Below are 71,635 nucleotides of genomic sequence, written 5' to 3'. Positions count from 1 at the left end.
GGTTTATTGAACACGTATGTCCATTTGCGTTTTTATGTGTTCAATACCTATAGCCCGCCCCCCCCCCCCCCCCCCCCCCCCCCCCACATACACACACACAAAACCAACAACTTCAAAAACTTGGCTATCAAACTGATGTTGTTGCAAAGAAATATTCATTTTCGAATGGCGTTAATACTCTTCGGAGCTGTGGTTAGAGAGTTTAGCTAACAGAGATACCCTTGTAAGTTTGTTAGGACTTTCTACCTGATACCAAGACGGTATTACTGGGTGATTGATCAGAATGCTCCGTATAACATCTATGTTTTCTTTTGTTGGGTTTAAGGTCACAAGGACACACTTTAGGACATATGGCGAGTTTTCCTGCTTTCCGTGGTGTAGGATGACCTGAGGAACCTCTCCGGGCATTGTTTGTTTGTTTATTTTGGGTTTAACGTCACACCGACACAGGTATAGGTCAAATGGCGAGTTTCCAATTTTTCATGGTGGAGAAAGACCTCTCCGTGCATTATTTCACCACGCAAGGGCAACTGGTATAGAACCACCGACCTTCCCTTAGCCAACAGGATAGCAAGGGCATGCACATTGGTAAAACCACCGACCTTCCGTTAGCCATTTGGTTGGCTTCCTCGCATGTAGGTTCCGTCGGGACACACATCGGCTAGGAGAAGACGATTCGAAGTAACAGCGTATGTAAGTCGACATTTATTCAATTTTTTCCCTTTTATAATGTATGTCACGTTGCAAAATGTACAGTTTGCACTACTTGAAAAACGGGTTTCATGATGACAGATGGTCGTGACAATTTTAATGAAACTTGCAAGACTGGGTAACGTATTTTGCATAATTTCTTATCACCGATGAATTTCACTTAGCTTGATTGACACAGGAATGCTTTTTTTCTGTGTACGTCTGTCAGGGCATACTCGACACGTTGTTTTATAGATATCATCTGAGTTTGATGTTGATTTCAATAATTTATTGAATAACATCCAAGGTGTAGCGTTACATAGTGAATTTGTTTGAAATGGATCACGGATATTCGATATGCGGTTTGCACGCGACTTCCATGATAAAAGCATATTTTTTTTTGATACGATATCATTCAAGAATGGTTATAGCAATGTACCGACCTGCATTGTGTCCACGGTTTGGCATATTTCTAATTAAATAAAAGCAAGATATACCGATAAGGAAAAGGAGACATTATGCTCAATTTGAACAAGACCTAACGCGTCTTTAAAGGACAAGGAATGCCTGACAATAAGTTAATTTTATATGAAAGCCATCCTCCAGCCTTTAATTTTAAATTCGGACCACTATTGAAAAAGTTATAGCAGTCTGAATTTAGGAAAATGGCTGATTGTGGAGGCAGCCATTTTATTGTGTATATGACGTCATTTGCACACTGTTGAATTCTTTATTTAGCAAATTACCTTCTAAACAGATTAATTTCATATGTTTTTTTTAGTGTAAAATGTAAATCATGGTAATGTCTTTCACTATAGCTTGAAAAAAGTAGAGAAATCATTTTACAGAAATAAGTAAATACAGTTCAAATACGTACCTAGACATTTAGTAAATCCGCCATTTTGTTTTTTTGTTACCATGGAAACAAAATGGCCGCCATTTTGATCAAATATTTAAATACTCAAAACTTTCTCATTCATCCGATTTTGAAAATTCTTTCACTTCATTAAATTATTTAAGAAATTCTAGCAGATGGAATTAACATAAGAACAACATTGCCTTTCCCTTGCTGTGTTTTGTTGTCTCCCCTTCTAGGAATATTAAGTTTGGAACTGTACATCATAGTGTATTTATAAGGAAATCAAGAGGCGCTATAAATGTAATGGTGTTTTGAAAAAAAAAAAAAAACAACATTTTACTAGATCTACTTCATGTACACTTTTTTTGTAAATGGTCGACTTTACAGATTCTGTCATAATAATGCATTTAATTAAGACACGGAATTTGATATTGTATTTATTTTATGCAGTATTATTTTCAAGTGGAAAAATGTTTTCCTTTAAATATTCTATCTCATAGAGCCAATTAAACTGACTTATCAAAAGAACTTTTTGATTATGTCTCCTGAGTGGATTCCTTATGTCTGTGAATGAGTGAAAACCAAGAAAATATTCCAATATGGTCATAGAGCGACTGAATTTTATATGAAGCAAAGAACAGTTTCTTTTATTGGTACAAAGCCGAAACTATATCCTGTGTCATTTAGTTCAGTAATCCCCCCCCCCCCCCCTTATTACTCTTGTAATAAACTGTTACATTTATTTTTTTATTATCGTTTGATCTGCTACTGTCAGCTGATATTAAAGTATGACCGCAACGCCTAATTAAAAAAGGTCTTTTTAACTTAATTTTCAAATGAATCCATTTTCTTTTTGAATCTGGAAAATAAGACCACACTCATATGGACATCTTCCTCTGTCTAATTTTATGAGAATTTATCAATCGAAGAATTCTTTAGGTTTTAGGGTAGTAATGCACGTTCGGACTGAAATTTTTTCTACAATGTAGAATTTGATTAAATTCTGATTTTTCAAAACTTCGTAATATACTTAGAAACTTCAGCAAATAAAAAAGATACGGTCGTGTGTTTGATTTTTTGCTAGTCTGATTTGAAAAATTTGGATCTAACGCAATTTTCCATAATGGGAGTCTATGGGAAAATCATAACTTTCATAAATTTTTCTACAATGAAGATTTTAATGAAGCTTCTCACAGTTGTAAATAAACACATGGCCTATAATGTGGTGAAATAAAATGTATAGGTCCGTTTGCTTGTTTTTGAGATATTTGACCATGATTAAAGTGAACCACACATTTCACGCTAATTTTAAGACATTATTTTGAATTATTTAACGTGTCAGATGTTTTAATATTATAGCTTAACTTTAGAAACTTTTTTAAGCTAGTAACAGTGCCATTGTAACAAATCTACTCACAGGTTGCCATTAATGATGTTTTTCATTTCCGTACGCCGAATCCAGGCTTTATTCTTCGTTTTCCGGATAAATGACGTTACGCCATCACTTCCGGTTTATCAATCGTGCAGAATTACCTTAAAATGACATAAAATTGGACCATGCCTTTTAAAAACTTAAAAAAAAGTTAAGGTCTCATCAAATTATTCAAAAATGAATATACAACGAATTTTATTAGACTTGAAATTTTATGTTAATTGTATCATTTAAACAGAACAGGAATTGCGTCTATTCTATTTTACTCTTGATCTTATTATTTTGAAAGATAGTTATATTAAATGATTTTGATAAATGTGTAAACTTCTCTATAAAGTCCTGTGCCTTGTAAAATTATCTGGCGCCATTTGATACCATTATAAAGATAGAATGTCACTGCGGGCCAGGGATATCGACTTCAAAGGTTGTTTCATAATAATGCATTTAATAAAAACACGAAAATTGATATTGTATTTATGCAGTATTATTTTCAGACAGAAAATGTTTTCTCTAACTAGATCCTAAAATACACTTTAACCTCAACATATCTCTTGCTTTATTTTTTTGTTAACACAATTTAGGGCATATGGCAACTGGTTCCAGCCTTCATATTTGAGGAAGATCCAATGTGCCCAAATTCTTTCAGGAAGATGTGGATACCTCATTATACCTACTATATGGTTTTCTTACGTGAAAGAAAGAATTCTTCAATTTTCTGCGGTTTCCGAAGCCCACGGCGGCGAGCGGATTGAGTGAATTGGAGTGAGAGACCTTAACGATTCAGGTTTAAAGGCCCGTATTGTAAACCGTACATACACTTCCAGGCATCTAAACACTTTGCTTCACACGTACCATATTTTAGATTTCAACCGCATTAAGGGGACGCATATTGCTACATTCACAGTTCATACAGCAATGCGGAAGGGGTGCATATTCAAGAAATTGATGGTGGGAAAATAAAAAACATATTCCTAAACTGATATAATACTGATGGGCACCTGTAATATTCAGTATTTTGTGGATAAGGATGTGGTACTATGAATGTAATAGGAAAACAGAGGTGTTTGTGAAAGTACATTCAACACAAAATATTAAGCTTTTGTATTAGGAAAAAACAGGTTTTTTACAATAACAGTGTTCCAAATAATGTTGAAGGGATGAGATTTTTTTCTAACACACCAGGTTTGCTTAAACATGTAAAAATTTAACGCCACGTCAGTTCATCTCGGGATGGACGCCATATTTCTCATTGATAAAAAATGTAAACAAAAAAATCAGAGTGGGATTAGCATTGCAAGGCATAACATGACATTCTACACAATGAATACCTTAGAACAGATATCTAAGATGCTACACAGGTCAGGCGGGTTAAATGCATAATGCCGATCACTTGAAATTCATCTTGAAAAGGTGGTTATTTTTAGTTTGTTTACATGGTTTTTAATTTTCCCACGACTTCTCGGCGATTCACTGCAAATGTATTACTGCGCCGGACGAAAGGTAACTCTAATAAACAACGGGAGACAACTTAGGTGTCAGCACGTGTACGCTTTTTAAAAAAAACATGTCGATGATTATAATTTCTTATCAAATAATGAATCCTATTCAGATATTCGTCTTTAATATTAGAAAATTATTAATTTCTGTGGACATTTGTCAAAAAATATTACCTACAGTGGACTACTTTGCGCATCAAACTGGTTTCCGCTTCAGTTGTTAGGCACTTCCGTTATACTTTTGACAACAATAACAAAACACAAAATGAATCGATAAAGTCACTTATAAACCGACTGCTACTTAAATTAGTGTAAGTAAAGTTGTTGTTACAACATTATACATGTTCGTTACGTTATGAGATAAAGTTTATCTTGAACTGCATAATCCATTAACTACGTTTACATGATATTGCATTTACAACTTATTTGACCCCATTTTTTTACGTGAATGACAGCATTCTCGTGCAACTCGTGCAAACAGAGTTATGAAAAGTATGGTGGAGAATTCAAGGACAAATTATAAATGACATTAAAATGAGGATAACTGTATATTCGTCCAGTTTTGATCATTGACATTCCTGCTGTGTATTAGTAACTTTTGTGAACAAGATTAGAATGTTGCTTTTGCACATATACACATTGATCGGACCTCTCAACAAAATTTCATACCTTTTTTTAGGGATTTTTAAGACAGTACATTTTCAAAAGTTTGTTGAATGTGTTTTGATATTTAAGTGCATTGCAATTCATGAATACCAAGTTAAAAATTAATAATGGCAACATTTCTAGGCCTTTATTGTAAGCCACTAGACTTCTGTAATGATAAATGTTTAATGTATTAAGGGGAATATACTCTTTTAGTTTTGTAATGTGGCATTCCTTGACCACCGTATCTTTTCTTATGCACTACTTTGTAAACAAACTAAATAATGTGTTTTAGCTCACATATGCCAAATGAAAAGCAAGACAGTGAACTTATTTCACATTCTTTCTTTAAATTAGAATCTGTAGGACATTGATAAATGTTTGGACAAAGTGAAGCACTATTATTTTCGCACCAAAAAGTCTTAATTGTTGACTTTGAATGTACACAAGAAGTCTTATGTAATTCAACAATAACTTTCTTGTTTCAGTTTTTCTCATTTTTATTTTAGTGAGCAATCCTTTGTGTAGTTATAACAGTTGAAACAGTATTCATTTCATTTACCAAAACCTTGTACTTTTTTGCAGGTAAATTTTATAATACCCCACCCACTTTTTTCTAATTTCAAAGTATGCGTCCCCTTAACAACATATAAACCTAAATCCAGTACCCGGAAGCTTCACGTTGGAAGCATGTATAGAAATGTAACCGTAGCCAGTCTGATGTTACATATATTTTTAAAGTTGATTTTATGTTCCTGTATTGGTTTAATTATAGCTATATCTTTTTCTGTTCAGCTAGTTGCCGAGTAACTTGTCATATACCACCCCATCGTAAACGAAACAAATGGGAACCCAATGTTTATGGCTTCTTGCATTTACCATTTAAAATACTAACTGTAGCCAAATGGGACTATTTTGATATGACTTTTTACAAAAGAAACTTAGCACTTCTCTTTTAATACCAGAATCTCAGATGCCATCCTTGTCTGTGTTCAGACCCTGTGTTTTGTTCACAAGAGATAACTCCTTAGGCTATTCAAATTTTGTATAATTATGTCCCTTGTCTTCTCAAACCATCAGAGCAAAGACTGATGAAGTCAGAATATATAACAGAATCATTTTTTCTAAAAAAAAAATGATTATCTAGTCGGTAGCCAGACTAACTTAACTCTAGCGCTTTTCTTAAGAGATGACGCATCTAGTATAGATCCGCTCGTGCATTTTCAACCTTGAGACACAAAAAATAAGCCAAATCAAGTAGCCTGTGAAATAATTCAATATACAAACCAACTTTTTGATCATATCATATTAGCTTGTTCATAGCGGTGGAACTTTAAGTGGTATCTTTTTAACACGTCTATATAAAGCTCGTCTGGTCGCCGTAAAGCACTGTCAATCATTGTTTTGTTGTGGTGACACCCGACCCATGGTTTTGAAACCCGATCCGTAAACCTGAGACATGTATTTTAGTATTTGTCTAACAAAGCGTGTATATTATCTTCACAAAATTTCAGTAAGAAATATTTTACGCACTAGGTAGACAGAAGTCAAGCCTCGACGTATTGTGATATTTGAAATTCAACTGGGGGCAAAATGTGTTAATGGTTGATTTAGCTGTTCTACTCAAGCTGAAGAACAGGTTACAAGACTAGCACGTAATTAACACGCATGATATCGTCTTGCTTTTAAGATTTTCCATATGATTTCAATACGAATTAGTATAAAAACTAGAAGACGGTGAACCCCATAAAGGCGGAAAACGTATCGCGATTAACTTGGTGTCAATTCATATTTAACACTTAATTAGCGGTGTTTTCTATTTGCTTAATTAAATTAATGTCTACTATGTCACAAAGTTTTAATGTTGATGTCTAAATGCAAACGATGTAGAAAAAGTCCGCATTGAATTACAATAAGTAATATTTTTGAATAATTATATTTCTTTATTTAAATATTTGTGTAAGAGTAGTTTCCCTTTAATCATTCACACGCACAAGTTTCGATTGGAATTATTTCCCTTTGAATTTTCTCGGTTCCTAAAATATTTTATATTTATGTGATTCGCCGCGCGGAAAAGGGCCACATGGTTACATTTTTTTAAAAAAAGTTGGGATTCAAAAAGTTCTTTAGTTCAGTATATATTTAATCTTTATATTGTTAATTTGAAGCGTGGCCATTTTCACCGAAGACAAAATTATTAAGACTTGAAAACTACGTTTTTACGTGACATTTACTGACGTTGTAAGATCTCTTCTTTAAACAGTAATGAAATTAGCAAAGTCTTTATCCTTGGACACAGTTCGTTCTTGGTTCATACTGCTCTTCTAATACAGTAATCTGTCTTTCTTAATATTACTTATCTTCCGTGGTTCCATATCTTAAACAAAAAGCTCATGCGTAATCGGAAACGCTCGGCTTTGATGGTTGGTAAGTAGATAATGGCAGGGGATTTGGAAAACTCGAATGTTGGATTTTTCGACTCGTAGCAGGGACAAGTATGATAGATATCCGCTGTATAATTTGATAAGAGGGGCTTGTTAAATTTTAGTACTCTAAAAACCAGATCGTCGACAGATTCGTTCGACATCTTGCTGAGTTGAAGCGATATCTACATATCTGGATTTGTAGAACAGATTCCACGTGCCGGGGTAGAAATGGTTTCAAGAGGCTTGATATCGTTGGTTGTGTTTTCCTGGAAGAATAGTCATGTGAAAAAATAATTTCATTACGCTCAGTCATGATCATCATCATCATCATCATCACCACCACCACCACCACCACCACCATCATCATCATCATCATCATCATCATCACAAGTTCAACCACCACCAACAACATCATCAACAAAAAACAATATCAACGTCATCATCATTATCATCGTCATCCTCGCCATCGTCACAATCAGCTGCATCAGCACAATCAATCATTATCATCATCATTGTCGTCGTCTACTTCTTCGTCGCATCAATAATCATCATCATCGTCGCCGTCATCATCGTCGCCTTCATCATCATCGTCGTCGTTGTTGTTGTCGTCGTCATCATCATCGTCATTATCATTAACTATTTCTGTTTGTACGTTCATAATTATCATCATTTTCGCAATCATCAGTATCAGTGTCATCATCATCATCATCACCATCATCAACATCAGCTTCTTTTATTACCATCATAAAACGTTTCTCGTGTTCCTATATTAGCTTCTACCATCATATGTCAGTTTTTACCGCAGTAGATCCAATTTAATGTTGTACAATGTGAGAAGCGTCACGTTAAAAGGGCCAATTTTGTATCCTGGCGTAAAGAATAGCAGCTTGAAGTTAAAAAAATGCCATAAATGATCTATACGTTTAAAATGTTACGTTCGATTTTTTGCATGCGTATGAAAACTGAAAAACATAGAAGAATGTGTGTCTTGATAATATTTATTTAAGAATCTATATAAAAAGGATCAAATGTTTCATTTTCAATTAAGCGACTCAACCGACTCTTATACTTTCTAATATTTTTGCTACATCTATGTATCTTTACACCCAGTCTGAAACAATGTTACTGAAGAAACTAAAGGCTTTTTTTTTCAGAGGAATAAACGGCAACGAGCCTCTTTCTTGTGTAAATAGATCAGATATCAGACAATCAGCACGCCGTATTTTTCCAGGCCTGTGAAAATCATTTGATCCCCTCGGGAGTAATGGGAAAATTGTGGAGCTTATTTTGTGTTCAGTAGTTTCTTTTATTTCATGACAGATTATATACCGTATCACTGATAACCTAGTCAAAACAAGTCGGTTAAAAACGTTGCCAAAATATTTGGGATTTTTTTCAGCATTTTCCTTCATTTTTTTCTCAGCATGTTTTGAGTTGTGTTTCAAAAGCCTCGGAAGAATTCTAAACAAATAGTTTCTCGATTTTCTCTCTTTGCCTGTTTTACACTTGTCTTGATCAGATTTTTCTCTCTCGTGTGCTATTTTGTCTGATAAAAAGGGAATAAAAAACAATTTGGTCTATTATAAAGTGGTTTTTTTAGGTATTTAAAAAGTATTTCAATTTTTCGTAAAAGTCTGCTAAATGGTTTTGCGGATACTTCTGCTAAAGACCCTCCTCCGGAATTTGAAATTAATTGATATTAAAAATGATATAGAAATGATACAGATATGAATGAAAAACTGTGTTCTAGCGTTTTTGAAAAAACGAAAAAAAACTAATAACACTAATATTCCACCGGCTTATTGAAGGGAGACAAACTAATGTAAATTGAAGATTGTACCTGAGGAGTTACTGTTCATGCTTCCCATGATAGCGTTTGGTATTACAGCTGGTGGTTAAAGCCAATCCATACGTGTACTAGCTATTGTTGGATGAAATGATTATAAAAAGAGTTTCATATTGGTCTCGTTGCAAAATTAGATCAAAACAGTCATATTATTATTAAAAAATCCAGGAGTGAATTCAACGAACGGTAAAATGAACTTTTTATTTTGTTTGATAAAAAAGTTCAAATACATAAATCATGCAAAAAAAATCTAATGGAAGAATTTTTCCTTGTGAGTGATGACCACTTCAGACATTGGAGTTTTTTGCACAATGTTTTTTTTTCGGGTTAATTCTTATAAAATTACAATATATCTTGTAGTAACTATAAATACACTAGCATTTCATGTTTCGCAGATTAAAAAAATATTTCAATTCTTATACCGGTAAATAATTGGCAAACAGCAGTTTAAATTATGTCCAAAATTATGTCTAAATTTTTTTAAAAATACAAACTTTTATATCTCCGCTTACTTTTAGAATGGTATATAAACTACAATTACAAAGAAATTCTAAAATGAACTCAACCGTTACGGAACCAGTGAAAAAAAATCTTCTTACTCTAAAATCTGACAGCTTTTTCATGGTGAAAAAAAAAGTAAATAAGAAAATAAAAAGAATTTATCGTGCAATATTAATAGGCCCACACTACCACTATAATTTAGGAATTTATTTTTGCTTAATTTCACAACTTGTTTTTGAATGCAGCTATTTTACCTCTATTTGATTTTGATATTTTTTGCGTTGACACTGTTCTTCAAGACTGTGTTAGTAAAAAAGTTTTCAACTTATCTGGCGTTTGGAATAAGGGATGAACATGACATTTCATTCTGCTGGTTTTATAACGAACTTGGTATTACCCCATGCAAAGTTTTACCTCGTTTATCATATTTTTTTTTTCATAATCGTAGCAAAAGCAGGCCGGTAGAGGTATAATTCAAGGGGCTTTACAAATAATAAAAAAAAAAAGTGATTCCATTTAGTCCCATCAGACAATTCTTTTTTTCGAATCTCGATGAACCCTTATTACTTGAACACAAAAATTTCAAAAGGAAAATAAAACTTCCCACCAGTAAAATTAATGTAATAATGACCCGTATGTTTATGCAACAGCGTAAAATCGCTCCTGAAGCGGGATAACGCTCTATATAATTATGTTTTATCAAACTCCTCGTGCATCATAAAAATGTTGATCACGTGACAAGGATATTAGTTTCTATATTTTTATTTAAACCAAGTTAATACAGATTTAATGAGAGTATTATCGTGATTTTTGAAATTTCTCTCTTTGAAAAACAAAACAAAACTGATTTAAGTCACGTGATCCAAATTGTACTTGTTTTGACAATATTAATGTTAGAAATTTCTCAGTACTATTCTGATCTATATGCTATACTGAATCCGATGGCTTAGTTTCTGTCGAGTTTCTTTGTATTTCAACAATCAAACGACCATTTCTCAAACGAGCAGAACGGGGTAGTTTTAGTAGCTTATTTCTTTTTTTTTTCTGTTTATAATTCCTTGGCAGAATCATGAGACTTTTCCCTACATTTCCACGTATAAAAATTTGACAGTTAATAAAATCTTTCCCAAAAACTGATTCCATTTTTCATCTGCGTACCTCAAAACATATAGACCTTAATATAGACCTTTATTTTTTGGTTTATTTATGGGCCTGCTACGATATTACTTTCATATTTACTGAAACAGGATCTTTGTAATTGGCAAGTAAACGAAAGAGGAAACATACTGATTAACTTAGTGTCCTATAATTTTATTCCAAATATGTCTCAAGACTTTGGTGACTGCTCTCTTCCATCAATCATAGACACAAATTACTGTCAGTTCAGGAAAATACTTCCATCAAATCGAAGCTTGATTTCATAGAGAAAAAAACAATGTAGTGCTTGATTAAAATTGACGTTTCTGCTCATTTTTAATGCATCAATAAATCGAGTTCAGCCTCCAAGCTTTTGCAAATAATGCTCCGAAGCTTTTAGATATTAAAAGATGAAATCTTTATTTGATGACACAGAATGCCTATAGACAGTTGTCTTGATAGATTTTTTACTTCCTAAGATCTCTTCGAAATAATACAATGAATGTGTAAACAAAGAAAATGCATATATGGCGCCACCAAAAATGGTAGTCATATTAAGCTGCTATTTTCTATGATATAGAAAGCCACTTTGTTTATGTGGAAGAAGTTTCTAAAAAAATGAATAAGTTTACATTTATATCAAAGCTGCAGGCATACGCCAAGGGTGAAAGAACGTGTTTGTGCCTTACACTTTTGTGTTTTTCCTTATTTTTCAGACCAATTAAATGGCATACACACAGTTAAACGTCAAGCTTTACTTGTAAAAACGCATATAGCAACACCTCTAAAATAGCAAAAACTATAAACTAAAAGTATTTAAGATATTTTATAAATACGATAAAAAGCAAAGCTAATGTTGTTGTTGTTGTTTCTTTTCTATTTAATATAAAATGATTACTGCATTAAGAGTGCAGTGTACAGTTTTCTTCATTTATAATGCTCATTATGAATATTATCTTATTGAACGACTTGCCGGTCAATAGAAAAAATCAATAAATAGTTTTGATTATATCGTGATTCTTTTTGTTAATCGCCGGTCCACAGTCTGTCATATATGCCTGTTCTACAGTCAACTACTGGGCTAATACGTTTAAATTTTTTTTAAAAATCTGTGAACATCAACTTCTGATGTCAAGTGATAAACATTTTATTAAATGACTTTCCGGTCAATAGTCAAAACTATAGGCATTCGGGCGATAGTTATGACTATTGACCGGTAAGCCACTCAGTATGTGTTTGAAACATGACAACAGAAATAATTTGTATACCTTTTTTCTTCAATTTTTGTCTTTAGTCCAGCAAAATTCGGTGTTGAACTATAAACCGGTCATTAGTACAAACTATAGACCAGCAATTTATATAAGGAGTCGTGCAATAATAGTGTCAAGAATATTCAGAATTACAGTAATACATTTGTTACGAATATACATTATGAAAAGTTTTGAGAGATTGGCAGACGAACCTCTTTAAAACACCAGCAAAGAAAGAATAGGTATTATAATTTTTGGAAATTCTTAAGGAGTATATTATCAAAACACAGAAATATTTAGTAAACAAATGACATGTTTACCAACAATCTACCTGTCCAATACATGTTCTACCGTACTGTCCCGTACAACTGGATACTTTAAATATTCTCAAAAAGTTGCGCCTCCCTCTTAAAAATGCCGGAATGCCATTTGTAAAAAATAAAAATAAACAATTGCTAAAAACTACGTTTGACCTAGTAATGTGAAACTTTAGCATTGGCAAATGCAACAAAACGAAGATATGTAACAGTTCTTAGAAAATGGTGAGTTTTTAAAGGTGTTAAACTGTTCGAAAGTCTGGCCCTTTTAAGCATCCTTTTCCTGAATTCAATGTATATATCAGTAGATTGACAATTGTTTTGCATACATGTTTTATATGATGTTCAATCTTCTTTTATGTAAAACAAAATTTTATTTCTATGATTTTGTTTTTCAAAATATGGGGCCGCTAGCGTTAATCATGTGAACAAAATTTTATAAACTTATAGGCGTATGGTCGCATTGTGTGCACATTTAGGAATAAAAAAAAGTTCCAACGTTTTTGTTTGTTATAATAGTAATTTCTGTTTTTTCCTTGTATTTTGCAGCGTCGAGGAGTTGGCACTGATATTGAAGATCGAAAATCGAAATTAAATTTCTAGCCAGCTTAAAACTTCGAGCCAGCTCGAAGATCGAAATTCAACATCAAATATCAGTTTCGTGCTAGCTTTGAACTTCTAGTCAGCTCGAAGATCGAAATTCATCATTGAATTTCGAGCTGGAATTGAATTTCGAGCAAGCTCGAAGATCGAAATTCAAATTATCAAAAAGTTGAATATCGAGCTGGGGTTGAATTTCGAGCCAGAGATCGAAATTCAGTTTTTTTCTCAAAAAGATGAATTCCGAGCTGGGGAGAAGTTCGAGCCAGCTCGAAGATCGAAATTAAGATTTTTTTTCAAAAAGTTGAATTTCGAGCTGGGGTTGAAGTTCGAGCCAGCTCGAAGATCGAAATTCAAAATTTCAAGAAGTTGAATTTCGAGCTGGGGTTAAATATCGAGCCAGCTCGAAGATCGAAATTCAGATTTTTTTCACAAAGCTGAATTTCGAGCTGGGGTTGAATTTCGAGCTAGCTCGAAGATCGAAATTCAGATTTTTTTCACAAAGCTGAATTTCGAGCTGGGGTTGAATTTCGAGCCAGCTCGAAGATCGAAATTCAGATTTTTTCAAAAAGTTGAATTTCGAGCTGGGGTTGAATTTCGAGCCAGCTCGAAGATCGAAATTAAGATTTTTTTCACAAAGTTGAATTTCGAGCTGGGGTTGAATTTCGAGCTAGCTTGAAGATCGAAATTCAGATTTTCAAAAAGTTGAATTTCGAGCTGGGGTTGAATTTCGAGCTAGCTCGAAGATCGAAAATTCAGATTTTTTTCAAAAAGTTGAATTTCGAGCTGTGGTTGAATTTCGAGCCAGCTCGAAGATAGAAATTCAGATTTTTTCAAACAGTTGAATTTCGAGCTGGGGTTGAATTTCGAGCCAGCTCGAAGATCGAAATTCAGATTTTTTCAAAAAGTTGAATTTCGAGCTGGGGTTGAATTTCGAGCCAGCTCGAAGATCGAAATTCAAATTTTCAAAAAGTTGAATTTCGAGCTGGGGTTGAATTTCGAGCCATCTCGAAGATCGAAATTCAGATTTTTTCACAAAGTTGAATTTCGAGCTGGGGTTGAATTTCGAGCCAGCTCGAAGATCGAAATTCAGATTTTCAAAAAGATGAATTTCGAACTGGTGGTGAATTTTGAGCCAGCTCGAAGATCGAAATTCAACTTTCACAAAATCTGAATATCGATCTTCGAGCTGGCTCGAAATTCAACCCCAGCTCGAAATTCAACTTTTTCAAAATCTGAATTTCGATCTTCGAGCTGGCTCGAAATTCAACCCCAGCTCGAAATTCAACTTTTTGATAATCTGAATGTCGATCTTCGAGCTGGCTCGAAATTCAACCCCAGCTCGAAATTCAACTTTTTCAAAATCTGAATTTCGATCTTCGAGCTGGCCAGCTCGAAATTCAACTTTTTCAAAATCTGAATATCGATCTTCCAGCTAGCTCGAAATTCAACCCCAGCTCGAAATTCAACTTTTTCAAAATCTGAATTTCGATCTTCGAGCTGGCTCGAAATTCAACCCCAGTCGAAATTCAACTTTTTCAAAATCTGAATTTCGATCTTCGAGCTGGCTCGAAATTCAACCCCAGCTCGAAATTCAACATTTTTTAAAATCTGAATTTCAATCTTCGAGCTGGCTCGAAATTCAACCCCAGCTCGAAATTCAACTTTTTCTTTAAATCTGAATTTCGATCTTCGAGCTGGCTCGAAATTCAACCCCAGCTCGATATTCAAGTTTTAGAAAATCTAAATTTCGATCTTCGAGCTGGCTCGAAATTCAATTCCAGCTCGAAATTCTATGTTGAATTTCGATCTTCGAGCTGGCTAGAAGTTAAAAGCTAGCACGAAATTGATATTCAATGTTGAATTTCGATCTTCGAGCTGGCTCGAAATTAAAAGCTGGCTAGAAATTTAATTTCGATTTTCGATCTCCGATGTCAGTGCCAACTTCTCGATGCTGTATTTTGCAAGTAGTTTCGAATTACATTTATCTGTCAAGACTTTTGTCACAACTGAAATTACCGTTTTAGTCTACTATCGGGGAAAACGTACACGTCCGGATACTAGTAGCTGTTACATTGGACGGAATAATAGTGAGTGTCTGGTTTCAAACAATAAAATAGTCCTTTTCGTCTCCACAAATGTAAGCAGTTTCATTGTCTGAGAAACTAGAACCGTCTGAGACCACTTAGACAGAGAAAAGTTGTGAAAAGAATCAAGGTTGTGTATCAATTACTGTTTGACATTTTCTTTAAGCTTCTATTTGGGATTCGATAATATGAGACTAAGTTTAGATTGACTTCAGACACTCGTTCCAGGTTGTCTGCCATAAATCATTCATTGCTATTCATTGATTGTTTTAGACTGTGCCACAAACATGTCCGCGGCCGTCCCAGAATGGATGTAATTGCTTCGTTTCCTTCAATAATATTGACCATACGGTGACTGCACGGTCAGAATCGCAGGAATCGTAAGGTTGAACAATAGGTCGTAATTGATAGCCCGTGGTCAGTGTATGTTAGCTATCAGACAAAGACAATTTAACTATTGTTTTCACATCAAGAACTATTAGATTTATGGTGTTATGGCAATGAAACATTAATGTATGCGCACATGATTAAGTTGAATGGATGGATGGATGAATGAATTGGTGGGCGGAGGAGATTCCGATCAGCGATGTATCATTCGTTAAAATTTTATAATTATGTATGTATTGTTCCCCGTAAACTGTCTTATTTTGAATGTTGGTAAGGTTAATCAGTTAAGGTTCAGGTAAAGTACTTGGTTACCTCCCCTAAAGTAAATTCTCAGTTTGGAGATTTATTTATAGCAAAAAAATGCAATCAACACCTTAGATGAACCTTAACACGGAATAAATGATAATTGCATACACTGTACAATATTTCCATTTCACGAACTGAGCAACTACTGATATTTTCTAGGCAGCTGATTTTTTTTATCATTTCTTATAAAAAGTCACGTGATTTTAAATTCTGCTAAGGTAAAGGATTTTAAATTGATCCCCAACATGCAACAGTCTAGCGATTTCAAACGCATCATAATAAAATGGCATTTCTTTTGGTTTTACGCAAATGTTCTCCTAGCATTTTTAGTAAGCCCTTAGGATGTTCAAAACTTTAGACTCTTTCAAATATATGATTGATTACATATAGAAAATATCAATGTAAATCTAAATGTGCTTTGAGACGTGATTAACATCTTTTTTGTCGGTACTTTTAAAAATGTATCACCATAGCTTATATTGAACGTGTTGTGAAAATTACTCCGAATGAAGTTTTCATTCATTCTGGAAATAAGTTAAGTCATATCTTTAATATGTGTGGACTTATTTACTCCGGCTGGCATTCTTGACTTATAACAATATAATACAACATTCTATAATTTTAAAATTTACAATTTTTAAAATTTATTTCCAGCTTGTGACTTCAGTTTTATATCTAGTCAGTTTTCAGAAGACGGGAAACTGTGTTATATGAGCCGTGCCATGAGAAAACCAACATAGTGGGTATGCGACCAGCATGGATCCAGACCAGCCTGCGCATCTGGTCAGGCTCCATGCTGTTCGCTTTTAAAGCCTATTGGATTTGGAGAAACTATTAGCGAACAGAATGGATCCTGACCAGACTGCACGGATGCGCAGGCTGGTCTGGATCCATGCTGGTCGCATACCCACTATGTTGGTTTTCCCGTGGCACGGCTCATATAATAATGACGTAGTAGCCCGACATAAAGGTTATTACTGTTCATTGTTATTTTCTTATAAAATAATCAAAGCGTACGTATATATTTGTTGAAATATGTATCGTTTATAATATGTATATGCGTGCCACCGTGGCCCAGTGGAATATATTTGATTAAACTCTATAATATTTTCTTGATCAAAATTAAATTTAATATATAAAGTGATTTATAGGTCCACTGAGTCGTGTGCTTTTAACCCCTACCCTGCATAATTTCTATAATGAACTTGTTTATCTTCCATTTCGTACCATTAACTGTTAAAACGGGTGCTTACCAAAAAGATACTGACTGAATAGCGAACAGTGCAGACCATGATCAGACTGCACGGATGTGCAGGCTGATCTTGGTTTGCACTGGTCGCAAAGGCAGAATTACTTGCCGCCAGCAGGCTAAAGGTTAAATACATGTTTATTACATATACTGTAATAACTGCGAATGAACATGTCACGAAAATAAACAAAATAAGTAAACATAACAAATTTATCGTACCTTACACACAGTCAAACCTGTCCTTGATGTAATCTATGATCAGAGTCTACATATGTTTCCGCTTTACAAATCTACAGTGAAGCTGTGAGTAATGACCACAATGTCTTTGCCTCACCGAAACATGGTCATTAAGTACATATTTAACTGTATTCTTAAGGCATTAACATTTTCATTTCAGTTACTTTAATATAATTACAAATAATTGTTCCCTACGAAAATGGCAAATGTTATTAGAATTAGTCTCTGAAAAATCATTTGAATCAATAGAAATTATTCGTGGTCTCTTACACCATTAAGTGAAAAGAACACAGTAAAATGTTTTCAAGGTCAATTTATTACATTCATCTTACAGTTAACAATATGTGAAAGTCAAAAACAATGAATTTGAGCCCTCACATGACAAATAGTATTTTATGTACACATTTAAATAGTCAGTGGGTAGAAAATAGCATTCAACAAAAACACAAATTATACATAAAACAAAAATTTGCAGACTTTCATAGATATTCAAAAGTCATGATTCAAACAGTTTTGTTGTTTTTAGGTGTTGCTAAGTTTACAATAGAAACATCACCTTCATGTCAGGACACGACATAGTTTAGAAATATAAGACAATAAAAAATAATAGTCAGGTGTAGTAACTTGACCAACTTATTTTCTCGCCAGCCACAATACTTCTCACAAAAAATGTAGTTTATATTTCACAGTATATTGTGCTTGTAGTATACCAAGGAATTAAAATAATAACAACTTAAAGGGCAAACGGTAGAAGATATATGTGGTTCTAGAGTTTTGTGATAATCACCTCCCTTTACTGGCAGCCATTTTTCCGCAGTCACATTTGGAAAAAAATCAACAAAATATCTTTTAAATTTATAAAATTTGTCAAAGGTAGCCATAGATATTACATGTGAAACAAAATCGTAAGAAAAACGTTTTACAAGTTTACCAGATTCTACCCTTTTTGAGAAGGGGAAATAATTTAGACAGCAAAAAATGCATCATACGATATCAAATTCTACTCCTCGGTATGAAAAAAAGACAACAAACAAATAAAAAACATAACAAAAACAAAAAAATGAACAAAGTGGAGAAAAACAATACTTATCTTTGTATTCATAGAATGGATTGGATTTCAGCGATTCATAAAATTTACCCTAGATTCTATATATAGATATATAAAAACAATTTAAGCTATCATTTACAAACGAACATACATGTACTAATATCAGAACAGAACAGAACAGAACATATAGTTTATTGATCAGACTTAAACCAACAAAGTTCATCATCCATATACAATTTTACATAACATATATCGTAAAAAATAGAATAAATTACCCTGGCAAATGCTCAGCACTTAAACATAACAAAGACAAAAAGTACCGTCGGTATTCATTTTTTTTGTAGTTTATTTCTTTATGCATTAAATGTAATGTATACGTCACACGGCACCGGCTTCAATCACTTAAAAGAGACAATACAAGATTTTCGAATTTGTGAAAGTACTTATATTTTTTCTTAATCAATGTAGCGGAAAGATTCAGCATCATTTATTTATAAAAAATCTTGTGTAGTTTAAAGGGGCTTTATAAGCCGTCTACATGGTTAGTCCCCTAATAAATACGGACACAAATCGGGGTACTTTGAACTTATACTTTATCATGTTCATAAAATCTCATCACAAAATTTATAATATTCTTGATGAATGAGTTGTAAGATCTGTTTTCAATCTTTAATAAATTATAAAGCTGAAGGTATGCCCCTTTAAAGGCTGATTTCTTTGGTGCATGAAACACTGTTGGCTCATGAATTATCTGTAGTTATTATTCATTTTATGCCAAATGAATTAACATTTAACAAAGAAAAGAAATGCAATAGAATAGCTATGTAAAATCAAAAATGGTTAGAATTAAATCATCTTAAATAGATGAGACCCGCTCCACCAAAAGTGACCAATACTGGGCAAAATTTGCTTTCTTAAATTCATATATTATAGGTAATTGTTATTGTTTTTTTTTATCAAAATAGTCCTAAACACAGATCATGACATACACTTCCTAAAAAGAAAAGGTCATATCCAGAGACTTTGCAAAAATCAAGGTTTGTAAAATTCTACGAATTTATGTATATTTTAGTATGATTACTCCTATATGGGGTTAAGAAAGGGTCTTAAACGCGCGTCAGACATTGTGTGGCAGCTTACAGACATTGTTTGATGGCTGACAATGGCAGATTTATATGGCGTAAAAAATCATCTTATCTCGGACGTATTACACGCATCATATACATGTACATAACCTACTCTTGAAACAAACACATATTGTTGCGGTTTCTTTGTACTTGAATGTTGTAGATAAAATAATCTGCCACTGGAATTTCAGGCGTTTTCTTGAAATACTTGAAACTATTTCTACCTGATTTTCGCAAGAGTGTTTCCGAATGTTGATTTTTAAAATTTTACTGTGAGCATTCCTGATAGATGCTGAGGACATGTTGGATTCTACAATCAAGGTACTGGACCCGTAATCGGCAATTTCCGTGCGAATACACGTATCTCGATTGCTATTTCGGCATCCTTCGGTCATTTTCATAACAAGCGGAGATTGCCGAAATCGCATTTCGGATATAAAATGGAATAAAAGAGTGCAATCATGGGTCCATTCAGGGTCCAATACCTTAATTCAGTTTAAAACAATATAACTGTTTTTTCATATCAGCTACTTGTATGTGCCATTCAGTCAATTAATGAATAAACTATAAATACAAATCTTCAATCTTATGAAAAAAAATCAACCTTTTTTTTGCGGTAAATAACCATGAGGAAAGAAAACAATTTCTCAAACAAAAAGCTAACTCTGCATGAACAATCATGTATACTTATATATTTCTGAGTAACAACACGAGCTAGGGAAACATTTGACCTTGCATAAATAAATGCACAATTAATACAAAAATCACAACTTGAATTCTCGTTACGTAGGGAAAACACTTTTATCTCGTGCATACCCGCAGCGAGCAGACGTCATGTTTTACCGAATAACCCCTGATTCCTTTATTTCAACACATGGACTATCTATGGCGTTAAATACAAGTCTAAAGATAACCAGAGATTGTTTCTGATTTTCAATATACAATAAAGCACGGCAAATCTATCCTCTGAAAGTGAATGGAACACATAGCTCAACTCACCCGTGCAGCTTTCACGTGCGTCTGGAAGTGTTTTTATTGTAAGACAGACAGCTTATGTTGTGTTACCAAATATTTTCAGACTTGTCGAAGTATCGTAGAGGTATTAAATTATTTTCCGATGCATAAAAACAAAGTACACATAAAAAAAAAAAAGCTGTGCTCTGATAAAATGCATTGGTTATCTTTGATATTAGTTTCAATTAATACGAAAGCTGAGGTGGCTTATTTCAAGAAATGTTTGAAATGACATGTCTTCAGATGTACATTACAATATCAGACATTTTAAGACAAAGCTCAACATCTACAAAAATATAAATAACTTTAACGTTACTAGCATGTTACAAAATAACAGAGAAATTAATCACTTTTTCGGTACTAGCACAAAAATTTGTCTTTTTTTATAGATTGTATTTTTTACCGACTACCACAGAGCTATTTTATTGAATTTATGCCCGGAATAACATTTTTAGATTTTCAATTACAATTAATTAAATAACAATTACTACAATAGTTCAATGAAATTACTTTTTGAATTAAAAAAAACTACCTGCACATGCGCAGTGAAGACACGACAGACGGATATATACATGTATTCGCCAGACCATATGCTTGCTAAGGTATTTGCAATATCGACTTTGCTTAAACAAAAATTATTTCTTGTTCTGGTACAAATGCAAACAATAACGAATACGTCAAAATATCAACTATGTCAATCAATTGTACAGTTTTTCAAGCGTTTTTGCCGACACTGAGAAAAACAAGAGAAACAAACTACTCAATCAATGTGAACTCAATCAATGTGATTGACTGTTTTGTTTTAAGGCAAAGCAAAATTATTAATAAGTCGCTCTGTCCTGATTGTAGAAACCGTATTTTGTTTGTAGAATTAATCAGTTGGAAAGTAGAATCGAAGTGACTCTGGGAGTCTTTGACACTATTTCTTTACAAATAAAACGCTTGTGTAGTGTATTAACAATGTAAAAATCCCTACTCTGTTAGTCACGCAGAATAAGTTGGATGTAAAAGTGAGGGAAATTTATATCACACTCAGATTATCAGCTTTAATTTCATTGATAATATATGGGTTTTTTTTTTGTATTTCTGTTTTATTTTTTGTTTTCGAAAAAAAATATGATGATACATACATCTAGAATCATGCCATAGACATTTCGAAATTAAACAGCGGGTTGAAAATTTTGAAATTATGTTTTTGATCATTTCGCAAATAAAGCAAAAACATTGTATTGAATACTCCGAATAAATGTTAATGCGTTTGCAAAATATAAATACGGATTATGTTTCTTTTCTCCAAGTTTACTTACTTTATAGAAACGTGTTTTAAACTGATTTATTTTTGGTAAATGCTAATGAAATATGAGTAGTATATATTTCCATTTGTTGCAGTATTTATCAAATTTTGATAAAGTAATCTACAAATGAAGGCATGGCCTTTTTAGTACCATTCCAATATCAGGTTTGTTATACTGCTATGCAACACAATCTCATACTTTTATTACAAACTTAGCACTATTATCATTATTTTAATATGCATGCAATAAACATGAAATAAAACAGATAAATACATATGAATATTCAAGAGCTGCAACTGCTGCATTATTTATTAAACAACCCATATGGTTCCACTTCTTATATTGATTTACGGTTTTTATCGTAGCACTAGTATCGATAATGAATTAACAGTTTTAACAATGAAAATCACCGAAAAATCATTACGTCCACCAGAAAAATCAGATTAAAAATTTTGACATTAGTCGTTCTTTTCGGCTGTCACATTTGCCATGTTTACTATATTAAATTAATGTCCGTATGATATTGTAATTTTTCGTAGAGGTTTGGGCGAAAAACGACTGTTTCATAGAATTTTTATTATAAAGCGCGTATCAGTGTAGTTACTAAACAAAAAATAAAATTATGAAATATGCGTTGTAAAAAGACTATGCAGTTATTTGTTCAATTCTATTAATAGTAACACCATTAGTTCTACAAATAGTTCACTGTAACATGTACACTTATTTCCGGGTAAAACAAACATGACAGTATTTTATATAATTGCCTATTTATAGCTGTGCAAAACTATTATAAATGAGTCAGTTTTGGTATATAATCGTAGGGACCCTGGTGATACCCGTTCATACCCCCTCCAACACCACAAGGCATCCCCGGCCCAGGTATCATGTGACCGGATGCCATTTGACCTTGATCCGGGTCCTCGTGACCTCCATTAACATCCGGATACATAGAATATGAGTTCATATGCGCCATATATGGATGACCGCCATTAAAACCCCCGTGAGAATTTTGGTTCATATGTATATAATGATTAGGAACTGCATGGTGGGTTCCATATCGCCCCATTTCCATATTGTGCATGTTATTCATACAGTTCATGGGCATTATGCTATTTCCGTGACGCTGTTGCGGCACGGGAGACGCTGACTGCTTTAGGCACGTGGGACTTGACTGTGGCGGTGGTTGCTGAGTATACATGTCTGAATGAGACGAATAATGAGGGGGTATTGTCACATTTTGCGCAAGAGATCTCTGTCCTGGACTCGGGGTCTGAGGATGGGGCGATGCCATATGACCCGGTGGTAACTGGTGTCGCCCAGTAGGATCCGGGCTACCACCTCCGGGTTGGGGTTTATTTCCACAGTCACTTAATGAGTCCTGACCCCCGGAATATGATTCTTCGCTATCACTATCGCCAGAGAGACACCCGTCAAGTTTTCCAAGTCCTTTGTCAGAGTGTTTTTGTCGTTGTTCCTTTTTGTACTTCATACGCCGATTCTGAAAATAAATGAGACCATTTTAAATATAGTTTTTCAAATATTTAATACTTTTTTACAGTCAAACATAAAAAAGTTTATAAATGATGTTTGAGTTGTTCTTAAGTTGCTGTATTGACCAACAATTCTCCGACTGTAGAGTAGCGATTTGTAAACCAAGGATTTCTAGTTATTTTTTTTACCTCAGTTTAAAAGGATTATATGTTTCTATTTTAGCATTTCTCGGCCTTTAACGTTATGATTGTGAGAAACAGGTTTCTTATATATGAATGTTTTGATGCCTTTCACCTTAGTCCTACAGTTTAATGTTGAGCAAGTTATTTGAAAGACCTTTGTACATATTCCCTTTTTAAGCAAACATCGTTGATGAACAGTCTTTCCAGTAGAATTTTATGATTCTATTCCGAGAACTAAAAAGTTGCCAATAGATGTATTGAGTCAGACTTGCAACATGAAGTGCTTTGAACAAGGTTAGTTTTGAAACCTCTTCAAAGGTTTGTTGTATACCAATTATTGAACAGAAATACTCCAAGGACACTAGCAAAATAGACTGAGCATATCAAATAACAGGGCTTCTGGTATAACATAAAAGCTCACATGGAATATTAAAATGGGTGTATGAAAACTGCGGGACTGCGTATTTGCAATTAGTGGTGTGAATAATGGAAGCGACATCCTCACTTGAGTATTGCTTACAACTTGCCATCTGCAAAACACGAATAGGACCATACACAGGAGATGTATACGCTTTCTCAGTCACGAATGCGGAGTTGTTTTTTTTAAACAGTATGTGCATTCATTTACAGTGCGTCCGTTCACAAACGTGAAGCAAGACACGTAATTATTGTTTACAACGAACAACTTGTTCCTTTTGAATATATCTGAGAGTTCTTTATGGACTCAAATGTTGGAAAATAATAAAGTGGTGAAAATCAGAAAGGCATAATCTTTAGATGGTAGATGGTCATTGCAACAGGAAGCTGAACATTAAACAGAAAGACATAAGGTCGAAAACTCTTAGGACTATTGCAATTAAAGGTCTGTATCATGTATCTGATCAGTGACCAAAACTAAACAAAAATACGTAAACCTGAAGACCACTGCCTGTGTTACAGAAGTAAAACAGGAATATTTACACGCGTTTAGCAAAGAAAAAGATCGAAAAGGAATAGCTCACTTCAACACGAAACCCTTACAAGATTGTATGTACTTAACTGTACATTATTGATACGTACACCACAATGCACAGATAAAGTTTAATATAGAATACGAGGACACAACAAACAAATAACGGACCACAGAGGAGAACCACCTTGAAATTGCTGGTGTCAAAGTTTAAGTGTATTAAATGAGCGGCAAAACCTATCTCTTCATTTCCGACGATGTTCCAAAGTTACAGGACAGAGTAAATCAAAGCCACCGGCGCCGTGTGAACTCTAACACACGCAATGGTACTATATGTAGACCACAAAAATGCTAATGTAAATTTAAATCATGTAAAACCAACGTTAAACAAAAAGCCAACGAACCATGCACATGCACTCGATGGTTTTGCAGAAAGCAGAACGCCAACAGAAGGAACTCCATTCAGTGCCCCACAGTACGGTCTTATAACCATTGCACCACGACTGTACAATACAAACTCTTATTAACAGTTTAAAAAAGCGTTATAACCACAGCATTTTAGTAGAAAGAATGATAGAACTGAACTTTGTACGAACGTTTTAAACAGAAAGACACAAAGACAATTTAGACCGCTAGAAACATTACACTTAACATTGAGTGACTAAAGCATGATGAACACAAAGCATAGGACAATGTATATAACGAACAAGAAAGTATACAATCTAACGGATATGAAAATATAGATGCAGAACAAGAAAACGGAAAGCATAGATTCAGTCGGATAAGATAATCAGACTCAAACATATGAAACGAAAGACCTATATTCAAAGTGATTTGACAAAATAGATGCCTGCATCATGCAACTGAACAAAAACTTAAACATGCTGAAAAGAATCCATAGATTCAGTTGGCTATGGCATTGTCGAAATCGGTAGCTTCAAATGAGTGATAACAAAAGCATGTTTCATTAGGATATGTACATGTGCAGATGCCTTCACTGAGCAATAACTCAACTTGTTGAAAAGGAGGCAAACATTCAAACAGAATTAACAATACAATGTATAGATGCCTTAAGCTTAAACTGAACAATTGGCTCATGTTGAAAAGAAATCATATATTGGAATGGATATGACAATTTAGATGCCAGTAGCAAAATGACTCAAATATGTTGAATGGAAGACAAGACACACATTCAATACAGAAGATGCCAGTAGTACAAAATTGAGCAATGACTCAAATGTGTTAAACGTAATGGATATATTCAAAAATGGTTTTGACTTTGCAGATTTCTGAAACTAGAATGATTCACATAATGAAAAACATGCATAGAATCAAATGCATGTGATACTATAGAAGCATGAAACATAAAACCGAATGATGACTCAAACATGATGAATAAAAGACATAAATTCAAATGAACATGGCAATGTAGACTCCTGCAACAGGCAAATGAATAACGGCCCAAACATGTTGAAAGAAGTCATAGATTTGATATGTCAATGTAGATACCTTAGCCGTGGCTCTAACATATTGTATTGGAGGCATAGATTCTAATATATATATATATCTGTAGCATAACATTGAATAAAGCCCCACTATTCATTTGTCCTTGTGTGTTGGCTTTGTATGTGAGTGTGTGTGTTGGTAGTGTGTACATCTGCGTGCTGTGAGTTTCGTTTTGGGGAGGCTGCGGTTTTGGAACATGGCATTCCCTGTTTGATATTTATCCTTGTTTTTAAACTTGCAAATTGGAAGGCATATATTATAATTCATATGCCTAAATAAATGCCATAACATGAAATTTTTCAATGACTCAAATATGTCAGTTAGAATGAATAGTCTATAATGAATGGAAGTAGCATGAAATTTTACAATGACCCCGACATGTTAGATGGAAGGATAGAATCAAATGGTTATGGTAACAGTAGCTCCAAACTGAACTACGACTCACAACTATTGAACAAAATGCCTAGATTATATCATACTGCACATGACAATGTAGATGCCTGTAGCAGGAGCTTGGACAATGACTCAAGCAGGTTTATTGGAAGACATAGATTCTAAGGGATAAAGCATTGTAGTATGGAAGAATGATTCAAACATTTTAAACTGAATGCATAGTTTTGAAATGGTACGACAACTGAAATATATGTAGCATGCATGGGACTAGACAGAAAGCACATTTTTAATGGTAGCTTTTGGCAGGACATTAAACAGTGATTCAAACATATTGCATGGAATGCATATGTTTTGAAGTCTCTAGCATAGCAATGAGCAGAAAACACAGATTTGAATGGAAGGTATTGTTAATTTATACAAAGCGTTACGTAGAAACAAATATTTCCTAACACTGCAGAAAGAATCAATGAAGGAAGTCAAGGTTCCTACATAAATTTTATCAGTATATGAGCCGTGCCATGGGAAAACCAACATACTGGGTGTGCGACCAGCATGGATCCAGACCAGCCTGCGCATCCGCGCAGTCTGGTCAGGATCCATGCTGTTCGCTAACAGTTTCTCCAATTCCAATAGGCTTTAAAAGCGAACAGCATGGAGCCTGACCAGACTGCGCGGATGCACAGGCTGGTCTGGATCCATGCTGGTCGCATACCCACTATGTTGATTTTCTCATGGCACGGCTCATATACTGATTAAATGGCTCAGTTGGCAATAGAAAAAAAAAGTTTACAAAACATCATAGAAGGGCCTGTAATGTCCTATGCAAATCCTAACTGGATCAATGTTAACCCCGATGTTTTTCTTTTTACTATAACTCAAAGACAACGTTCAATAAATGTATCAATACAGGAGAAACAAAAACGTATGGTGTCACTTATTGCCAGATAGACAACGGAAAGAAATTTTATGAGTCACAAGGTAGTACTCGAACTATGGACTGACTACTTAACAGTTTACCACAAATAAAACAACAATTACTAATAAAGAACTGTGTGTTAATAGCCTTTAATACATCAGTCTATGAAAGAAATTTTATGAGCCACAAGGTTGTGCACGAACTATGGACTGGCTAGTTCACAGTTCACTAGACATATAACAACAACCATTAATAAAGAAATGTGTGACAAAAAAAAACCTTACATGAGCCGTGCCATGAGAAAACCAACATAATGGCTTTGTGACCAGCACTGTTCGCCAACAGTTTCTCTAATTGTAATAGGCTTTGAAAGAGAACAGCATGGATCCTGACCAGACTGCGCGGATGCGCAGGCTGGCCTGGATCCATGCTGGTCGCAAAGCCACTATGTTGGTTTTCTCATGGCACGGCTCATATTATCAAAAGATAAGCTAAAACTGTTACACTAGGGGTGTCTTCAATATTATCAAAAGAACATTGCTATAGTATAAAGCCCAAGTTTCAATGTAGTTTGTAAGATGTTGGCTTCTACTCTAGAATCAGTGGATATAATGTGATATTCACCAGAACGAAGGCAATATCCCCTCAGTCAATATTGCCTACTTCTGGTGAATATTATATCATATCCGATGACTCAAAGTCAATCATTGTACAACTGAGACCGACACATTACCATATCAGATTATATAAAAAGAGGCAAAGCTTTCTTACCTGAAACCAAATTTTTATTTGCCTTTCTGTAAGGTTGAGAAGAGCAGCCATCTCTATCCGTCGGGGTCGGCATAAATATCTATTGAAGTGGAATTCTTTTTCTAATTCAACTAACTGGGCACTGGTATAAGCTGTCCTTGCTCTTTTCGTCGGTTCTAAAAAATGGAAAAAATAAATGCATGGATTTTTCATGTCCAACAATGATACCCTGCTGCTTCATCAAGTTAATTTGAAAATATCCCATGTGTTAATCTTTTGCAAGAGAACTTCGACGAGACCTAAAAGGTTGGTACAAAAGAAAACACTTTGCAACTGTGACACAGTTAAATTTGGCTCGACCGCTAAATGTCGTAACCACCTTTAAACGTCGTAAGGTTGTCAAACTTGTTATAATGGAAACATTCACAGTCATGAGTGTAAATGCACCTAACTCAGTTGGCAGTTGCAACCAGTTACCTTGAGCGGATACAACTGAAAGATTTTACAGCTTACAGTACTGCTCTAATTCTCGATGATTTCCAAGCTAGTGCAAAGTACAACTAAGTAGGACCCTAATCAAAATGAAAAACGTTATTTTAGACAGAAGAGCTCCCTTTGATTTCGAAGCCCGACGCCTTACCCACCGACCACCGAGTACACACCGATATGAACATTTCACTTCTACACCTAAACCTAACGGAATACATAATATACCAATATATCGATATTCATATTGTGGGAAAACCTGATAAAATAGATTATTCCCTGTTGTCTATCCTCTTTCGGGAAATGAAAACTACAATTGCTTACGCAATGTTAACTATAAATTATAAATGAAGAACTATCACGCCTCTAATTTCAATTAAAAGCTCACACATGTCCCAGCAGCCTACCATGTCGGCAGAAAACATCTGCCACTTGGAAGATCTTTTTTTATACCTAGGTCTTGTAACAATTAGCGGCTGACGGAGATTTCTGGGTTTCCAAAATATATACATATTTTTTTTAAATATCTGGGTTACATTTTTTAGAATAATGCGGTTATAGACATCAGTTAACAAAATTACCAGGCACTGTTCTATATAAATTTGACATTCTTTCAATTGCAGTATACATCGGTACCTTTTTTTAGATGTTTGTAACTTACACTTCCTTAATGAACATAGTCAGTGTTGAATAATAATCAAAAGAAAAGTTGGGGTTATTTCTGATACAAGATAACATTGTACAGCCGACTCAATAATGAGATTCCATATTGCACACAGAAGTGGTTGTTTATAGTGAATTTTAATGTGTTATTATTTCATGATGTAAATGCTACCAAAAGGTGAAGCATAGATCATTTGATTGTAGCAAAAACAAACCTAGAACTATCTGAATCTGTCATTATTGTAATAATGACTGAAATGAGATAATAAACTATAAATTATTAATTACTGGCGGTAAATACTGTCTTCTCAAAATTATTAAATAGTTTTCGAGAATTTATAGAAGTGATCTTTGGTTCAAAGTTATTGACATAGATTTCTATGAATTAAGTACAAGAATGGTTAGGTGTTCTTGTGATAGTAAATATGCAAATATAGTGTAATGTTGCTGGTTTTAATACTAGTAATTGAAATCCATAGCTGGTGTTAGATGATAGGTGTTTTTTTCATATCTTAATAACACACTTTTTTTTAAGTGTATAAATAAGAAAATTTAGTGAAAGGACTCTTAATTTTGGTAAGACTAGCACTAATTTATATGAGTGCAGTAATCAGTCTACCACATATTTGATACAGTGATAGTGTTTTAATATTGTATGGATAAAGCCTTTTAATGTATTTTATTAGTAAACATCAACGTTCCATTTTAGATAGGGTTTTAACTGAAACATATATTGTCAATAGTATGAATTTATTTTAAGTCTCTTGTAATTCTGTAAAAGAATGACCATTTGCAGATATAGATGCTATTGTATATTTGTATTTACTGATGTTTGTAAATGGATGAGACTATAATAAACAATATATGTATGATTTCTTTTAGGAAAGTATCACTGTTAGGTTAACTAAATTATGGAACAAAACATATTACTCGAATTGAAACTACCTTTAATTCTGAATACTACGTAATGAATGTTGTGTAAAGTAGTAAAGTAGGTGGAAAAGACTGCCATAGTTAGAAAATATTTTAGAATTGCAAAAAAAAAAAAATCAACAACAAAAATTTGAAATTCAGTTGGAATTTGACAGAGACATTTAATAAAACTTAATATTTCACATCTCAAAAAATAGTTGCCTAAGATTTAGAAACACGTGTATTTATGCTTAATTTGAGGTACTGTTACTGAAAGAGTATATGTTAAAGTTGTTTTTGCACTTTAATAAAAAGCTGTTGTATTGGCTAGGCTTCGTTTTCTGTAGTTTCAGAATAGTTTGTGGAAAGAGGTTTTAATTTAATCCAGTGCAGCTGGGGATGTGGGTGGGGATGTTGGTTGCATTCCATGCTTCAAAAGGACCTTTTGTATTCCACAAGTACATCGATTTCTGATATTTTCATTTTTACTGAACTCCCAACGGTATATACAAATAATTCCGCCTATATAGAACGAGCGCAAATCCGTCTAGAGCATGATTTAAAGCGTAACGTTCACAATTTTTTTTGGATATTTTATTTCATTTGCCTTTTTAAACATTTTAATATACATATTTTTTTATATATATATCTTCTGCATTTTTTATGTATGTTAAACATCTTGTATTCGTGGACACTGTTAATTTTCAATCCATCCCTGGACATTATTATATACTTAATGTGGAGTCATTAACATTCGCGGGAGAATAAGTTTCGTGGACTTCACGGCAAAAATAAGCAACCGATAAGAATCCTGATCTAAACATAAAAATATGTTTTATACGTTTAGAATAAAAATGAATTACAAAATAATCAGACAATATAAACTGAATATTCAGTAAAACAGATTCCACAAAACTATTCAAAAAGGTTTGAACGTCGAATATAAATCCATAGTGTAAATGCCATCCTTTCATCTTAACTTCGGTCGTTTCGTCTACTTGCGTTTTATGTGTTATAACCAAATCATAAATAACATTTTAAAATTGACTGTGCATAGTTTGAAATGATAACTACACCAGTAAAAAACTGAATGAGGATCCTTGCTTTGCCCTGATCATCAAAGGAAAATAGCGGCGAATCTGCACGCTTTTCACGTCTGATTTGATGGACACAGATCCCTGTGGGATTTCATTTGAAACTGACGTTAATATAGTTACAGATACAGCTGGTTTTCTTGCGCTCTGGAACTATATTCTGCTGATAGATTTTGACAGGAAAAACAGACTTGGAAAAACACTTAAATTTCTTTCATGTTCTGCGATTCTAACGTCATGCCCCATAGATAAAGCATTCAATAAATCTAAAGACATGAAAATATGAGAAATGTCCCAGTTTTTGAAGTCTGTCGAAGTTTTGCAACATTTTCTTCAGACGCATGATTTACATTCGTACAAAATGTTCGTTTTCTTTAGTTCCAGAATAGTTTGTGTACAAGTCTTCTTTTTTCCTTGGCAATGCTTGTAAATTTTGCAGGAAAGTTCGCAGACAGCAACAAAGTGGTTTTACTGGCTTATATTTATTTTTGATATTTGAAATATTTCAAGAATCCGTACATTTGGTCTGTATTCTTAGCAGACGACGTTTTGCCTATTTCATATCCTTCCGTTCATGGCTGTTCCTATCACGACCGTTTCGTATGGTTTTCCGCTTTGCGCGACAACCAGTTAATATTAAATCATAAAATCATAACATAGAAAATGTGATCAGGTTCTTTCTAATTATAGTTTCATTTCATTATGAAAGCATGCTTACATTCCGAATATGCATATATATATCTGATCTTCCCTTCAAAGAGCTGCTGTAACATCCCAATTCGTTTAGATATCTTAAACCTTCATTTTTCTTGCAGAACATTTTTAGTGATGAATAAACTTCAGGACAAAAACAGGGTCATGTCTGATGCAAGTAAAATTAATACATCAGCCTTAAATTACACCTTAAAGTATAATTGTTGTGTATGACTAAGTTTCAAAATAAATGATTTTACCTCAGAATTTCAGGACAGTCTAGGAAAAATGCTAATAAGGGAATATGAATCCGAAAACTATTTGAATCCGCCATCATATGACTGTCATTTGCTTTTGTCAGAAAGTGTTTGTATACCATATGTTATATATGTAGTCGGAAGACCTAGTTGTCCCTAAAATTCACATCGTATAATTGTTGTGTTTGTGACAATTGCAACAGCAACATTAATAACAACAACACTTAAAGTAATCTTTAATCGTCATGCATCTTTTCCTGTTAAGGGCCAAGATGGCCATAGAACGCTCACCTGGGTAAAGTTGGTAAAGGTCACACAGACTCAAACATAACTTAGTCGAAACCAACTTCTTGGTTTTGTTTGTTTGTTTGTTTTTGGTTTAACGCCGTTTTCAACAGTATTTCAGTCATGTAACGGCGGGCAGTTAACCTAACCAGTGTTCCTGGATTCTGTACCAGTACAAACCTGTTCTCCGCAAGTAACTGCCAACTTCCCCACATGAATCAGAGTGGAGGACTAATGATTTCAGACACAATGTCGATTATCAAATAATCACGGAGAACATACGCCCCGCCCGAGGATCGAACTTACGACCCCGCGATCCGTAAACCAACGCTCTTACCTACTGAGCTAAGCGGGCGGGTGCTAAAACTTCTTGGTAATGCAATCAAAAGTAGCCAAATGTTACATTACACCAGAGTCGAGATGTATTATGACCACAAACCAAGAAAGTTATTGATGATCTTAAAACATATTGTATTGCTCTTGACCTTTGTGGTATGGGTTGCATGTACAATAAGTGTTTGAACCAAATTATTTGAATGTCCATCCATGCATAAAAATGTTTTGATGGACAAGAGAGGTGCTGATAAGTTATCCCTGGTCTTGATAATATTGTCCCATTATTTGACCTAGTGGTGAAACACACTGCATTTTACACAAATGTCCTCTGTCACTGCTAGAAATCTCAACTTAAACCCTTGATTTCTTTTTCAAGTCCGGACAAGCATAATAAAATATAACTAGAGCTTTCATTTATGTTGATTTATACCCCCAGACGCCGCTTTGTTACAGTGATCTCGACGTTTTGCCTTCAAGCATGACCTTGACCTTTAACCTAATCAGCAGCTATGCGCAGTGTATGTAGTCTCGAGGTAGTTTTATGAAGTTCATTAAGTGGTTTAGTAGATATGGATAAGACACAAATTTGAGCTCTCTGATCTTTGACCTTTCAGTTTGACCTTGGCCTTGGACACATTAATTTGGTTGTGCACCCTGGAGAAGATATCTGAGCAATTTGATCTTTGACGTCTACGTTTGTCCTTGGCCTTGGAAGTAATGGCATGTGTTGTGCACTCTGCATTTGGTCTTGATGAGGTTAACAATTAAGGCTTGATTTATGAAAATCGTTCTAGTTGTTTAGACAATTTTGAGCGGACAATTTTCCCTCCAAGCCTGACCTTGAGCTTGGACCTACAGCTGTATGTCGTCTTGGTGAAGTAAACAGTTAATATAAGTTTAGCAGTTTTGAAAATATCGAGTGCAGATGAAGTATAGCTACTTTACTTTTGATCTCCAAGAGTGATCATGACCTTGGACTAAGTGATCGGTTGTGTGCGCTCTGCACGTGGTCTGCTGTGAAAACAACATGGAGCGAATATGAAGTTTTATTATTTGACCTTTGACTTCCACGTCTGGCGTTGAGTAGACCCAGAAATTTGAGATTTAAAAAAAAATCTTTCCAGCGGTGTTTGAAGCGGACAATTCGGACGGAAGAACGAAACAAGAGGGCCAAGATGGCCCTAGGTCGCCCACCTGAGAAACACACCATAATACACCATAAAAGTGTAAACATAGACCTAGTGATTGCATGGAAAAAAATATTCTGACTAAGTATCATTAAAATTAGAGCAAACACAAGTATTCTTTTATTTGACCTAGTGACCTAGTTTTTAAACCAAGATGATCCATATTCTAACTTTACCTAGATTTTGTCAAGGCAATTATTCTGACCAAATTTCATGAATGATCAATGAAAAAATACAGCTCTATCAATACACAAGTTTTCTTTGATTTGACCTAGTGACCTAGTTTTTGACCCAGAGACCCATTTCAACTCGCCTAGATTTTCAAGATATCATTCTGACCAAATTTCATGAAGATTAATTGAAAAATACAGCCTCTATCGCATACACAAGGTTTTCCTTTGATTTGACCTAGTGACCTAGTTTTCAAACTCGGCCTAGATTTTATCAAGATTATCATTCTGACCAAAATTCATGAAGATTAATTGAAAAATACAGCCTCTATCGCATACACAAGGTTTTTCTTTGATTTGACCTAGTGACCTAGTTTTTGACCCCTGATGACCCATTTTCAAACTCGGCCTAGATTTTATCAAGGTAATCATTCTGACCAAAATTCATGAAGATTAATTGAAAAATACAGCCCCTATCGCATACACAAGGTTTTTCTTTGATTTGACCTAGTGACCTAGTTTTTAACCCCAGATGACCTATTTTCGAACATGGCCTAGATTTTATCAAGGTAATCATTCTGACCAAATTCATGAAGATTAATTGAAAAATACAGCCTCTATCGCATACACAAGGTTTTTCTTTGATTTGACCTAGTGACCTAGTTTTTGACCCCAGATGACCCATTTTCAAACTCGGCCTAGATTTTATTAAGGTAATCATTCTGACCAAAATTCATGAAGATTAATTGAAAAATACAGCCTCTATCGCATACACAAGGTTTTTCTTTGATTTGACCTAGTGACCTAGTTTTTGATTCCAGATGACCCATTTTCAAACTCGGCCTAGATTTCATCAAGATAATCATTCTGACCAAATTTCATGAAGATCAGTTGAAAAATACAGCCTCTATCGCATACACAAGCTAAATGTTGACGGACAGACAGACGACAGACAGACGCCGGGCATCGAGTGATCAGAAAAACTCACCTGAGCATTGCTCAGGTGATCTAAAAACGGACGTGTGTGACATCAATTAATGCCCCATATATCTTACATCATGGTTGTTATAAACTAATTATGGTTCTTGTTCACTGTATTTTTCATTTGTTGCCTCTCTCACAGTAAATAAATGAATGAGTCCACTCCATCACATATAAAGATACCTCCAAGTTATCTCCCGGATAACAAATTTCATTGAAGGGAGATAATCAGAGAAGTAAGAAAGGTTGAGTTATGCGTCTTGTTAACTGTACTTTAAACGTCCCCTGTCATTTTGTAAATGTTTATCAAGATGCTGACTTCACACAAATTCAACAAGATCCTTGAATACTTTCGAAGTGATTACAAGAAAGTTTCCTGTAACGGACTGACAGAAGGACGGACAGGTACACGTATAGACTGATCACTATAACGCTTCCGCGAAAGGAGGGCCAAAAATGCCGGTTGTAGACAGTTAACACAGATTTTCTATGATTTGAACTAGAGACTTTTTTTTCTGGATCCCGGATGACCAGGCTTCTAACATGACCAAGGTTATATATTACAACAAGTTTGATGTATATTTGCTAAAATGTGGCTTCAACAGTGTTAAGTAGGTTTAGCTAGTATTTAAGTATTTAACCTGATGAACTATTTTCTTTTAGGAATGGCTCAGTTTCATAAATGACATTTAGTTCATACAGATAAATTTCTAATAAGGTTTCAGAGTGACCATGTAGACAAAACTGCCTCTAGGGTGTTAACAAGGTTTTGCTATAATTTGTCCGAGTGGAACAGTCTTTACTCTTAAGATAACCCATTATATTCGACATAGATTTTAATAAGACAGACAATCTGACTATGTTTCATGAAGATTTAGTAGAATTTGTGGCCTATATTTTCTATGCTAAGACCTAATGAAACTGGTCCGATAAAGGTTCATTAAGATTGTCCCAAACGTGTGACCAGTACTGTTGTAGATGATGGACGTCGGACGATAAAGCCTCTGCCTAATACTACAGCAGCACAAGTTGAGATGTAAATTGTTTGTATAAAAGATAAGGTATAATAATGTATGAAAATCGAACATGACTTGTCTAAACGTTTGAACAGTTGCAACATATATGTAACATGTATTGAACGAGACGTGAACATGTATATATGTCAATCAATTTGTTAAAAAAGAAGAAAAAGCATGTTGCCCAATTGCCGTCAAAAGAACAATACTTGAAGGCTGAGATATAAATCAGTGTATCATGGTTAAAAAATTCCCGCTTGTACCATTTGCTTATCAGAAAAAAATCTTGTGAACTATTTACATTAAAGTGAAAACACGTTTAAGTAAAATGTAACAGAGTTATGTTTCAACACATGTACACAATCGTTAAGACTCTCAACCAATATCAAAAACTTATGGCTTGAATTCTAATTATCTTATTCATTCCTCTGACTTGATATTTAATTCCCTTATTTATTTTTCATAACTTTTCTATAAATGTCAAGGTGACGGATTTCCCATGTTTTATTGTAAATACATCAGCATTTTCTATATTTGACAAGCAACGTTTCTTTTTGCCACGCCGGTATTTGGCAAATTCAGTCTATACTTATACTGAAAGCTGTCTTAAATTATCACAATTACTAATCTATTTTAAAGTTAGTATGTTTAAATTAGATATCATTACTAGTTTTGTAAAGAAGTACGAAAAGATTGCATTTGCCGTGGAAAAACCGAACTTGCCATGGCAGAGCGGTCTTTTGACATGGCAAATTTTGCGACAAATTAATCATTTTGTCATGGCAAATTATATTTTAATTTTCTTAAGAAACGGGTATTATAATTGTATTTTCTTAAATACTAGTTCCGAACGTATGTATAGGTGGAACAATGATGTTTTATATCAGTAGCTCATTTTTTGCAAGATACTACTATGGCAATTTTGTCACGGAAAGGTTCTGCCATGGCAAAAAAATGCCATGGCAATTATTTACCATGTCAAATGTCCATCTTTTAAAAGCAAGATTATGAACTTTAGCGAGCAATAAATACAATACAAGCGTAACTTAAGAATCTACTTTTGAATATCTTAAACATGATGTTTTGCTAAGCACATCATTTGCAGGAAAATAATTATATTGAGTAGAAAAAACTGTAAATATAAACTATTATTTAGAAAGATAAAGATAATACATGTTCCTTTCTACGTATATTAAGTTAAAGCGCTTACACCTAATTGTATTACAGCATGTTCGTAAAGAAGAAACAACACACAAATGACGTCAAGTTTTGTTAGTAAAACCAAAAGAAAGTGTGAAAATTTACCATACTTTGATACAAAGACGTATTTATACATTTCAAGTTTGTGTTATTTTGTAGTACTATATATAAGTTATTAACAGAATGTAATTTCCAGGAATAGAAATGACAATATTCTTAGATATGAATGTTTTTATAAAAGTTGGAAATGTATGTAAGTCTGTTGGGAAAAATCTCTTGTGTAAACTTTAATTGGCACGTAACTGCAGAACACTTTCTTACTGTGTTTAGCTATATATATTAACCTTTACTGTGAGAAATAGAGAAATAATAGTTTTCAAAATATAAAATAAATCATGAGAGGTAAAAAGAATGAAATTTCATAAAGCTTTATAGTTTAAAATGAAAAATATTCCATGATATTCGTCAAAGATCAAATTATTATTAATCAAATCAATACTGATTGATATTTCCTTTGGTCTAAACACAAATACGTCACCAACGATATAAACTGACGCAGTGCCAGAAAGAGATATGACAACATTACGTAGTGACGTCAGAACAATGTGACACTACCAATCACTTTTGGATACCGTACACACGGATAAAATATCTCTATTTTCCTTATTACTTGACAAGTTTTATACCAACCCCAGACTGCGTAATCGGTCGGCAGATAATTTCTCATATTGACCTCATTAATTAAAAGTACAGAATATGCCACCGAATTTCATGTACATAGGTTATATAGAAATGAAGACCACAGCTTTGGAACAGTATTCTAACTTTAAGACAAATTCATTCATGTTGTCCAAGCTGTGTGAGCGAGTCAGTCTAAGTTATCTTGATAATGCCAAAAAGCAATCTTATTTATATTTACTTTTCAGATTACTAAATTACTAAAAACAATCACGAACAGGGAGTGGATGTGTGTGTGTGTGGGGGGGGGGGGGGGGGGGGGGGGGGGGGGGGGGGGGGGGGGGGGGGGGGGGGGGGGGGGAGGGGGGGGGGGAAGATTGATCTGTCATATTTCGCATTGTTAAAAATATGAAAAATAGTCATTAAAGCTTTTTAAAACGTGATCACAGTTTTATTTAAACGGACCCTTAACTAAGAATGAATGCCATGTCAGAAGCAAAATGAATCTTGGTGCAGTTTATCTGCATCTTATATCTTTGTTTGTCTGGTTGTCCATGTAGAGGCAGAGCACAAGATTCAATCTAGAGTTCAGTATTTTCAGAATTTTTTGATCCCCATCCAAGGAAAATAATACTTGAAGACAGTAGGCTGAATTCTGATATTTATAAAGGGAAAGAAAACAAATTACTTTGATTGGGCCGGGGGATGGGGGGAATAGAACTGGTACGGAATCGACGTATAGAAACATCTACCCAGGACACCAATCTCATGGTTTTGTCTTTGATAGTCGACCCAAGCACTGAAATTTACTTGCAAATGATTCAAGATGTTTTAACCCCATCGCTGAATAGCTGGCTCAATAGTAAAGTTGTTGGAAGTATCGTTATATTATCTTTTCATATACGGCACGTGTTTGTATATTTTCTGGGATATATATCAGTGGGTATCGTAAATCATTTAATGGACGGTAACTAATGCATTCTCCTCGGGATTTTTTCGCCCAATTAGCATGTATAGTTATAAGTCAATATATGTAGTCCATCTAAGTAGTTACATACATTTTGATTCAAGGTGTATTTCATCAGTTTATATGTCATACTGGATGAATTGCTGGTAATTAAGTGGAAAATATGATTACGGTCCCGACATTTTCCTCTAGAAGAAGTGGGGTTGGGGATGGGGGATGGAGTATCATAATGTTACTTTTGCGGATAGATCAAAGGGCCGTATCAATGCATATGTTTTAGATTGAGTTCTTATAATACAATATTTCAGCTGAATAACAAAGTGATGAAAACCCGGTAAATCCTTAAAATTTGAACTTTGTTGAACATCATGGTCGCACAATCAAGATATTAAATTACTAGTAGCTGAATTGGTTTTATCCAAATTCTTACCACTTCCTCTGCATAAAGTCATGACGAAATGTTGTTTATGATGAAAAAAGTTCTATTAGATTTATAGATTTCTTTTGCACATTAAAAAAGGGAGTAATATATATTATATGTTTTTGTAAGAAATTATTTATATATCCATGTTTTCACTGAAGTTTGACAGGAATCTCCAATGACTTATACATTAATACTTTTCTGTCGTTAGATCCGTTTAAGTAAAAGAGAGAAATTATTATGATATATCAAATAACCTATCGTTACATTTAAATATACCAATGAAATAAGAGACAAATATATGATATAGTATTTATTTATTTATTTATTTATTTATTTGATGAGAAACCATTTAAATGATAATTCATGTTATAAAATGATGATTCGCTGGTGGTCCCTATCTACTGGCCAATATAATCGAGCTCCTAGCAGAAATATTTGTTTGTATTGGTTATAAATTTATTATATTTTAATTCCTTTCAGAGACTTGCGTCTTGGTGTACATTTTAAAGCCAGCAATGGCATATAAACATTTATTCAGTTTAACACTGTATGATATAAAGTACTGCGAAACAAGTTGAGGAAGCGGCACAATTTTAATGCTTTAGGCAGGTGACTGCTTAAGAAAGATTGTAATTAAATTAAAAAGTTAATTTTGGATATAGCTTACTTGAGTCTGAAGGCAAGTGACCGCTAAGGTAGATTTTCAGATTTTCTGACTTCGTGATTAATGCATTGTACGCATTATGAAGTTCTTCCACATACACGTATTTTATGAAATGTTTTGTAACTAATTATCAAATAAAACTCCCTGAATCACTGCACCTTTACTGTAGTCCCCCCCCCCCCCCCCTCCCCCCAAATTACTAGTAGATTAAGATAACTTTTTTATTATAAATTCAGCTCCACTGTAGCAGTTGACCGTATGAATTCGAACCCACATCACCAGACGACAATTAAAGGAAATATGATAACGGTTCTCGATTGAAAAAAAATCATGTATGTCCCTATACTTAACATAATCATATATGCCCTGGACTTATTTTTGAACATACACATCTACCTTTGACGTTATCGCTCAGCCATGGTAAGACAAATTTAATATTTTAAACTCTATATAAACGCATTTTTAAAAAATTAAAATACCAAGGGTGCATATAAACATTTTCATTCATCCTTTCCGCTTGTGTAAGCGAACTTAATGTGTTTCTTTCATATGAACGGAAACCCACAAAAAGGCGAGCAGCAGGGTGTCTTTGATCTCTTCGAACATGCGGAGAAATTATCATTTTTTTCCACATATGATGTCAGGACTTTGGGTCTGATTTCAAAAACAAGCGAGTCTGTTTTGAAAAGCTAAGTTTTTTTCTCACTCTAGATTTTTTCATGAAGAACGCGCATGTACATGTTTCAGCATGCATGCGTATCAACAGAAGCTTGCATTTTAATCAAAGTCTCTGCAGAGAATTGCTTGTACGTTTCTTGAATACTGAAGAGGCCTGAGCTTAATTGTTGAATCTATTTCCGTGTAGGAGTTCAACGTGACTTGCAGTCTTTAAGTTAGAGTGAAAAAAAAATCAGTTTTAGGTCCACTTTGCAGAGAAAAAGCAACAAATGAATTGAAACTGGTTTGTGTTAACCAAGGCTAAGTACGAAAAACTACGGCCATATCAAACAAGCAGGCACAGTATTCAATTTGCACGACAGGTCTATTATGAACGCTCAATTCGAATCTTTCCTTGTACTGCCCAATCCAATAATGATTTATTTTTTATTTTTCACGAGGTGTAATGTTTACAGCACCGCTTCAAGTGTCAGTAGGAATGCAAAAGCTGAGCATTTTTTCCAGTCAAGTGAGAATATTTTTTAAACAGTATTTATAATTACAAAAATTGCCAATGAATATTTGTGTTCGCATTGACCCGGTAATATAGACAACCTCATCACTAGTATATTTGCCCAATGACTTTTTAATGCTAAATGTTCATGTTGTATGTATCGTTTTCTACCCTCAAACCATTATATTTATTTTGTAAAATTATTCTGCTTTATAAACCATTTTTACTTAGAATATATTCGCATACATTATTATCTCAAATTATTCAGAAAAAAGCAGGAGAGACTTTCTACCGAGGATGAGCAACTTTATTTATTAAAGATTTGAAGGCAGTTCATTCCGGTTAGGGAAACAGCAGCATTTTTATTGAGATAACATAGATCACTGGAAAGGTCTATACATACGAAAAGGTCTATACATACTATTCAACTTTGTAATAAGTTAAATTGAGGTCGGTTGATTTAACCATATTTTATTGTCTCCAACAAGAAAGCTGAACTTGAGCATATCCTCCATGAGAAAGACATCAATGTCTGTTGCATTCAGGAAACTCACCTACAGCCAGAGAAATCTTTCAAAGTCAGAGGATTCCAGTATTTCCGCTGTGACAGAATTGGCAGACGAAAAGGAGGCATCATGACATTGGTCAGGAACAACATCAGCGCTGTCCAGACCAACATGCATATGGATGACTCCGAGTTCCAAGTTCTGAGCCTCAGAAAGAACGAGTTCAGTTTGAAACTTGTGAACTTTACACGTCTCACTATTTTACGTTCAGGTATGCTTGTTTATTTTCCAATAGGAACAATAGGAAAAAAATCTTTACGCCCCTTACATAAGTACTTTGATTGTGAATAAAACATCCAACTTCGGTTCCATTTTTTTTTCATTTTTGTACCTATTTCTCAGAAATTAGACAATGCAACAATACATGTACATTTAAAGACACTCTATTATTTGCAAAGAGAATTTTGATATCAAGATGCCAGTCTTACAAAATATAGCTGAATTCAAATAACATAAGTTTTCCCTAGTGACACTGAATGGGTAAGTATGTTAGACATATAATATGCTTGAAAACATATTTTGAAAAGAAAGTTGGTGTCTTTTCCAAGAAACAAATCTTGGGCAGTCTATTTAATGCCAAGGTTAATACTTGCAAACACAAAAATCCCTTAAATCCTGTACATATATGTTTGACAAATATGTGATCTATTTATTTAAAAAATATACTTAAAAATTATTTTTCTACTTGTTGCATAGTGTTCAAGAAATTATTTTTTTACTTATTGCATGTGTTCAAGAAATATTTTTCTACTTATTACATAGTGTTCAAGAAATTCATTATCTACAAACAAATGTTTTATTCAATGCAATTTAGCAACAGAGTTTTTCATGGATTTATCGCAAACATTTTTCATTAACATATATGAGTAATGTACAGTTTTTTAAATGTCTCTATGGCTGATGCAAGGAACTGTTTCAATAGTCAAGTGTCTTCGCTGGTTTTGACAGTATTATGTAAATCCAGCCTTGTCATTAATTTTAGCCATTTTAGATAGAAGCTGCAATTGACCGGCCTCTTTATAAACTGAGGAATCATAATCAACCAGAATAAGTTGCAGAATATACCAAATTAAAATAAAAGTGTATTTCTACTTTTCGTATTTACAGAATCATGTTTTCCTGCTTCTATCACAAGATCATTCGGTCTGGTTCCCGTATGAAAGTTCATAGGTAAGTAACAGGTTTCGTTCACAGGACTAACAAAACTCAAGTTTGGGCTTAAGCAATTAATTCCTGAATGCATACTGTTTAAGCAAGAGGCGAATTATCTTAGATATATTTGACAACAATGATATTATGTACATACTAATCTAGAGCACTACGTGGTGAAAACGGTATATACCGTCACATTAACTGTTCACTTTATTTGGTTTATAGCAAAAGGACATTATATTAAATTCAGTTTTGAAATTCGTAATATCAAAATTACATCACGTAAGAAACACGTGCACACTACCAGAGAAAAACGATTGAAAGATTTATTTTATTTCTACTGTTTATAACTACACAATGTGAGAAAATAGAAACCAATCACTGCTTTTATATCTCTAAAGATTTATGATACCGTTTTAATATTCTATTGATTGATTAAAAAAAATAACGACCACTCATGCATAATCATTAATGACAGATTTTGATAACAATAGTGACTGCACTCAAATATTACTTTCAGATGAAGATGCGTGTACAACATGCTTGTATATGTTGGAACTAAAAGGGAAGTTCAAAAAGTTAACGATTACATTTGAAATCAAGGTATTTACGTCAGTAACATTTTTACTCGTCAATTTTAAAATTCTTCAACAAGTTACTCTATAAATTTACTGAATCAAACTTTATTTAATGAAGCTTCCGTTTTATAATAAACTGCATTTACGGATCATACCTTCAAATGGGCGGGTGTTTCAATGACACTTTCATGTCACATTTTATTAGGTTCAAGCTATGATAAATCATTAGTACCCACACAAATTTGTCAGTATTGAATTGCGAGTTAATCAACTTTGCAAAAAAACTGATTTCATTAAGTTTTACTACAGGGATATTACAATTCCATCGAGGTCAGACAAACTTTCAAATATGCCTAAAGATGCTGGCTACGGAACCAGTGCACACTGGTATGACACGGTTCTGTTTTATCAAATAATGACAATTCTCTGAGGAAAAGCAGTCATTTTTTGAACATTAAGAAACTGCGCACGTTTTTTAAGCGATTCTTAAAGGCAAGACACCCGACTTTTAGTAAGAGAAAACTTGGTGACGATTTTTGTCCATTTTTCTGTTCTAATTTATTTATTTATTTATTTGGGTTTTACGGTGCACCAACACAGTATAGGTTATATGGCGCCAAACAGGACTACAAATTTTGGTTCCACATCTCATTTACATCGAAATAAAAACATGAGGTATGGATTTTTTTTCTGCTCTAAATAAGTGAGAAAAATTAGTTTGTTACGATGGAAGGCCGGGTATTATTTCATAGGAAGAGCAACATATATAATAATTTCCATGGGAAGAAATAAGTTTTATCTTTCATCAAAACTAAACATAAATATTCTTGGTATTTTATACAAAATAATAGTGGTTTAGTTAATACCTGGGTATATCCGTAATTTGGAATCGTGCACACACTTTTAAATGTACATAATACGCGTAACGTCACTAGCGAAATCATAACAAGAGGACCATGATGGTCCTGAATCGCTCACCTGTCCCCACATGACCCAGTTTTGAACTGAGTATGACGTAATTTTTTTATTATTTGACATAGTGACCTAGTTTTTGAGCTCATGTGACCCAGATTTGAACTTGACCTAGATATCATCAAGATAAAAATTCTGACCAATTTTCATGAAGATCCATTTCCAAATATGGCCTCTAGAGAGGTCACAAGGTTTTTCTATTATTTGACCTCATGACCTAGTTTTTAAAGGCACGTAATCCAGTTTTGAACTCGACCTAGATATCATCAAGATGAACATTCTCACCAATTTTCATGAAGATCTCATGAAAAATATGGCCTCTAGAGAGGTCACAATGTTTTTCTATTTTTAGACCTACTGACCTAGTTTTTGATCGCACATAACTCAGTTTCAAATTTGATCTAGATATCATCAAGTTGAACATTCAGACCAATTTTCATAAAGATCCATTGAAAAATATGGCCTCTGGAGAGGTCAAAAGGTTTTTCTATTTTTAGACCTACTGACCTAGTTTTTGACCACAGTTTACCCAGTTTCAAACCTGACCTAGATATCATAAAGATAAACGTTCAGACCAACTTTCATACAGATCCCATGTAGAGAGGTCACAAGGTGTTTTTATTATTTGACCTACTGACCTAGTTTTTGATGGCACGTAATTTAGTTTCAAACTTGACTTAGATATCATCAAGGTAAACATTCTGACCAATTTTCATGAAGATCCATTGAAAAGTATGGCCTCTAGAGAGGTCACAAGATTTTTCTATTTTTAGACCTACTGACCTAGTTTCGGATCGCATGTAATCCAGTTTCAAACTTGACCTAGATATCATCAAGATAAACATTCTGACCAACTTTCATAAAGATCCCATAAAAAATGTGACCTCTAGAGTGGTCACAAGCAAAAGTTGACGGACAGACGGACGCACTTCGTGACAGGTGAGCTAATAAAAAACAAAGATGAGTTTTCTGTTGTTTTCTTTTGTTTTGTTTATTTATTTTTTTTTTGTAAAGTTGGGGTTTAAATACATAAATCATTTGCCCGTCACCGCTTTAAGTTAGATGAAAGTCCGTGAAAGAAGGTATTAGCTTCGATCCTCTCCTCCCCAACCATCCTCGCCGCCCAGCTGGGAAGTCGCATTATAGTAGACGAAATTGTGCTCGATATTACTTTAAACCCGAACTGAGACGATACATTTCTTAGTCTGTATTAACCCCTATACTGATAATTCTAAAATGAACTTGTCCATCTTTCAAATTAGACAGTACCATTAACTGTAAAAATGGGCGCTTACCAAAAAGAAACTGACTGAATAGCGAACAGTGCAGATCTTGATCAGACTGCACGGATGTGCAGGCTGATCATGATCTACACTGGTCGCAAAGGTAGAATCAATCGTGTCCAGCATGATAAGGGTTAAGCCCTCATTCTGTTCATGGGAGAAAACTCCTGAAGCTATTCAAATTCTCCTTTCTTTTCAAGACATAATCACAGCCAGACTATATAACTCCGCAAAAGGGAAAAAGCCCCAGACTAATAGTAGAAAATTACCTCGGATAAATTGTGCATATATGTATCAGATCTCTTCATTAAACACGTAATCGTTCTCCGGCCCAGGTTGCTCATTTTAGAGGTCTTTGCATCATTTTATATGATGGCAGAATATGTTACATGTTCTTAAAAGCAAAAAGGAGTTTTCTAGAAAAGGCTGCTGTGTTTTGGAATAAGTATTTTGCCTTTTATTTCATAAAATATACTTCGACTTTCCACCTTCGATTTCGTAGAGAACATGGAATTTCTTCAAGTTTCATTTCTTTTTATCTAATTTTGTTATAATCCTGAAATTCTGTTTTGTCTAGGGTAAACCGAATGTTCTACTGTTATTGTAAATTTGTAAACTTTGCAAATATTTGAAATGCATCTGTTTTGTAGAGAAATATGACACAAAATAATTATAAACATAAAAGCTGTGCTTTTCTCAATTGCTCGTTCTGAAACAACCCGCTTCATTTTATCATTTTACTTATTTTTGCTTCTTTTGTAAACTGAATAACACTGGTCAAACGGTTATAGAAAAACAAGTCGTTTGAAACAATCAACTTTGCAAAAAAACTGATTTCACAGTGGCTGGAAAGAAGGACAATGGACATTGATTGTCTGTTTACGATCGTTAACAAAATTAACTGAAAATGTATTAGGAAAATTGCATAAGAATTACCTTTTAGATACATTTTAAATAGCTTATGTAAAATGCTGAAAACTTGCTAGATCTTCAGATAATCGAAATTGTATGACGTTGCAAAATTCATTCAAGTGTATATATGGTTAACAAATGCTTCACAACATCTGTCGTAAGCTCAAAGATTCATTGACTAAAGCAATTATCCCAGACATGTAATAAGTTATTAAAACCATTTTTCTAAACGGATAACCTTATAAAATATCCAAGAAAGGTTACATGAAGCATTTTCCAGTATAGATTACCGGAAGTAATTATCCTATAAAGGTAACATGAAGTAATTAACCTCAGTAGGTAACCAGAAGTTATCATCCCATATAGTTAACCTAAAGCGATTATCCTATATAGGTGCAAACTGAAACAATTAACCCATATAGGAGGTCAACTGAAGCAATTATCCCGTATAGGTACTCAAAGCAATTATCGCGTAAAGGTAAACTGAATCAATTATCCCGTATAGGTACTCGAAGCAATTATCCCGTATAGGTAAACTGAAGCAATTATCCCGTATAGGTAAACTGAATCAGTGATCCTATATAGGTAACCTGAAGCAATTAACCTATATAGGTAACCAGAAGTAATTTTCTATATAGGTAACCTGAAGCAATTATGCCATATATGTACCCAGAAGCAATTATGCTAAGCAATTATCCCATATAGGTGGTAAACTGAAGCAATTATCCCATAAAGGTAAACTGTGTCAATGATCCTATATAGGTAACCAGAAGTTATCATCCCATATAGGTAACCTAAAGCAATTATCCTATATAGGTAAAAGCTGAAACAATTATCCCATATAGGCGGTAAACTGAAGCAATTATCCCGTAAAAGTAAACTGAATCAATGATCCTATATAGGTAACCAGAAGCAATTAACCTATGTAGGTAACCAGAAGTAATTATCTATATAGATAACCTAAAGCAATTATGCCATATAGGTACCCAGAAGTAATTATGCCATACAGGTAAACTGAAGCAATTATCCCATTAGGAGGTGAACTGAAGCAATTATCCCGTAAAGGTAAACTGAATCAATGATCCTGTATAGGTAACCAGAAGTTATCATCCCATATAGGTAACCTAAAGCAATTATCCTATATAGGTACAAGCTGAAACAATTATCCCATATAGGAGGTAAACTGAAGCAATTATCCCGTAAAGTTAAACTGAATCAATACAAAAAAATAACACAATTCCTATATAGGTAACCAGAAGTGATTATCTATATAGGCAACCTGAAGCAATTATGCCATATAGGTATCCAGAAGCAATTATGCTATACAGGTAAAGTGAAGCAATTATCCCATATAGGTGGTAAACTGAAGCAATTACCTATAAAGGTAAATTGAATCAATGATCCTATATAGGTAACCAGAAGTGAATACCTATATAGGCAACCTGAAGCAATTATGCCATATAGGTACCCAGAAGCAATTATGCTATACAGGTAAACTGAAGCAATTATCCCAAATAGGTGGTAAACTGAAGCAATTATCCCATAAAGGTAAATTGAATCAATGATCCTATATAGGTAACCAGAAGTGAATATCTATACAGGTAACCTAAAGCAATTATGCCATATAGGTACCCAGAAGCAATTACGTCATACAGGTAAACTGAAGCAATTATCCCATATAGGAGGTAAACTGAAGCAATTATCCCGTATAGGTAAACTGAAGCAATTATCCCGTAAAGGTAAACTAAATCAATGATCCTATATAGGTAACCTGAAGTAATTATCCCGTTAAGGTAGCCCGAAGCAATTATCCCATATTGGAAACCTGAAGTAATTATCCCGTATAGGTAAACTGAAGCAATGATCCTATATAGGTAAACTGAGGCAACTATCCCGTATATGTCAACTGAGGTAGTTATCTGAAGTAATTATCTTGTGTAGGTAAACTGAAGTAAATACTGCACATAGGTAAAACTAAAGCAAATATTCCAGGCTTGTACACAATGTAGACTACAGCAATTATCCAACATTCGTCGTCGTTTGACTAAATATGTGATGATGACCAACCTTTTTACTTAATATTACATAACTACTACACGTATGTTGACCAAATATAAGAAACTTGTTCTTGTATGTGTGATAGGTAACCTTTTGAAAATACTAAAAAAGAAAAGAAATTTTAATCTGCAACAACACAAGACGAACTTACAAGGCCTTTTATCACTCATCGCTGTAAGGAAATTGTAGAGCACTAATGCATTTGATTCTCTTTGGATAATCGAGGAAACGCATGTTATTATCAATATCCAGGTGATTTAATAACACAGGATATTAAACAGATTAATCACATTTTAATTCGTTTCCATGTGCAACATCTCTTTTATTTATTTACTCTCGATGAGGAAAAATAGTTACTGAATGAGCTATTCGACAGATAAGCCAAATTATGGAGAATGACAATTAATCTGTATATTTAACCTTGACCCTACTAAATTTCTAAAATGAACTGGTCCGTCATTCAATTTGGGCAGTACCGCTTATTATTCAAAGGGGTATTCACTGAAAATTTACTGATCGAATAGCGAACAATGCAGACCATGATCAGACTGCACGGACGTGCAGGCTGATCTTGGTCTGCATTGGTCGCCAAGGCAGAACCACTTGCCGGCAGCAAGCTGTATCAGTAAACGGTAGCTTTCATTTTAGTAAGAAACTAAGAACACTGCACTGACCACAAGCATGGTATTTGTTTCTTTTCTAAGTCTACACTGACACAAGTGGGTATTATTATTATTATTATTATTATTATTATATACCAGATTTATATAGCGTAGGGTACCTGGATAAAGTCACCGGCCTCCTGCAAGCCAGCTTCCTCGCAAGTGAGATGTCTACAGCACAACTGGGATGGGTTTCGAACTAACAGTGATGCAGCAAGACTGTGTACAAAATAATTTTTTTTTAAATGAATATTTTCTTAAATGAACATCTTTTTCTAACAATTACCGTATTTTCACTTTTATCATCCTGGAAAAAATCTGTTTATTATCTCTTATGTTTTGGGAAGGGGACACACAAAATTTGAATAGCCTCAGGAGTGATCTGAACAAAAGAAAGGGTCTGAATACAGACTAGGGGCAAGTGATTCAAAGTCATCAGAGAGGACAAAATCCGACATAAAATGTATATCTGACACTGGAAAGCAACAAATTAACAAAATACATTATCAAAACATACTTGAATTGTTTTTCATCTTATTTCAAAAGCACGTCAGACGATGCTCCGTGAATATTTTGCAAAAAAAAAAAAATCATATTTCAGTAAGACCAAAGACTACTGTGTAAAGCCAAGTTTTTAACAGATTGAGACGATTTTTTCATCGCCATCCGCTCAAATATATAAACAAATCACTTCAACCAATGCAAAAGTTACGTTTATAAATTACAAAGGGTAAGAAACTCACATGGCATTTAAATACGTGTGTAAGTATATTACAATGTTGTCATCCTCCATGTACAATGAACCTCATTTCCAAATTTTACCTCATTTGCATATCAGATCGCGAGTCTATTATTTCTTCAGACTTTGTCTTAACGTCTGCTGCTCCCTGTCGCCAATCCATTTTCAAAAAAGTAATCTCTATTATTTTTCATTCACATATCTGACAGTGAAATTTTGGCATATCTAATGACTTGAATTTAGTGTAAGACCTATCGGAGTACCATCATTGATTAATTCTGTATTTATCTTGCGAAATCTAACAGGTATGACATATCAAATATCTTTGTATTTTTGCGGCTTTTTTATATTCATCATGTATGAAATATAAGAAATAATTCATTTGTTGATTAAGGGCATAGATATTCAGATCGGAAGAGCCACTCGTTTGATTTCGTAGTAGGCTGGGTAAATTCTCCCTTGATACTGGGAGAAACCAGCGTTTGATAACATATTTCTCATTAACAACTCAAAATATTTGGTTGATGGCGAATAAAAACCTTGAATAATTTTCACATAAATCTAGCTTTGGTAGTTCAATATGTCTTTAGTAAGGTCGACAGCTCTCATATAAATACTGGAGATTGTAGACGGCGATCAAATGAAATGTTCCGGTATTATATATAAAGGGTCTGGTAGCGGTTTTATATCTCTGGTGCCATGTTCAAAATTTGTACTTTAAAAATATCAGATTGAAGAGCTGAAATATAATCGGGATGACAAATGATTTTTTTCTCAACAGTTTCTTTCATAAATGAGTAAAATGGAAGTGCTCTTAAAGCGGCAATGATTCGCTAAAATACATCCGCTATCAGCTGTTTAAAAACATCAATGAAACTGGTAAAAGTCTTTCCTCATTTGCAAAATTAGGAATAAGATTTTCTAATCTAATAAACACTAATCGTCTGTAACATTTAATTTCCAATTAGACCCGATTAAAAGCACATAACAATTAAAGAAACACAGTAAATGCAAGATGTACTCTTCAGCAATTGAGGATTGAACAGTCGAAACGAGTTTCTTTGATAGTTCATGTTCTTTTTTTGTTGTTGTTTTTTTTTTGTTGGCTTCATAAAATTGTATAACGGATTAATTTGAGGACATCTTTATTAATGCTTAATTTGGATACTTTGTCCTTTACTTTTTAGAAATGTGAAGGCCTGTGCAAATGATACAACTAATAACATCTAAAAACAGACTGATAGTAATATTATATTGAGTGGCATCTGTGTACAATGTTATGTATTTTGTGTTTGTATATATATATAAACATGTATATGTTTGTTGTATATGATGAAGTACATAACGATGAGACTGAAATAAAGTATCTTATCTATAATGTTGCTGAAATATACATAAGAATGTAAGTAATATTATTGTTTATTTATAAACTGCAAATACATAATACATATAAATCAAAAGACATCTCGCCTATTGGGCCTAAAAATAAAATTAATGTACATGTACTAAAATGGACATAATATTTTTTAATTTTTTACTTGCATCTCTTTCATATGAAATTGGATAAAGACCTAAAAATCATATTGATTTAAAGATTTCAAAGGTTTTTTTAACATTCAGTGTGTACATTTAAACTAAACTTATAATTAAGCATTTTAGAATTGAACCACGATATGTAATTACAAATGTAAATAAATAACCGTTTTTTTCCCTCAAAGCATATGCAATAAGTATAAATAACCATAATACAATATAAATTTTGTTAATATGAGCCATAATGTAAATATATTTTATCACTTTAACGTGGTATAAGTTATTAGTAAAATAGGCGGGTTTTTATGCGTCTGTTAATATTCGGATTTTAAATATATTAATATATTAATATTTTTCCCCTAGTTAAATGCATACATAATAACTCTACAATACCACATAACAACTCACTTAAAAGTTTATTGCGCTATTTTTTCCACATGAAAAATGCAATGTGTTTTCCAGACGAGCTCACCGTGATGTAAAAAAACTAAAACAAATCAGTTGCTAACACAGATTGCCATAAAAGTGTCAAATAGCGCGTTTTCGTAAAGATGGTTAAATTATAAAGAGAAATTTATATATTTTCCTAAAGGTGATTCAAATATTATAATTTTCGAATTAATTTATCTGTACCGTTTTCATTTTTTTCCGAGACCGTGTTGATATTTTTTGTAAAAAATGCTTTTCGTTTTCTACGCGACTCCGAAATTTATATTTATTTTCTCAATTTAAAACACATTGAGCTATTTTTTTACTAATGTTTTATCTAAAGGTGATCTAAATTCGCGTTAGTGTTATGTAAATTTCAGGAATATCCAAAATAAATGTGCAGATGCAAATGATATCTGATTTAAAAATACATTTAACAGCAGTAATTATTATTTCTATCATTATTAATAAAACAACAACAATTACTTTTTATTTACAGCTACCAATACTAGTTCATTTGGTATTATTATTTCATTATTATCATTATTATCATCAAAAATATCAATTTTGATCAAAGTCAATAATATTTACAATATTTGATTTGTGTGGAGCTGTTGCTTTCAATTTGTATCATTATTTTGACGTGTCAATCATCAAACCATCATTAGCAACGTCTTCATTGTCATCATCAGTTTGTTTTAAAATCATTATCATCATTACTGTAAGCAGTATTATGGAACTGTGAGGGAAATGCAAAATAATAATAATAATAATGTTAATAATAATAACACTGATGATGATGATGATGATGATGATGATGATAATAATAATAATAATAATAGTAGTAGAAGTAGTAGTTGTAGTAGTAGTAGTAGTAGAATTGATAATAATGATAATTATAATAATGATGATGATGATGATTTTGATAATAATAATAACAAATAAAATAATAAAACATGATACCAAGTTGCTTATGAAATAAAATCTAATTAATTCAAAATTATAATAGAATAAAAGTACCAATGCCACCAATATAATTATACTAATATTACTGATAATGATACCAACTAGCATTATATAATCAGAATAATTCCACCATTATTTTGACCTAACATTTTTGTTTGTTTTTTTCCTGTGATATGAGGAATTTATTTTACATTTCCAACTCATTACTACTATTTAAAACGATCCTATACATCATTTACGAGAGCTAACAAGGTTGTTTAGATTATGGAAAATGAATTTATGAATACAGAATTTAACTGCATAATTGATGTTTAACCCGAGACTGAAATAAAGTTGCATATATGTATATGAAAAAAAAAAAAATAAACACAAAAGTTTGAGAAATGCTGGCAAATTAATATGTTTACAGTTTATTTAGAGTCTGCTATTTTAGCTATGTTATGTTGTTTACATATATTTTTGCCCCTGAATTGATGTGTTAACCGTAGCACAAGTTTTTCAGTCCCATGTAGTTTTTGTTTTATTTTTCATATTTTTTTTTCAGAGATGTAATTTTGCAACGGCTATTTAAGAGATCCTATATAGCACTTTTTCTTTACTGATTTAACTCCGGACAAAGATGTCTTGTCGGTGCATAACAACGCAATAAGTAAATAATATTGTAACTAATATCCCGTTTGACAAAAGTTTTCAGTCAAGCTTTAAGAAATATCCAACTTTTAACAAAAGCTACTCCAGGCAATAAATTTTCCGCATACGTCGGCTCTGACATTAATAGCTGTTAAAATAAATATAAAGGGTGATATATCTAACCCAAATTAAACTGCTTCTGGCGACGGCAAACTTGATTTATAGCTAAAATACAAGCGATGAAGAAAAATATTACTATTTTACGCTCTTACCTCCTAGATTTTGCTGTTGCTGTGAATTTTGAGGCGGCTGCTGTTGTTGTTGCTGCTGTTGTTGCTGCTGAGCGGCCTGCTGTTGTTGTTGGCGTTTCGTGTTTTGTCGAGACTCTTTCATCCACGGGTAAATTTCCTTTTTCATGACCCCGCTTGTTGGACTTGCAGAACCTAGATTTTGGTTACAATTCATATTCTGTATACACCTCGAAGAAAACTGGTCTCCATAGTGATTTGGGCTTAAGTCACCATTCGGAACACTGTTGCTTCCCGGGGGCAAATTACACTGCCCCTGGGGAAAATAATCTCCACCCGGGGGTGATGGGCTCGGCTCCCCGTAACTCCCACCGTTCGTTTGAACATTTTCGTAACAATATCCATTCTCCGAAGGATAGTAAGAATTAAACTGTTGCTGCTGGTTGTAATAGAACCCTGTTTTCTGCATGTCGCGATTGCCAAAATTTATTTCATTCTGTTCACAAACTGACATATTATCCCTCAATTCATTGCTTCTGTTCTATTCTCCATCAATCACGTGATTAATGTTTATCCAATCACTGAACAGAACCGATTCGCTCTTTTCTACCGATCGCTGTAAAAAGGAAAAGACACGTCTCTAGTTTATACATTATACACTCTACAAAACGAAAGCAATGAATTTCGCATCAATTTTCTCCCGGCTATTCTATTCGCATAAATAACTGAATTCTTTGACACATAAACAAATCTCTTAAGCACTCGAGAGCAGAAGTGAAACTAGGTTTACTTTAAAAAGACAACTCATATATAAAAGAAAGCGCTAGATGTTTTGAATTCGGCATGCGTAAGCGATGAAAAGCGTACCTTTCTTCAGGTTATCTCAACATAAACGAATTTTCGCGGTGAATTAGCTACCAGATTCGACAACTGAATAGATGTGTTGTAACATTTTGTAATCAAGGATACCGAATGAGTAACAGTCGTAAATCAAACGCAGCCACCGAATGTAAACTATGTACATGCTAGCAACTGAAAAGTTTGTTACCATTGATATATTTAAATGAAAAAGCAAGAAAATCAAATTATAATAACATAAACAAGAAAAATACTTCTAACAGACTTTGAATGAAAATGTATCTTATTTCTTTTTTAATATAAAAATGTAAGATATCTCGATGGACGGATCAGACATCATAATTATAGTAACACACTTTACATTTTCGTAAATACTGTTTGTAATGAATAATGAAACATACACCTATCAAAAATGCAAACCTGTTGTAAGCTATGTGCTCCTTTAACGCCGCATTACGCGCAGAAGGAAATAAACATATTTTCAATTAACTCGCAAGTGTTTTTCAGTTCCTTTTCCCGTCCGCCTTCTTAAATTACATTTTTTCTTGGAAAAAAAAGACGGACATTATGTATCAATGTACTTCCTAATAAACGCACAATGTGATTGCCTGACATTGCGTGATTTTCATTTTCAATCAAAGTTAGAATCATGTACAACATTAATTAATTTCGTGCCGTTCGTTTAATTGATTTTGTCTATTTAGTTTTGCAAATGAAGTTTCCGATGGGAAAAATCCCTTTACTAGAAACGTTCATTACGTAAACATAATGATATTTGTGTATGGAAGTGTTTGATTTAATTGTGACATTGGTCCTTACTTAACATTTTCGTATTCTAAATACATTTGTACTTTTGCCGGTGTGTTGTATACTCATCTCCTGCCGTGAAAGGAGTTTTCGAGCTTTAATTAAATGTATATGGCTTTTGGGCATCTATTTGAATTATTTGTGAAGAGCGGTAACTCCAAGGTAAAATGTAGTGTGATAACTTCATTATGAAGCCGTTTGATATGAGGAAATTTAAAATGTCGTATTAACACTTTACAGTAATAAAATGTTCTTTTAAGTCACTTAAGGCTTGACGGTTAATAGTCAAAACTATCGTCCTAAGCCGAAATTGTTTGTATAATGTTCATACGGAGGCCCGCGTTTTTATCCAAAATACAATTTTCGCTATTTTTGGCATTAAAATTATAGCACCGTTAATAATGGTTACCAATATTCAAATGCTTAAACATATTAAATTTTGTTTCTGAACCAAAGAATTCAGTTTTGTCAAAATAAAAAAAACGAGGTTTTCTGTGTTATATATCTTAACTTAGTTATTCTAATTTAGTTAAGTCTTTTAATCGGGAAATCAAATAATAATAAAAAAACTACTGAAAGTGAGAATAACCGACATGTCTTATTTTTTCTTGAGCAGCTACTAGTAAATAGAACAGAACATACAAATTTACATCATAATTATTTGTACAATTAATTTTATAAGAACCATATTTACAGGCCTGGAATTCTGATAAAAACCAAAAGCCCCAAAGAGTTCTTTCTTAAGCCTAAAATGTCCTAAATTAAACAGCATCCTAGGAGGAAATTTCCCGCAGACAAAGTATTGAAATTAGAACCAGTCCAGAAAATCCGAGGCCTGATTGTAAAAAATAACGTCTTAATATTGGCAGATTGCTAGCAGACAATGATTTAAAACAAATTAAAAGAAAAATGGACGATCATTTTGTTTAATGCATAAGCTACGCCAGTCAAAAATACATGGAACGAACTTTTCAAACCGCGCATGCATCGGGTAATATCTTTAAGTTAAAAGTGAATACACACAAAACTCACCACGTTTTCCAACACATAGTTTGTAAACAAACTTCGTATCCGTTTAATTGGAAATAAAATACATTTATTCAGTCAATATTCACATACTCTATACGGTTATCTAAAGCGATCATTTATGCTTAGGATTAAGTATTTTTTTCTTGCTTATTTACTTCCTATGTGTTATAAAATAAAATCTTGACATTTTTATGTTTCACATATCCAATTTCACCAACCACTTTAACCCATCTAAATTATGCGACCGTAACATCATTATGCGATCACCTTACACTTTATGTATCAACAAACGTTTAAGTATCAAAATATAACCCATATATAGCCTGTAGAGGCTTGGGGCCGAATATGTTCAAATTCCCTCTTAATTTAAAGTAACAATCCCACCATGAAGATGTGTTACACGATATAAGTTCACGTGCCGGCTGATTTATGGAAGAGCTGAGAATTTACTGTAACACCGGTTTATTACCTTAATAATAATTAGCGTAATGTGAAATTAATTTTTATGTGCGCTAAATACTTCGCGCTTGTTGTTCGCTATTGTTAAAGATATTTGATTTAATAGGCAAATAAAATGAGGCAAATGATATTAAACGTTTAGGCGGATGGATAAGAGCTTTTGGTTTCTTCGCGGAAGTAATGTAGCTGGCTATAAATACAAAAGCTGTAATGGTGATTTAATGCTGAAACGACGATTTGTTAGCTTACTATTACAGGAAATTACAGAAACGAGTGGGCTCGATTCCTTACAATTGGAGGACTTTACAAGCCGTGTTAGGTACTAGTATTAAGACATGAGTTATGGACAAACTGAATATTGCCTCTTGGTATTACGAAAACACAGCTGAAAACATAGCGGAATTGATGATTTCTTATGCACATTCAATATGTCAGTTTGGATTTCATAGCGATGGATATAAAACCACAAAACCATCCTTTTATTTCTGAGTGGAAACATATGCACGTTATATATTTGAATAAAACTGAGCTTTGAAGGGTAAATAGTTTGATATCAGTTCAATGAAAACTCAAAAGCTAAGGTGTCGCTCATTACATTCTATTCTCCGACATCACTGAAAACAATTACGTTCACATTATACATGTATGTAAGAACTATTCAGCTTTCTTATTTTTTTGTGCACGAATGAAACAACTCTTCTACGTGTATGTAATGGACTGTATTTTTTTATGAATAAATGAAATAACTAAATAACTCTTCTACGTGTATGTTTTGAGCTGACAAAAAGATACTAAATAAGAATTTGTTCTGTAAACAAATCAATTCGTATCCATCCGCATTACTTATTCAAATATTTCCATAGGATGGTTATGTCTAAGTGCATTAGATAATTCCGTTGATAATTGCCTCTGTCCTTTGGCAAAAACATCTGTGTGAAAACTATAAATATTTCTATTGTAACGAAGTTATCTATAATCTAGACATTTCAATAATTTATCACCCTATTCTCAGAAGAATCAGTTGGCATATTGAGATTTCGAAATTCCTGAAATATTAATACAGTGGTTTGGTCAACGAGTGGAAACCGGACTAAACGACCAGACGGCTATTGGCTGTTTACTCACCAGTTCAGAAAGACATTACCCGACTCTACACAAGCATATAAGCTATGTCCTCTTTTAACCATTATCATGCTTGACACGATTGATTTTGCCTTTGCGACCAGTGTAGATCTTGATCAGCCTGCACATCCGTGCAGTCTGATCAAGATCTGTACTGTACGCCATTCAGTCAGTATCTTTTTGGTACTGTCCAAATTGAAAGATGGACAAGTTCATTATAGAAATTTAGCAAGGTAAGGGTTAATAGAGTTACCAATATTATCACTAACAAACTAGTAAGAAAAATGTTTGAAATATCTAGAGGAATGCAGTTTTATATGTAGATTAGGACAAACGCCACATTATCAATTCTAAACAGTCTTAAGTGCATGTTGTAATACAAAGTATAAGTCTGCAATTATTTATAACGACGCTTAATCGTCCATCCGAAGACCAGATCTCTTTCTTTCCAGCTAGTCCTATGGACCGATCTGGACAACGTATGAAACATTGTGTTATTTTGATCAATAAAATTAAAACAATATTTGCGAATAAATTCACACAACCAACTTGACCACAGTTTCATTGATATCTAGAGACTTGACTACACGTTCAGTGTAATAACGAACTTTATTATATATACCTAATTTTTTGCCTAAAAACAGTATACACTTCACTAACGAAAACAAAACCCTGTATTCAGTTCCCATCGGATACGGAAAAATATTCAATCGGAAATGACGTCATGATGGCGTGTCGACAATGTTCAACGTTTCAAACGAGATTTTAATCTTCTTTATCTAAAAACTATAGTCACTTTTGACAACTATAACTCTAAAAATAGGTATATGTATATTAAAAAGTGTCATTAAAACAGTACTTTGATCTGCAATGATGCATTCGGCTCTAATGGATTTTGCCAGGCAGGATCACACTCGGAGCAAGCGCCTCGTGGGCTCCAGGCCTGGCAAAATCCACTCCAGCTGAATACAATATTGCAGATAAATGCACTTTTATAATGACCATATTTTATTATATGTATAGTTCTGTCTAAAATCCTGTCACTGTTCTAGACTGAAATACTTTTTATTTAGATGAAATATTCTGTATTCCACATTGTGAATAATCATCAGTGACGTCATTAGTGTTTGTATACATACTATGTATTCACGCGCCGTGTTTTTCTTCTGCATATCTTTATTGTTATTAGTAATTGAAAGTATATATTAAAAGTGAAATTACATGACGGTGTTGTTCTGATCGGCTGTATCGATGTCGTTGATTTTGGAACAGTCGTATTTGAATATCACTTTACGTTTCAACTCGAACGATGCCATCAGAACAGAACATATATATAAACACATGTAAAGTCACCTGCAAAATCCACCAAGTAGTGGACAAATGCAAAAAAATAGCTTTCGTTCTTGATTGAAATAATAACTTGATTATTACAAATTTTATTTGATTTGAAATATATCTCATACAGTCTTGAACAAATTTTACCCATTTTACTAGCACAACATTGCGTACAATAGAACAAAGGCAAACTCTTTATAACAGAAAATTAAAAAAATCTTTGAAATTTATGTATTTCTGTTAATTTTTATATGTAGGGGTAAATATTTATATGTTCTCTTGTACGGCATTTAGCACATATATCTTACTTCTTGAAGATTGAAAATGTCAAAAATTACGTTTGATGTTCACACACTTCAAAGTCATTGTAAACAGTGAAACTATGAATTTATCTGGTTATAATCTATCGTTATATTATAAGTAAACCACTGCAAAGTATGAAATAATTGCCACTAATTTAATACAACTTTATTTAGATTTTTACAAAAAGATAACTCTATCTCTTTAAAATTTTAGAAACAAAATCGAAATAATCGCAAACTCAAAAAATGTCTATCGCAGCAATCAACAAATCCTGCACATAAACAGCTGTTTTGATAAAAGAACCCATTCTCGAGAATATTGAAAATTTGATGTAAAATATATGCATATGATTTCTTTGAGGTTTGCATCTCTGCCATACATCAATCAGATGAGTTTTGAAAGTACATTCCTTTATGATGTTATTTTCAACTTCTTCATTATAATTCAGACAAATTTTTTGACGAAGTGAAATACATGGTAATGAAAGTATACTTCACAAAACCCACTACATGCTTCACTTGACTCATCTCCATTAAACATTTTAGGAGCACTGTATTTCTTGAGAGCAACATGGTTTTGATGACATTAAGAAATTTTCACGCGCTCTGACGATCAAACGCGATTTACCTTACCAAATTGACGCCCATCACCAAAATTGTGACAATTTTGTCAGATAGTTTGAACAGAAAATACTTCACTGATAAAACTTGACAGCCCATCATCAAAATGTCAAGTGAAAAATTAAAACGAAACCCGATACATTTTCATTTATTTTCTCTTTATACATTTTGATAAGACGGAAAATATGAAAATGTTAAACGATTCGCTACGTTACGTGAATTACCAATATATCGGTTTACTATGTGCGAAAAAGTGAAAAATATATATATCATATTTTATCAAAACGGATCGCCATTATAAATAATGAAGGGGACCGTGTCAAGTGTTTCAAGTTACGTGATAAAATATATCAAAACGTATAGTCAAACTTGTATCAAAGAAATTGATCTACCTCTAAGTAATTGTGCGCTTGCAAATTTTGATTAAAATTTCAGTTTTCATTGATTCATGACAAAAAAAATATGAAGTCATGGTGACAAGTGCCACTGCGTGCATTTGCATGCATACCCACTATACATTTGTTGTGTATGAATGTCAACTACATAAACAGACACGATTGGAGAAAAACCTTAAGCTTCGGTCTCCGCTCCGTAGCGAGCAATGAACTTTAACTATGAGATACATATCCTTTCCGCAGCCTTAACGTACTAAAACGTATTAGCGTCTGATGGCCCTTTCACGCTTCCGTAGAAACAACATTTATTACACGAAACTTATTTTGAAAGTATTTCTGAAATGTCTAGGTCTGCAGCTCTCAAATACGGTTATATCTTACATCTGAGGCATACACTGACACTCTCAGACAACATCAAAAATGACATTTTGAGCGATTTGATGAAGTTCCAAAATTATCAATGTACCCTTGGTCCGTTACGGACCCCTGTGGGATTTCTGTTTATCCAGAGCTAAAATATTTTTTCGTAGATTAAAAGCTGACATGCTGACTAAAGCCCAGGTAATTTCAATTCGTAATAAAGGACTGAAAATTTAGACGGGGTGACCCCTGCGCGTGACCCCTGACTATCTACGAATCAAAATGCGGCTTTCGTTTTCAAGTTTGGCATTTCTACTTTCATTTTATTTACTTCCGGAAATAGCTGAAGGTCGAGTGACTTCATTTTCTGTGTTGTCAAAAACATACATATGCCTGGCGAGATTGCATAAATAGGTGCTGGCCGTACTAAGGTTATCATGCAGTCAACATGAAACTGTTTCATGAAGTCAACATGAAAATGAAATAATGATTGACCCCTCCTCCTCCCCCCCTCCCCCCCCCCCCCCCCCCCCCCCCCCCGCCACCTTTCCTCCCATTGAAACTTTAAAAATGTATACATGAGAGCAAAAGGCTTTTCTTACTTCCAAAATAAATTGCGGTTAACAGTTTCTATTTTCGTATGAAATACACGTGTTTTTGTATATGGTGGCCTCGTGCTTTCAACACAACCAATGTTTTTCATCACCAGGTAGATATTATGCAAATGATTCATATGTAATTCACCAAGTTATGTTTTCATTTTCATTCGTAATGACTTAATTAGTGTGAAGTTATGGATCGTCGTCAACCAATGATTATGGATAGAATAGCAAAGGTCACACACTCGGGTCCGCATGAATGTAAACAATTACACTCAGCCTGTAAAGCGTTGGACCGTCTGAAATATTCTGCCTTTGGGGCCAGTATGATTACATATTCAGGAAACGCATTTTGACTGTAAATATATGTAAATAGTGCCGGGTGTGCACTGAGGAGAGAAAGCGAAGAAGTCCACCTGTTTACTTATATGCACTTACATTCTTTTGCTCTCATCCACAACTTTGGACAATGCATGTTTTCTATTTCATATTGATATTTAAATAATTAAGCAAAGAGCTCGTAGTCCCTTAAATTTTAACCCCTCCCCTCCCCCACAACAAAAAATAATCCTGCCAATGTAATGTTCTGTAATTCAAAATTACTGCGAACTATATAGATCTGAATCTCATGTAATATAAACCTTACATCAAATGTATTAAATGTGATGGACATAGTGAAGCACCAAAGATTCGGACCCTAAAGTTGTATCAGGTAACACTGAAACCTGGGATAAAACGCTTGAACTGATGCATGGAACGTGCGCTGGCTTGTCAGAAAGTTTCTCTTTCTGTTCCAAAGCAAATAGTTCACATTGTTTTGTAACACACCGTGCTAAACTGTTTACTTATCTTTCACTGTAAATATCTCCGCACTGACTGATGATTAAGAGGAACATTCCGGATACAATTCTTAGCAACTTTGACAAATACAAGTATTGTTGTCATCTTGAGCGTGGTTTTTAATTATTTCTGTAATGTAAAATTCCTAGAAATTACTGGTCGGAAGAGAAAAAGCAAAGGTCACATCATCTGCGCGCATGATGTAAACATTATCGTGTAGCGTTGGACCGTCCCTGAAATATGTTGACTTTCGGGCAAGATTATATCAAAATCGCATTTTTGACTTAAATATAGTAAATGTGCCGGGTGTGCCGAGGAGAAGAGGGAATCACCTGCTTTACTAATGCACTTTTTTGGCTGTACATCAGCCTTACAGCAGGTTACCGCTAAACAGTTACCCGCAGGCCGGTTATTTTCCCCTCTCACCCCCCCCGCACCATATTGATGATGTTCTTTTATTCTGCTATAAGATTGCATTATGAAATAAATTAATAAATTATAAAATCATATGAAGCCCAAACATTGACTAAAGTTGTATAGTAACACTGAACCGGGAAAAACGTACTGATAGCAGGAAAAGGCGCATGACTTGTCAAAATCTTGTCAAGCAAATAGCACATGTTTTGTTACCACGTTATGTTTTACTTATCTTTCACGTAATGTCTCCATGATTGATGATATAAGAGGAAATCGGAAAATACTTCAGAACTTGGGAAAATCACAGTATTGATTGTATCTTCGTTTTTTAAATTATTCATTATATTAAATCTCTAGAAAATTAGTTCGTAAAGAAAACAAGAGGTATGTTCAGTCGCAGGGTGTAATGAATGTTTACGTGTAACAACCTAGGTTAAAATAAAATACAGGATTAATTCCCCGTCTGGAATGCAAAATATATGACGTTAGACGTCATACGTAATTTTTGAAAATAAGAATATATTTATTCTTAAATCAAAAAGAAAGACGTCTTATTTGAAAGGACAAAATGCGGAAAAGCTGTCAAACGAAATTTATTTGAAACGCATATCTAAGTGCAGTTTCATGCATTTGTACCATTGGAATTATTTTTCATATTGAAGGGATTTATCAGAATATAGTGCGACATTATATTCCAATAATTTCTTCTTATGAACAATCTATCATTAATTTTACTGTAAGATACAACTATACTGCTCTTTTTAAGGGTAGTCATAAAATAATATACTTATTGTATGATAATATCTGTGAAAATTCACGTCTATCGGCCTTAGTGGGTATCACATAGGTTAGGTCCATAGACTCGGATATCAGCCTCATCAACGTACAATAACTGTTTTTATTGTTAAATCTATATTTATAGTCCTTTACATTGTTCTAGATGTAGTCACATGATCAATGAAAAAATGTCGTATTGACTCAAAGGCGGAGCCAAAAATACGTATTGACCTCCAGCTGTGACGTCATCACGGTTTGACGTCAAAGCAATGCGACGTCGTACACAATTTACTACGAAAAATTACCAAAAGGCTGTAGATATTTGTATTTAATTTTTATACTTACAAATAGGCTGGATTTAATAATAAAACAATGATTGCCTTTTAGGTTCGGTCGATATGTAGATTTATTGACCTGATAAAAGCGATATCAACCGAGGGCGCGATATCGCTTTTACCAGGTCGACAAATCTACATATCGACCTCACCAAAAGGCAATCATTAATCGCCGGTAGAAACTGGCGACTATATTTGATACGCTTTAGGATTCTTCAGCTGGTAGGAGAAGTTATTAAAATGTGACAATGGTAGGAGAAGTTATTAAAATGTGACAATGAAAAAGATGATATATATCTTTCACTGCAAATATCTCCGCACTATTTGATAAACGACATTGTGTCTGAAATCATTAGTCCTCCACCTCTGATGATTCATGTGGGGAAGTTGGCAGTTACTTGCGGAGAACAGGTTTGTACTGGTACAGAATCCAGGAACACTGGTTAGGTTAACTGCCCGCCGTTACATGACTGAAATACTGTTGAAAAACGGCGTTAAACCCAAAACAAACATACAAGACTGATGATTAAGAGGAACATTCCGGATACAATTCTTAGCAACTAGATAAAGATATAGTTACGTAAATAAAAGAAAAATAAGGCAGTTACTGAAAGGCTTACATAAAGGAATTAGGAGCTGAAAATTGCATAAGATTTTTATCGGTTCAAAAGATAGTTATTTAGGAAAATAGGAAATATGACAAAGAAATTATCCCTATCCTATTCAGCCACTGCTAGAGATTTCCAGCGAGCACTGATTGGCTGAGTCTTTACCTGCTGCGTATATTTAGAATATACTACTAAAAAGGGTCTACGACAAGGGAAGTAACACAGTCTAAAGGCAAATTCTGTGACTTTCTTGACTGTAAGACGAGGGGAGTAACACAGTCTATATATGAATATAATTAAATTTTGTGATTTGTTTTACTTTATTGTCAAACTATGGACCTTTCATTGCAAGATACATAATATAATTTGTCGAAATATTTCGGTTACAAGAAATCTTTTGCATTTATTGTTTGAAAATGTGAAAAATATAGATCTCCGTTCATTTCCGTTCTTTTCGATATGATGCTGGCGCGTGTGTTTCAGAACGAAGCTTAGCGTGTGTTTTGTAAACAAAGAACAAAGATTAAGATGGTAAGAGAGTTTATGGTTAACTTTATCAAGGATACGACGTTTTTCAGCCTTTCAACGGCTGCAATGCACCTCAATAGCAGTTATAGCTTTATTAGCCTTTTGTCAATCCAATCTTCAAAATATTCACCGACTTGATGCTCTGCATCAAAATTTTACATGTTGCATTATATATCTCTAGCAAGGGATGCTTGCGCTGAAGAAAGTTGCATGATTTAGACTTTTTGTTAAAAGTTAAAAACTCTATTGTGCTGTTAAACATTCAAGTTTCACGCCTTATCTCTTTTTTTTACTTTCCTTATAACTCAGTTTAATTGTACGCTATTAGAAATACTTCTCAGGCAGCAATAGGTTGTTTTAAATTGGAGTAACTTTTCATGTCAGAACGAATGCTTTACTTCGTCAAAAATCGAAATCTGGCAGTTCTATTCCATAACCTACTGAAGCATGCTACAGAATATGTCAAACTCAATCAAGAACGGCAAATGGTATCCAAAGCACGTGCTTTGCATGTTCAAAGACAAACACTGCATTCAACATTTTATCTATATGTTTTGTTTTTATTTGGAAGAAGCCAATACGTAATCTATCAATTTGACGACGGTCCAATATAATCATGCTATCTGGCGAGAGTTGTAAAATAATGACTTCACATTAAACACACTTTGATGCGCTACCTAGAAACAACAAAAAAAATGTAAATCGCAACGGATTTAACCGGAGATAAACGTGAAAACACCATCAACAACTGCCCTTGCTCATTCAGCTAGCTCTCAATATTATCGCCATAGACAAGCCATTTCAACAAAGCTGAAATGTACAACGTATTCCCCCTCCCTAAAATATTACATTTTAACGTAAGTCAATTATGTATACACTTTTTATTCAATGGAAAATATTTTCATTACTTTTAAATAAGGGATTTAAAGTTTTGTTAAATTACAATTTTTCGATGTCGACATTATGGCCAGACAGGTCACATGGGCATCGATTAGCATTTTATTAAGACATTGAGGACAAACATATATAGAGAGGATCCTTCCTGAGTTTTCAAATTTTCAAATAGAATTTATGAGGCTTTGTCGTGCATTTTATCTTTTTTATTCAACGAGTCCAATGTGAAATTTGCACTTGCAGGATTCATTTTAATCACATTAATCATTATGAAACATCGATTGTTTCTTTACCTTCAAGTGAATTCGACTAACGTCTTCTATACTTGTAACGACGTCAACGTCAACATTTTTCATTACGCAACTGCAATATCAAAAGTATGACATGACGTTATTTCAGTCTCACGATGTCAAACAAGTGACGAAATAACATATGACGAAGAGGTTTAATACATCTTTATATTCAAAGTTCAGCGGAGGTTACATAAAAATCATCTATATATCTGACAAACTGCTTTACCAGGAGCTAATTAGTTTCAATCACGACGGGGCCTCTAACAGGTAATATTTTAGTTTTTCAGGAAGAACAACAACGAACTGACTTTATTAAGAATTGAGATGAAATAAGAATACATTAATAACGGGCATAACATAAAGATTATTTGATTTGCGCACAGTACATCATTAACCAGACAGAGAATAATATTATAATAATTATTATATTGATTTTCGACAAATACAAATAGGTCAGAGGCAGTCAACGTAACGTAACGTAATGTTTTGTAACGTTACTTATATAAAATGTTAAAATATCATGTTGCATGATCATGGACAATACAATGGAAAGTTTACTTACAACAAGATAATTGTGATATTACATTAAATAAAATACAATTTCTGGTAAACATATTCTTTTTACAATAAACTACAAATTTAAATTTTATCTTTTCATCAGTTTTATACCATGATATCATTCCTATATCTATATAGCATTCTTATTAATACTGGATTTACATGCTAAAGAGCCATCGATCAAATGACGAAAGAGTAACTTCTTATATTGTACTTCTATATCATGCATTTTAAGCTCTTAGAGCTGACACAAAGCGACAACAGAAATGTGAAATGCAAGTTAGAATTTTTTTTAAACGGTAACATTTAGAGCTTCTCTATTTTTAGAATGAACTGCAGTGCCGTATTTATACTTATATTAGCCCGCCGACTTAAGTCAATAGGGAGAGCGCAGATCTACGTATTGCGGGGTCGTGAGTTCGATCCCCGGGCGAGGCGTATGCTCTCCGTGACGATTTTATAAAATATATTGCGTCTGAAACTATTCGTCCCCCATTTCTGATTCATGTTCGGAAATTTGCAATTACTTGCGGAGAACAGGTTGTTCTTGCACAGAATCCAGGAAAACGTGCTATGGTTACATAACTGAACTACTGTTGAAAAACGGCGTTAACCCCAAATCAAACAAACAAATATATATATTGTGTGTGTTCGGGTTTAACGTCTTTTTCAACAATTTTCAGTCATATAAACGACGGTGTCTACTTGTAGCAGTGAGCACAATGTTCAACTTTATAGTGCTGCCTCACTGGAATATCACGCCGTAGACACGTGGCATGATACCCCACCCAGTCACATTATACTGACACCGGGCTGACCAGTCCTAGCACTATCCTCTTAATGCTGAGCGCCAAGCGAGGAAGCTACTAGTACCATTTTTTACGTCTTTGGTATGACGCGGCCGGGGATCGAACCCACGACCTCCCGCACTCTAAAACCTAATATGTTTTATTTGTATATTTGGTTAGTACGTATAGTGTACTAATCAAGTAAAATAAGCGTTCAATTCTGTTGTGTATTACATTTTCATAGCTCTTATCATTGCTATATATAAAGTGTAAAAAATAAACAAGAAGAAGTGCAGTACTAATATACTACATACACATGACACTACAATACTTTAAATTATTTATTAGCAGAAATAGAACAAGAAGTGCAATACTAATATACCACACTTACGTGACACTACAATACATTTAAAATGCTTTATTAGAACTAAAAAATGAAACATATAAGCGAATAAATACGTAAATGAATAAAATATATATACATATCTTGATACGAAGGCGCTTTCAAACAATTTTGCTATTACAAAAATCGTAGGAAAAAATATGAAAAAAAGCTTTTTGCATTTAAAATATATACATTAGTAACCGTCATATACCATATATTATACTTGATGTGATCGGACAGCTGTTTGTGTGCCAATGAAAGCAAATTGGCGATTGGAACAGGTTCCCCATTTGCGTGAGCATTGTTTTGAAAGGCCGATTGCCTTGAAAGCCGAGCGGATTCGATTTGCTCGACTTGCAGTAATAATCAGAGTGATTACTGAGTACTTATAAACCAGTTAACGTCTAGGTCAATCGCGAATTACATCATCATTTGATTGATGATCGGGGTAAGGGTGCCACTTTTGCTGACTTTCTTATCTACACGCATTCCAGTTTTACACTTTCGGAACAAGAACCAGACGAAAGCCGATGTTTTATACAAAGGGCAGCCATTTTGAATTACAATCAGACTGGTCTGAAAACCCACGTGTTACTCGGTACAGAGAACAATGCAAAACAACAGAAAGTTTGTAAACCAGACTGACACATGTCTGAATGTTTGGCTTGACTTCTGTCTACTTCTGGCAGCTCATGAAAGGCGGAACGTTTTTGGTCATTGGCAATAGGTTTAGGGTTGTTTCCTAGGCGGCATGTGCTTTGTAGTAAGGTAGGTATATTTCTAACAATAACAGGATGGCAGTTAGAAATTAGAAATCTTTTGATACTGGGATGGACACCATCAAAACCGTTTCATCATTAGTATCTAGACATATAATTTTTTACTCAGTATATGTAATATTTAACTTCAAAGATTCTATCGGACATTTATGATATTTTTACCAAAACGTAAAATAGGTTATGAAGGATATGAGTGTACTTTACAAGCACTCTGTTCAAATTTTATAAAGTCATGTTACATTCTTTAGCGCGTGTAAAAATTTTAACTAATTAATGCACAGGTGTAAGGGTCTTATTTAGTGCAAAACATATTGCATTAATTCTGGCATAAACAAAAAGGAACACATAAACGCGAAACCCCAATTAAGCTTTCAGATGAGCAAGTCAACGGAAACATCACTTTTCACAGGGAACTGACCTTGTTTGAATTAATATGCAAATTGGCGCGAGTTTTTACCTCACGGATATATAAACAATACGTTGTTTGCAGCGCGTGCGTTGCCCTGACGACATCAATGAGTGGCTTGCGTCTACGACACGTGCGTATCCGAGTTATAAACGTCGCTGCCATTTGGAGTGGAGCAAATTTGATTTATCGCTTATTGTCATTCTGATGCCATAGAGCGGTAGAGATCAAAGCATACTGCTACATTACTAGAAAAGTCAAACGCGTCATCTGTCCATTAGGCTTGGCGACAAACTAATCGAGTTTTGTTGATCAGATCACGAATACAGCCAGCGCTAAATTGATTTCCATGTTCTGTGGAATGGCAGTATTTTCTGGAAATTAGAGACGCCAAACTGTTTGTGTCGCGGAAATGTTTCAATGGGAAAAGATATGTCTTGAAGAAAATTGCATTGCTTTCCTTTTTAACTACATTTTTATTGAAGACATAACACGCAGTGATGTTTGTAAGTTTTACTTCAATACGTTCGTGTCTTTTGAATATTATGTTCATTTTGTTCACATATTCTTTTAAGATTGCAATATTGTATCATATTAACTGATAATACCGAATTGTTTGAAAAATCTATTAAATTTAATTTGTCCGTTGTTGCTTCAGTATTTTATGCTCCAAAAAGTAGAACAGCAATGGACAGACTACTATCAAAGTTACATTTTACAAAGATTACCTTTAAAAATAGTTTCGAAAAGATTTTGCTGTAAGAAGTTTTAGAGGATATTTTATTTGTTCCAGGGTAAGTTCGAAATATATTCCAAACCGCGAGGCTCTCGATGGAAAGATATCTTGTTTTTAATAATAATAATAATAATAATAATAATAATAATAATACTAACATCATTAATACTTCTACAATTAATAATAATGATAATAATAATAATGATAATTAAATAATAACAATAAATTAATTGTCTTTTATATAATGTGTATTCAATGGTTTTAACCAGACTTAACCACTGCAACGCCCTGCATGTTTTTATGAAGTAAAAATGTTTATGATGGAACAAAAACATAACTATTCATATGAGATGTTAATACAGATGTCCTTTACACTTTTGTGCATATCTTATATTTCTTTTAACAAATAAAAAAAGTACACCTACGTCTTTATTGAAGCAAATTCGTCCTCAACCTCTGATTTCATGAGGGGAAGTTGGCAGTTACTTGCGGAGAACAGGTTTGTACTGGTACAGAATGGAGGCACACTGGTTAGGTTAACTGCCCGCCGCTACATAACTGAAATACTGTTGTTAAAACGGCGTTAAACCCAAAAACAAACAAAATTTAATAATTGGAAAGCTAATGTTTAATAATTAAATGATTTCATATTGACCATATACATATTTGTTTGTTGGCGATAGAGTTGTTTTGTTCTTTGACAGGTAGATTTAACGTACACTAGGTCAGGCAAATTGCATGTTTGTAATGTCAGTATCATGTTCCTTTTGTTTGTGTACCAGGTAACATTACGTTCAGTATGTTCAGGGACTCCATGATTACATTCTAATTACGTAAAATGTGCTGATTACGCAACACAGCCATTTGTGAAATAGGATTGCTCCCGTCAGCAGTATTGTTATTGTTTGAAGTCACTTTCAGAACGCAACTTACAGACATTTTAGTGAGATATTTCAACGAAATATTAAGATTTTGAGGTTGATGTATGTATCTACTATCCAGCACCAACAGTCCTACAAAAGCCGATATATACTTTCGATTACTTAGCAGACCAAACGCTTTCAGTATAACAAATAAATTCAGGCAAACTTGAGTGCTCTATGCGGATGACACGCACGTAACATAGAAAAGTTCGCGGTTTCCAATGCCATGTCCAGTTTAATTATTTCACAACAGCAAAAAAAAAAAAAAACTTTTTTTATTTTATCAGGATTAATATCGTAAGAGTAAATTAAAGTTAGAACATGTCAATTTGTTGTTGTTTGTATATCATTAGTACGGTGACGCTGTTTCAAGTATAAAGGACACTGGTCAAATTGACTGGTCTATAACAGATATATAGATATTAGGAACGTC

At 33.8% G+C, this 71,635-nt stretch overlaps 1 protein-coding gene across 1 annotated transcript; it reads right to left on the bottom strand.

Annotated features, from left to right (window-relative positions):
• Positions 1 to 17,761: 17,761 nt before the first annotated feature.
• LOC123561795 (homeobox protein HOX3-like) lies at positions 17,762 to 54,579 on the bottom strand. Its single transcript, XM_045354404.2, has 3 exons — positions 54,073 to 54,579; positions 28,158 to 28,312; positions 17,762 to 23,447 (listed from the first exon to the last, which is right to left on the bottom strand). The coding sequence occupies exons 1-3, from the start codon at positions 54,560 to 54,562 to the stop codon at positions 22,737 to 22,739; spliced, it is 1,356 nt and encodes a 451-aa protein (XP_045210339.1). The 5' UTR covers positions 54,563 to 54,579; the 3' UTR covers positions 17,762 to 22,736.
• Positions 54,580 to 71,635: the final 17,056 nt, after the last annotated feature.

This window comes from Mercenaria mercenaria, chromosome 10 (assembly GCF_021730395.1).
Source record: "Mercenaria mercenaria strain notata chromosome 10, MADL_Memer_1, whole genome shotgun sequence".
Classification (NCBI taxonomy): Eukaryota; Metazoa; Mollusca; class Bivalvia; order Venerida; family Veneridae; genus Mercenaria; species Mercenaria mercenaria.
This window is presented reverse-complemented; position numbering and strand designations above follow the sequence as displayed.

What these genes read in the sequence shown, in the direction of transcription:
- LOC123561795 (XM_045354404.2), bottom strand. Translation starts at nt 54,562, where the DNA reads ATGTCAGTTTGTGAACAGAATGAAATAAATTTTGGCAATCGCGACATG. An exon ending in GCAACAGCAAAATCTAGGAG is followed by an intron (nt 28,313 to 54,072) that starts GTAAGAGCGTAA and finishes TCCATTTTTTAG; the next exon opens with AACCGACGAAAAGAGCAAGG. An exon ending in AAATAAAAATTTGGTTTCAG is followed by an intron (nt 23,448 to 28,157) that starts GTAAGAAAGCTT and finishes ATTTATTTTCAG; the next exon opens with AATCGGCGTATGAAGTACAA.